We start from the raw sequence: 72089 nt of genomic DNA on the forward strand, positions 1-72089 counted from the left end.
GTAGGCATTCCAGTGCGAAAAGCCATGACAGAACAACTCCGCAACATTCTCAATGACCAGCCAGATAGGCAATTAGATCCCAAAAGATGTGATAAGGCACGTTAGCAGCAGAAAATGAACACCTGCTCTGACCTGGTGTAAAGTTGACGACAGCCTGCACCACAAAAGGGAGCCCAGCCCACACCTGAAGGGCAACAGCCATGGAGCCAACGATAATGCAGCACGGAGCCCCAACTGGGCCACAACACCCACCCCCCCTGACCTCGCCCTCCGGACCAACACTGAAGCAGCGCATACAAAGACAGTGACCTTCAGAAAATGCACCAACCTCACGGTCCCAACACCAGAGAATGTCAGTACCCCCTACATGCAAAAAGGGACTACCATCCTCCACAACCTGACCACCATTGCCCACAGGCTGATGATAACAAACCAAGCGGACAACCAACATCCCACCTCAGACAAAGCTGCTGGCCATGCGGCACGTGTCAGCCTCTGGTACCCTCCAACCAACAACCCCCTGAGTCGGAGGAGTCACACATCCAGCCCAATCCAAGTCCCTCACAACGGTCATGAATGACACCATCAGCTTGGTACCCCACTATCTATACTTCCCCCACACTGCGCAGGAACAGCGGGGAATCTCCACCAACGTCATCGCCAACCACCCAGACAGTGTGCATGATCCCTACATCTTCCGACAGTCCATCCTCCACCTGTGCTACCAGGATGGCACCCACGGAAATGCATTGCTCGTTGGCACACAACAACACACCACAACTTCACAATCATGCAACTCACAACACTGGAAATGCACACGTCACAAGCTCACATACAACATGCCAAATAACTTGCAGACCCGCCAGACACAACAGCACAACTTACTGTGGGAACCTGGGCCAGCCATGTACATTAGCCACCAACGGAATGGCACCTCAGCCACACAATAGCAGAATGTGGGAAGAGGTGGGGATCAGGCGTGTGCAAAGGAGGCAAGTGACCCATGACTGAGAATGTACACAATGCCAAGTGTGGCATGGAAGTGCTGGCCAGACTGCAGTATGCAGACCACATACAATTCCATGTCGAAACACACTGCTGGTGTTTGGAGTGTTGTGGACAGTGGACACAACCATGTTATTCCAGCCAGTGGGGAAGATCATGGAAATGTAGCTTGTAAGCGTGAGCCGAGTGGGCTGGCCCGCATATGCCAGGCCAGCGTAGGGGTGTGAATAAAAGGCACGTAACTTTGGGCGTGGTCCTCTTCTAAAGTGCCCAAAGTCTCTGCCAGGTCGGCGCCTCTCACCATGCCACTAGGACGGCGCCATGAGCGGGGTTGCATGCGCCCCTATGCTCCTGCTGCACCTTGGGCCGCTGGTAAGCGAACCCGTCTTGCCCACCCCAGTGCATCCAGGCCTCAATGCCCACCTGCTGACACCGGCGTCTGTCGAATAGGGCCCATAATGTGCCGGTGCAAGCTCCAAGCCTGAGGCCCGTGAACTTGGCGGCCTCCTCAGATCATCACGGCCTCCGCAACCCAGGCCCGCAGTACTCCTTTCTCGTTGACGTACTCTACCGGCAGATACAGCGGACAAGAAGGTCACACATTTGGAACTGAGTCTTGATTACACCGTGGAAGAGAACATTAATTATGGCAGAGTTTATGCCGCAATACTCCCTTCGATGTGGTGACACCCACTCTGTGCATAGCATTACAACCACACATGTCTGTGTGCCCACGTGGACTACTGCCCTTGGCCTACACTGTGCTTGAGTAGGTCACATAATTGTTATGTTATTATGTTATAAAGTGGATTTCTATAGCGCTCAGCTACTCCGAAGAGTGTCCCGGCGCTGGAAGATCCTCAGTCATACCGAAGGGGAGCGGTGAAAAAGTTATTGAGTAAAAAGAAGAGTTTTGAGATTTTTTCTGAAAGCCAGGATATTGTTAGTCGTTCTCAGAGATAAAGGAAGGGCATTCCACATCTGGGGTGCCAGGCGCTTGAAAGAGTGGCCCCGCACCGGGCACGCCTAATCGTAGGTGTGACAGCCATGGCCTGAGTGGAAGATCTCAGAGATCTGGAGGGTGTGTAGAAGCTCATCCTTCTCTGAAGATATCTGGCGCCCACACCATGGAGGGCTTTGAATGCCATGGTGAGCGTTTTGAAAGCAAGGTGCTTCTTGATCGGGAGCCAATGCAAGGTTTTAAGAAGGTCACTGGCTCTTGCTCTCCTAGTGAGGCCGAAGATGGCTCTAGCCGCCGAGTTCTGGACGACTTGCAAGCGAGCTAAAAGGAAGTCGGGAAGGCCCAGGTATAACACATTAGAGTAGTCATGGCGCAAGCCTATCAAGGCCTGTACGGTAATTCTTCTATGATCAAGGGACAGCAGAGGGAGAAATTTTCTAATCATTTTTAGGGTGGCGAAACATTTGCCGACCATGCCAAGAACCTGGGGTTTGAGGGAGAGGCTGTTATCTATTTGGATTCCCAGGTTTTTAGCGACCGTCGAGACGCTGTCCGGGGGAAACATGGCCACAGGCCACCAGTCCTTCCACCTGGGGTCTGCTGGGCAGCCGAAGAAGAGCACTTCCGATTTGTCGGAGTTGCACTTGAGGCTGTTCTGTTGAAACCAGTTAAAAACAGCCTCAAGGCAGCCCCTGATGTTTGCACCGTGAAAGTCAGAGCCTTTGTCGCACGTGAACAGGAGCTGAGTATCGTCCACGTACGATACGATCTGAGCCTCGTCAGCCTCCGCCAGTGCCGCCAGAGGGGTCATATAGATACTAGCAGCCCGTCCCGACGTTGTCCGGGAGCAATCAGGCTCTCAAACCTCCCCACTCCTCCCCGCGCAAATGTCCGCTCCACGCTGCAACCCCACAGTCACCTACGTCAGCCCACCGCTGGAACCGCCGCTCCTCAGCCTCAAACTTCACCGCTCCTGTCCGCTCCACGCTGCAAGCCCACCGCAGGCGCCGCTGCTCCTCAGCCTCTGCAAAGTTCACTGCTCCTCTTCGCTCCTGTCCGCCGCTCCTCTCCACGCTCCTGCCCGCCGCTCCTCCTCACGCTCCTGTCCGCCGCTCCTCCCCGCGCTCCTGATTATGTCAGCACGCACGTCGTTAGCGCACACGGCCGGCGCTACTTCCAAGGGACTACTTTTTTTTTAACGTATATTTTTAAACACGTATATTTTTGGGTGGTATATAGCCTATGTCACTCTGCAGACCTTGACAATTCCAATGATGTATTGGGTGTTTGGATTGGCGCTGTGGTTCCCGAGTTTACCCGCCTCAAAGGTTCCCAGTTCTCTCTTTATAATAGTAGTATAGATTAAAAAGAGTAGGGCTCAAAATAGAGCCCTGAGGAACTCCAACCTCCAGATGCGGCATTATGGATAAGAAAGGGGGGGCCCAGACCATCTGCTGGCGGTTGGCAAGGAAAGATCTGAACCAGCTGAGCACCGTCCCCGTCAGGCCGATCTCCCAGAGTCTAAAAAGGAGACGGTCATGGGGGACGGTGTCAAAAGTGTCCAAAATTGGAATTGAGCATCGATTTTTCAAAGGCAGAGTACACATCATTGCACGCAAGGAGAGGTTTAAGAAGATGACGTGTTGCAGTCGGGAAGAAAAAAGCATCATCATTACCGAGGTGATCGAACACTACCGACAATTGCCCTTGTGTCACTAACTCTGTGCATCGCGAGCCAATGACACATGGCCGTGGGCCCCTACTGACCGCTGCCTCTGACCCACACTGCGTTCGAGTAGGTCACAGAGTCGCGATTTAACAATGTCGGAGTTCATATCATTGTACTGGCATCATCGCAGACTGCATCCCCTCTCAGCCCCGGTGCCACTAAATCTGTTCCCCGCATTCATGGACCCTCTCTGGTCGAACCTTGATGGTGTCTGAGTCTATGGACTAGAGGGCAGTTTTCAACCTCATATCGCTGATGCTGAATTGGTGGTGAAAACGAGACTGTAGCATTCCACTCCTCCATTTGCTGCTTCCGGATGGCTACTGCCCTCTGCATCATGCCCTGGAGGACACCTGCCACTGTCCCCTGTGACCTTCCACCACAGTCCCCTTGAACATCGTCGAGGACCCACTCAGTCTGCGTGGCCCTACCTCAGTGGACTGCAAGTCCCCATCCCGTGGCGGTGTGCCTGTGCCGGCCACTGTGCATCCGGGGCCACTAACTCTGTGCAGCTCAAGTCAGGGACCCTGTCGGATTGAATATTGGATGGCCTCTGAGGCGATGGCCTTGGTGTTGTCAGCACCATGTGTCTGTGGCCCTACACTGTCCGCTGCCTCCGGCCTCAACTGCGGTCCACTAGGGCTCACACATCCAATCGAGTCCTGACCTGCCCGGACATTGCATCACCGCAGGAGGCATACACAACCATCGCCAGGACCACCTCCAACCACCAATTGCCAGAGTCGAAACAGTGGTACTGGCAGACTAACGGAGTTGCTCACACCTGTCGTGGATGCCATCATCTGCCTGATCCCCTGCTCAGCACTCCGGGTGCCACTGACTCAGTGCACCGTAACCCATGGACCATGACTGATTGAGTTTTGTGCTGTGGAAGAGGTTGTGCAGCAATGTCACCTCAGGCAGTGTGGGAGACCTGGGACGTTGATGAGGAAGATGATGCAGGTCTGACACACCCCACTGCATCTGCATCAGGAATAGCCCGAAAGGACACAATCCTAGACATTTTCTTTACATGGGCGCACTCAGCTCTAGTGCCCCAACCTCAGTGCACTGCTACTCATGGACACTTCTGTTTGCATTTTGGGTGACCTCTGTACTTGCTCCGGCTCCCTCCATGTTGCTCAGCATTTGACTCTGTTATGCTGGTGTTTTCAGTTTCCGTTTCAATTAGTGTTAACTGTTCAAGTTGTTGCCAGCACCAACCACTCTGTGCGGGCTGGCTTACACTCACCCCACACACACCCACCACAGGCGTCACTGTACATGTGGCCCTGAAAATAAAGGGGCTGGGCGCACATGCCCTTAGCAAGTTCCACATACTATCTGCGTGTGTCCCTGTGGTCTTGTATGCATGTGGGCACTAAGCCCTACAACATTACATTGTGCTGTGTACAGCGGACACAGACATGTCACCGCAGGCAGCGGGTTGGAGCTTGAACAAGTAGCTTTGTCATCACCCACTCAATACATAAGAGAAGTGGACTAGGCCACCGTGCAAAGAGCCTACGTGGGTGTGTGACTGACAATTGCGTGCCCCTGGGCATGGTTCTGTACTGGGAATGTGCCTCTGCATGTGTATCTGTGACAGTGTGGGTCTCCTTTGTGGGGTGTAGGTGGTCCCTGAAGGGTATTAGACACCCACGTATGTGATCTAGTGTGTCTTCCATGGGTTCAGACCCCACCCGCACCTGTTCGCCCACCTTTTTTTGGCATTCTGACACCTGGCATTGGGATGCCATATGTGGGTCGGTGTTGTGTTGGGTGCTTCATGCTGTGTGGTCTGTTGCAGGGCCTGTGTTCTCCTCTATGTAGCTTGGCTGCAATGGTCGTGGTGGTGGGTTGCGTGGGATGTCCATGGGCTTTTGTAGGGTGTTGCTGTCGAAGGTGTGGTGGTGCTCTCCGGCATCACTGATGAGAGGTCTGCTCTGTTCTGCTGGAGGTGTTGTGTGTCCCTCTGCGATGTGAAGGGGAGATGCATGTTAACATTGTGTTGACATGTATATTAGCGCATTGTTCTTCTTTACATGCAGACTGTATGACAATGTACATTGTGACTGTTTTGGAGGTGCTGGATTTAGATGCAGGACAGTGGACATTTGGACTACATGACGGATGTGAGGTTGTACGCGTACATTTCCATCTCACAGTTTCCAGCTTTGTCAGATGCAGTTGACCTGTTTCTACACGTGTGCGGAGCCAGTTGTGTCCTCTGTTCTGCAGTGTCGGGGTTGCACATTGTACCACATTGCCGTCAATGTGGATGTGCTGTTATTGATCTGTGTGTGCTGCAGTTTGCCACGGGGATCAGGGACATGATCCAGGGTCATCGTTGTGCATGTGTTATGTTATGTTATGTTAATTGTGTCTTTTATAGCACTCGGCTACTCGAAAGAGTGTCCCGGCGCTTTATTGACAGCCTGAAAAAGACAAACACAACACAAAGATTAAAGAAAACGGAGTCAGCAAAATAAAAGGGAGTCTAAGAGGTAAAAAGCCAAGTTTTCAGGCCCTTCCTGAAGGCCAGTAAATTCGAGGTACTGCGCAGTGTCAGGGGCAGAGAGTTCCAAAGCTGTGGAGCCGGGACATAAAGGAGCGACCTCCAATGCGGGCCTTCTTCACACGAGGAACAATGGCTAGAAACATCAACTCTGATCTCAGAGATCGTGACGGACGATAGAAGGCGAGCCTCCTTTGAAGGTATTTAGCCCCCGAGGCATAGAGGGCCTTGTGTGCAAGAGTTAGGGCTTTGAAAACTATCCGCTTCCGGATAGGCAGCCAATGAAGAGACTGCAACAAGCCAGAAACTCTGACTCGCCTGTGCAGGCCAAAAATGGCTCGCGCTGCCGCATTCTGGACCACCTGCATCCGTTGCAGGAGATACTCCGGCAGGCCAAGATATAGGACGTTGGAGTAGTCCAATCTTGAACCAATTAAGGCCTGTACCGTAGTCCTCCTATGGTCCTCAGATAGCAAAGGAAAAAACTTCCAAAGCATATGGAGGAGACCAAAACAGGTGCCAGTGAGGGCAAGGATCTGAGCTCTTAAAGTCAAGCCATTGTCAATTTTGATCCCCAAATTCTTAGCCAACTGAGACGATCGCACCGGAGGAGACATATCAGCGGGCCACCATACCTGCCAGTCTGGATTTGATTGACAGCCGAAGAAGAGTACCTCCGATTTGTCTGAGTTGCACTTGAGGCTGTTCAGTTGGAGCCATTCGAAAACAGCCCTAAGGCACTCACGGATACTCTCTCCATCGAAATCCTCTCCTTTCCGACAGGTAAAGAGCAGCTGGGTGTCGTCGGCATAGGAAACGATCTGGGCCCCGAAAGACTAAGCCAATGCCGCCAGAGGAGTCATAAAGATGTTAAAAAGAGTCGGCTCAACACAGAGTCCTGCGGGACTCCGACTCCCAATGGCGGCATCTCAGCAGAGCTAAAGGAGGCCCAGACCGTTTGTCGGCGGCCAGCCAAAAATGCTCTAAACCAGCTAAGCACCGTCCCTCTCAGACCGATCTCATGAAGTCTGACGAGCAAACCCTCATGGGGGACGGTGTCAAACGCCCCGACAAGTCAAGCATTATCAGCGTGACTCTGCCACCCGAATCCAGCGTCTCCTTGATGGCTTTGTACACCTCCAGCAGCGCCGTCTCAGTGCTAAGATTAGGGCGAAAGCCCTATTGAGTAGAATAAAGTAGATCATATGATTCCAAAAAATTAGAAAGCACAGTGTGCACGTGCTTCTCCACGATCTTAGCCAATGCGGGAAGGAGAGAAATAGGCCTATAATTGGCCAAAACCTCGGGATCTAAACCAGGCTTCTTAATGAGGGGAATGACCATAGCCTGTTTCCAGGCCGGTGGGACCACCCCCTGGCTCAAAGAGAGATTCAGAAGGGGATTCACCAGCGGATTTACCACTGCCGCCATCTTCGCCAAAAATTTGGCCGTACAAGGGTCGAGCGCCGAACCCGATTAAGATTGGCCGTGAGTGTCAATGACGAAGGAGCTGAAATAGGCGGAAAGTCTGTCAGGACTGACCCTAGGGGGACCGATGGAACTGGTCCGTCCTCAGAGCAAGGGGAGACAACAGCCGGCCTCAATGGAAAAGAGTCCTGAATCAGCTTGATCTTGGTAGTGAAAAAGCTGGCGAGATCCGACGCCAATGTCTCGGTGGGGGCGGTCTGGGTCGCATTCAACCGTGGGGCGATGAATTCCCTAACAATAGTGAAGATCTCTTTGCAGGAATTAGAGGCAGCCTCAATCCTCCTAGCAAAGTAACTCTTCTTCTCAAGGAGGATATCCCGGTGATAGGCCTTGACCATGATTCTATAATGGAGTCTGGCTGCAGGATCGTACTGAGCCCGCCAGGCCCTTTCAGCCACCTTGCACTGCCTGCGGGAAGCAAGCAGCGCTTCAGTGAACCAGGGAGCAGAAACCCGTTGAGGTAGCGAACGAGGAGCCCTCGAAGGGGCCAAATCATTCAGCCTGTCCACAAGCCAGGCCTGCAGAAACTCCAGGTCCCTATCTAAAACCCCAGTGAGAGGGCATGGGTGTTCGCACAAAGCCTGCGCCAACATTTCCTGGGTCACCTGATGGTATGCCCTCGACACTAATCCTTGCTGTCTGAGGGCACTGCTCGGGGGTTTCTTATTCCCCAGTATATGAAAGTTGACCAACCGATGATCTGTTCAAAGGACTGGCAGAAGAGCCGTCACCTCTATGGGGGACGTAGAGAAGACCTGATCCAAAGTATGACCTTTATCGTGCGTTGGTTCAAAAAGATAGGGGGCCAGGCCCAGGGGGGCTGTAATATCGGACAGTTTGATCACATCTGGGTCCGAAGCCTCATCCATGTGAAAATTGAGATCTCCAGCCAAGATGCAGTGGTCAGCTCTCAGGACCAGCGTTGACATGACAGACTGAAGTTCATCGAAAAAAGAACCAACTGGACCAGGGGGTCTGTACACTAGCAGCCCTTTCACCGACTGATGCGGCACCAATGATAAAGAGAAGGCAAGGGATTCAGACCCATTGATAGCCTCCGTGGGAATAATTGAACATACGACAGATTTCTTCACCACAAGTGCTACACCTCCACCCCTCCCTTCCAGTCTATCTTGCCTATAAATATTGTATTCTGGAGGGATCGCCGTAGCGATATCGGGATTGGAGGAGACTCCTAACCAGGTCTCTGTTAGCATCAGGCACACCGGATTTTCAGTGGTCAGGAGGTCAAAAAGCTCCTGAGCGTGACTGTGCACTGACCTGGTGTTTCACAGCATACAAAGATGCTTCACAGTGTCCGTCTCCGGATTGGGGAGTGTCCGTGGAGCATTGCCTGGCGACCAGCCGCAGCCCGGGCATCTCCCCTTGCCCCTATGACGACCAGGAAACACCTTATAGCAAGCACTCGATACCTTTTGTAAAGACCGCAGCTTCGAAGATGTATAGCAAACCATAATAACACCCGGTAAAATTAGTCCAACAGATCCAACCCCCCCGCCGCTCTGACCGCTTCCGAGACGCTGACGGGCGCAGACGGGCGCAGACAGGGGCAGACGGGCTGGACTCTGGCGTGACTTCGGCGAGAACGCTGCGCGAGAAGGCTGCGCGTAGAATGGCTGCTTTATATAGAGGTCAGCGTGTCCTTATGACAGCTGATCTGCTACCCCCAAATGGCCAGGCGAGGAAGAAGACTCACCCAAGATGGCGGCCAAAGCTGAAGTGAACCGGGACTTGCAAAGCGCGGTGAAAACCAATTATAGTGCAGGTGAGGGAGCGCTATCCTGAGTAAAAGCAAGGTAAAATAAAATAAAAGCAAAGCAAATAGCTAACAGGGATATTTTAAAAAACGCTACCGCGTTCGCAAATAGCTCGCCCTGCAGCGCGCTACGATGTTGCAGTGTCAGGGTCAGGCGTCCGAAGTAGATGTAAACAGAATGGCCCGCCTAGAATGCCCCCTTATATACAGGTCAGCGTGTCCTTATGGCAGCTGATCTGCTACCCCCAAATGGCCAGGCGAGGAAGAAGACTCACCCAAGATGGCGGCCAAAGCTGAAGTGAACCGGGACCCGCAAAGCGCGGTGAAAACCAATTATAGTGCAGGTGAGGGAGTGCTATCCTGAGTAAAAGCAAGGTAAAATAAAATAAAAGCAAAGCAAATAGATAACAGGGATATTTTAAAAAACGCTACCGCGTTCGCAAATAGCTCGCCCTGCAGCGCGCTACGATGTTGCAGTGTCAGGGTCAGGCGTCCGAAGTAGATGTAAACAAAATGGCCCGCCTAGAATGCCCCCTTATTTACAGGTCAGCGTGTCCTTATGACAGCTGATCTGCTACCCCCAAATGGCCAGGCGAGGAAGAAGACTCACCCAAGATGGCGGCCAAAGCTGAAGTGAACCGGGACCCGCAAAGCGCGGTGAAAACCAATTATAGTGCAGGTGAGGGAGCGCTATCCTGAGTAAAAGCAAGGTAAAATAAAATAAAAGCAAAGCAAATAGATAACAGGGATATTTTTAAAAACGCTACCGCGTTCGCAAATAGCTCGCCCTGCAGCGCGCGACGATGTTGCAGTGTCAGGGTCAGGCGTCCGAAGTAGATGTAAACAGCCATTGTGCCCATCTCCCCACATCCCCCCAGGCCCTGGTCATTACTCACCTTGTTGATGTTGTGTCAGGTCCTCCCAAGCTGTGTCCGGACTCCCGACTCCTTGCACCGTCTCTATACTGATGACTGTGGCCTACGTTTCCTCCAGCTCCTCCTGTGGTGCAGGACTCCCACCTCCTGTTGCAATTGCTGCCTTCCTGTTGGCAGCTGCTTTGTGCCTGGTTTAGATTTTCACATCATTCCAGCGCCTTTTGACCTTCTCCACTGGCCTCCCCGACACTCCAACTGCATTCACGGTAGTCTAATTGTGGGTCAGTTGATGATAGTGTTCTGTCACCTCTATGATGCTGATCTGGTTTTGCTGCGGACTGCACCCCGTCTTCCTCTCCCTCTTCTCCTTGGCCTTCACCAACCCTGTTGTTCCTTGCTGGTGGTCTGTGGGGCTTGTGGGGTTCGTGTTGGCCTCTGCACTCGGTCAGGGTGCATCCATGTTGCTGGGCACTTTGGATTGTTTTTGGTGTGTTGTTTTTGTTGTTTTAATAGTGCATTTTCCCGCCAGACATGTAGGATTTGCATGCCTGCTGCTGGTTCTCGCTGCTTTTTGTATTGCGATTGGCCTCATTGCAAGTTATCTTGCTTTCGTGTTTCGCATTTTTGCGGCATCTCGTTGAATTTATCGTGGACATTTGACGCATTGTCGGGGTGCCTCCGTGTTGTGAATACTTAGTTAACACAGCTTAATTTTTCAGCGATAGACTGCGATGTTGAAAGTTGCCTTAAGTTACTTTTGCAATGGTTATCACACGTTCTTGAGAATATGCCCCTGGGAGTATGGTTTGACTCCACACTATCCTTCTCTGACCAAATATCTGCCCTCACAGGCACATGTTTTGGGATTTGTTGCAAAGTGTAGATTGCACCTCCAATTCCAGATGAAAAATGTGATTGAGTCCATTCATGGTTGATTATTGTTGGATCTCTTTAGTCTTCATTTATATTAAAAACAACCAAGCCAACTCGTTTCGTCCAGCTTCAGTGGACTTCATCAGGGCTGTGGAACATACAAGACATATAGTGTATAATACAACACAGTGACATTGACAATTCTAGGACTTATCCCGGACACTGCCAAAAATACAGTAGTCCAGGCTTCGGTGACATCCAGGCTAGACTACTGCAATGTTCCCTATCTGGGGGCATCGGAAAGGAGCAATCACATGCTACAATGGGTGTAAAAAGCAGCAGCCCAGATGCTATTAAATATCCCCAGATCTGCACCCACTGGGTGAGACCTGGATATTCTCCATTGGGTCCCTATTCAGGAAAGAATCTCCTTTAAAGCCCCTTGCTATGTCCACAACATATTACAGGGCAAGGGCCCGAAATACCTCCGCCCTATAATACATTCATACCCCCCTACGTGGTGCCTGAGATCGGCGGAAACTGGACTGGTTAGCATCCCAAAATATCACAGGAAACTCTCTCCCTCTGCCTCACTGGATCGTCAGAAGCAGCTTGAAGGAAACACCTTAAAACTTGGCTGTTTAAACACAAATCTTTCACCCTTTAGTTGTACTTCATTCAGTTCTCCGTATGATTTTTAGTATGAAGGAATTCAGTGCGGGGACACTCCGGAGTGGAGTAACCAAGCACTCTATAAGCTGCAATAACATGGAGGCTGCAATAACAGCAGGTGGACTGAGGGCAAAGACATGGCAAGTTTATTTCCTTGCAGTTTTTGAAGTGTGCAGGGTCAGACAGTCTCATCTGATCAACTGCTACCCACTCTTCTATAATACCGGGATTCTGTAATTCTTGTATAATTGTGTCTCTCTAATTTCTATTACAGTCGAGTTCTGATGTCACAATGCCAGCTGCAAGAGCCCAGAGCACGCAGCTGAGGTCAGTCAAGTCATTAGCATAATTGAAGCAGCTGTTTAAAGCCATGGAAATGGAAAATTGCTTTTCTTTCTTCTGCTCTATTTAATAGCTTACAATGACAAGCAGAGAGATGATGTTCCTTTTTTTGCACTTCTTAGATACTTAGAGAAAAGCTAAAATCTTTCTGCATGTTCCTAACACATTCTGAGTTAATACAGCTTTTTATGCTTTTTAGCAACTGACATCTATTGAACTGTTTCTAATATCTGTTTGAAACAAATATCTAAACGATTTTTGATGTGTTTAATTTTGCACTGAGGTTTTCATTTTTATTCTTCATGTTAAAAAACATGCTCGCTCTTTCGTATGAAAGAGATACACACCAATGTTTTAAGTGGTTTGTGGGAAGGGTGATGGTGTGACCGTGTATTATATGGGATTATATGGGATAAAGTACCCCCTGGTGTACATGATAAGGATATTATCACAAGTCACCTCGGAGTTCCATAACCTTATAAAGGAACTCATCCTTCGGGCTTGTTCCTCTATGTGGTTATGCCTTATCCTGATATTGAATGGCGGGGGGCGTGGGGGAGGGGTGTTATATAATGGTCATGAACTTTAGACTTTTTTTTTTTGCAACATAAGAAAACGTTGTTACTTGAACCTTGTGGAATGGAGCCCCTGAGCTAAAAGGTATGATTAACCCCTCCCCTGCTGGTGACGGAACCACTCCATCATCAGCCGCGGTCGCACTGTGCTGATGACGGAGCGGTTCCGTCATGGCACGCTCGGCACTCCTGCACGGCGCGGATTCCGCGCCTGCGCTGAGCGGTCCATTGAGCGGGTGGGGCCGTGACGGAACCGCTCCGTCATGAGCACAGCGCAACCGCGGCTGGTGACGGAGCGGTTACGTCACCAGCATGGGCGGTTATGTCACCAGCATGGGCGCCCTTAGCACTGTGGCGGAATAGCCGCCGCAGTAAAGGGGTTAAAAGCCTATGCTTGTTCTACCAATGCCCACATTTCTCGATTACATGCCAGTACTGTGGGATGTACATTTAGGACATGTCCATGGTGAAGTTAAGAAACCAAGAAAACACAATTTGCCTTTGCGTCACACAGAGAATGTAAAAATGCCCTGCAACAATATTTTCCATTTTTAAAATAAGATCTCATTCTTAGATTACACACAATTAAAAATTCAAAAATGACTGCATTCTGGGACAGACCAGCCAATGTCGATGTATTATTGATACAGATTGACATGTTCCTCCCATTAAATGCAATGGTGAAAAGTTCACTAGTAAAAGTGAGTAAAGCTCTCGGTCATTGCTTTAATTAATTGCAGGACCCTGAAAGCAGCCCCTGGTCTGCAGCCTGTGGGAGGTATGCCTGGGTGCAGAAATGCCTTTGCAGGTCTTTCCAGCCCTCTCGATGCTTCATTTTAATGTTCTAGTTCGGGAGGTACATCCGAACAGAAATATTATAGGCCTCCCCTCCGGATTTAGTGCTCTGGTCCAGAGCGGTACGAGAGTGTTTCTTTTAACTCTGTTGTCGTGGCCACAGCACTCCATTTCACTCCACTGTGTGTTATTTTATTTTGAGGTCTCGCCTTAGGCAGTTCAAGCTGTCTCGTCAGACATGTGGCATCAAAAGGTATTAATAAAAATGTATACACGGGGAGCTGTGAGTCAGCCATCTTCACCCACTGGTCTGTTATAGGACAATGGGCCCATCCTTTCCAGCCAATGGCGCGTCTGCACTGCGAATAAAGGCTTTACCACGTGTGCACATTCACCTAAAAAGAAGTGCACTTCAGTGCAATGGCCGGGGGCAAATACCATACTTTGCCATTACCCTATATTTTGCCAGTGCTTATTACCCTATAGTATTCATCATTTACCTGTCTGAGGGTGTGTGTTATAAACGCAGCGGGTGCATTAGCCCACTACACTACTACGCCATTAATTGGCACTCAGCTGCTGGGTAAGAGTTGGCCTCTGGTGCTTCCAATATATGTTAGGTCGCCAGAGGACTTTGTCAGAATATTTTTTTCATTAAGACAGTTCTCATGAACAGCTACATACAGTCAGGTGCTGAAAAATGTAAAACAAACGAGTGACTCTCTTTAAGTATTTTCTTATGATAAATTAGAGAATGCGTGTAAATTCATGCTTTGAACTAGGCAGGAAAGCCACAGAGCAAAGACCAAAGAGGTTAGTCTTAACGTGAGAAACAGTGTCAGTGCTTGTTTGTTCCAAAGGCTCCCCTCCCATGTTATTTGTTGTGCTGTGAGACAACGCTCTCGGTGGCCATGGCTTCTGCTGGCACAGTATTCGCCCCGGTGGTACTTCTGCTGCGGTTCGGTGTTTCACAGTGACATCAGCTCTGAAATGACGCACACTGGACACGTCAGATGGCTAATGGCAATGCATGATTGCTTCGAACTGCAGAGGCTCACACGGTTGCACAAAAATTGCTGATGCAAACTGTGACATATTGAATGCATTCACTCAGGTACTGTCAAGTCCTTGCACATTTTCGGGGTCTTATGTGCACACTGGGATTAGGGAGGCATCGGGGCCTGGGAACAGTCCATCCTCCACCATCAGAGTTACAAATCGGGGTCTATCATTCTGGTGGAAACAGAAAGTGACTTCCTCTAACCTCATGCTTCTTTGCCAATGCTTGTTTGCCAATCCCCTTTGCTTTGAAGTTAGAAGGTTGGAAGACTTTCTCTCCAAGAACAAGAGAAACAGAAAGAGAGAGAAGATACAGTGAGAGCTGGAGGCTACCAACCAGCATGACTTATGTGAAATGAGACACAATTAACCCATTTCATGACTCTGTCAAACTAGTGAGGACGGTTCTCCAAACAAGCACAGCTAACACCAACAGTCACCCAGACAATGATCTCAGACAGTTTATCGTTTTTGGTCCCAGAACACGGAGAGAGCTCCCTCCCTGCCTGGCTCGTTTTAGACGCGGTCTCACAGCCATCTTGAGGTCTGATGGTCTTGGATACCTCATGGGGCGGTGAGGCTGCGGCAGCGCTTTGAGTGCGCTTCACCACAGGGAGCCAGTGTAAATTTCCAAGCTGATTGGATACAGAGTGGGTTCTCGGCAGGTGACAAAGCAGCCTAGCAGCAGCATTTTGAATAATCTGCAATCTCTTCTTAACATACCCCGGATAGCTCAGATACCAGAAGCTACAGTAATCTAAACATGGAATAATGCAGGCCTGCACAACCCTCCTCTGAACTGACAGGCAGAAGATCCCTAGAATTTTCTTGAAGCTTTCCAGCAAAGCAAAACAGCAAGAGGTGCTTGATTGTATTATCATTTTCCTGGGATGAATATTTTGAATCTGTTGAATCATGGGCAGTACCTCGGAATTTGACCACTGTCCGCATATTGTTTATGTTATTGGTTTACCTGCATGTTCGGCAGGGTTTGTCTATTTTCATGGGAATGGTTATTGATGCAAACATTGTCCAAATGATCAAACGTGTCACTGTGGGGCTTTTGCCCGATATATCGCTAAATGACCAAATAAAATTTGTTGTTAAATAAAAAAACAGCAAGAGGTCACCGCTTGGGTTTATGGTTCAAAGGACAACTGATTGTCAACCCAAACTCCCACATTTTTGATTATTGATTCAAGAACTGGAGGTTGTCCTATTATCTTAGGCCACCAATGAGGTCCCCAGGACAGAGAGTGTTTACCCTTGGTTCAAACCTCGGTTTTGCTAGCCTTTAGCTTCAGACTATTCCAGTTCATGCCCTGCCCCACTGGTCCCGGTCAGTTTCTAAAGCGACAGGGCCCACGCCTCAACGGAAGACAATGACAGAAGCAGTGGAGTGTCATCAGCGTAGGACACCACAGACAGTCCACAGGGTTCTACAGTGTTCGCTAGAGGGCGAACATATATGTTAAAAGCATAAGATTTAATGTAGAATCCTTAGGGACCCCGAACCCCTGTAAGTGCGTTGTGGAGGAGAACGGTGGTGATAGCACTAGGAAGGAAGGACCGACCAGAAAAGAAGTGAGCCTGGTGAGATCTTACCTGGATCCCGATATCACTCAGTGTGGTCCACAAAACCCTTTGGAACACTGTGTCAAAAGCAGCGCTCAGGTCTAACAGAATGAAAGCAGTGAAGCCTTCCGTGTCCACAGACTGGCAAAGCTCCTCTGTAACCACGAGCAATGCCGTCTCAGCACCCTGCGCCGGCCTAAAGCCACATTGAGAGGAATGCAATACATGTATTATTATTGCAGGGTGCCTGAGGACAGCATGTATGCCTGAGAACAGGGTGTCTGAGGACAGCATGTATGCCTGAGTACAGTGTGCCTGAAGATAGAATGTATGCCTGGCTAAAGTGTGCTGAATACAGCGTGCCAGAGTAAATTTGAATATAGTGTGGCTGAGCACATCATATCTGCCTGAGTACAGTGTGGCTGAGGACAGCATGTATGCCTGAGTACCGGCTGCCTAAGAACAGCATGTATGCCTTACTATAGCATGCCTGAGGACAGCATGTATGGCTGAGGACAGCATGCCTGAGGACAGCATGTATGCCTGAGGGCAGCATGCCTGAAGACAGCATGTATGCCTGAGTACAGGCTGCCTAAGGAAAGCATGCATGCCTTACTATAGCATGCCTGAGGACAGCATGTATGGCTGAGGACAGCATGCCTGAGGATAGCGTGTATGCCTCAGGACAGCATGTATGCCGGAGTACAGGCTGCCTAAGGACAGCATGTATGCCTTACTATAGCATGCCTGAGGACTGCATGTATGCCTTACTATAGCATGCCTTAGGACTGCATGTATGGCTGAGGACAGCATGTATGCCCGAGGACAGCATGCCTGAGGACAGCATGTATGCCTGAGAACAGGGTGCCTGAGGACAGCATGTATGCCTGAGTACAGTGTGCCGGAGGACAGCATGTATGCCTTACTATAGCATGCCTGAGGACTGCATGTATGGCAGAGGACAGAATGCCTGAGGACAGCATGTATACCTGAGGACAGCATGCCGGAGGACAGCATGTATGCCTTACTATAGCATGCCTGAAGACTGCATGTATGGCAGAGGACAGCATGCCTGAGGACAGCATGTATGCCTGAGGGCAGCATACCTGAGGACAGCATGTATGCCTGAGCACAGTGTGCCTGAGGACAGCCTGTATGCCTGAGTACACGGTGCCCGAGGACAGCCTGTATGTCTGAGTACAGTGTGCCCGAAGATAGAATGTATGCCTGAATACAGTGTGCTGAATGCAGCGTGCCAGAGTAAATTTGAATACAGTGTGGCTGAGTACAGCATATCTGCCTGAGTACAGTGTGGCTGAGGACAGCATGTATGCCTGGCTACAGCAGGCCTGAGTACAGCATGTATGCCAGAGTACAGTGTGGCTGAGGACAGCATGTATGCCTGGCTACAGGGTGCCTGAGTACAGCATGTATGCCTGAGTACAGTGTGGCTGAGGACAGCATGTATGCCTGAGTACAGGCTGCCTAAGGACAGCATGTATGCCTTACTATAGCATGCCTGAGGACTGCATGTATGGCTGAGGACAGACTGCCTGAGAACAGCATGTATGCCTGACTACAGCACGACTGAGCACAGCAGTGTGGCTGAGGGCAGCATTTATGCCCGAGTACAGTATGTAAACCTGAATAGAGTATGCCTGAAGGTAGAATATATACCTGGCTACAGTATGCTGACTACAGCGTGCCTCAGTACAGCATGCATACCTGGATACAGTGTGCCAGATGGGACTATGTATGCCAGAGAACACTGTGCTGAATACAGTGTCCCAGAGTGCAGGTTGCATGACTGCAGGTACAGTCTGCATAGACCCACTGCTTTTGAGTACAGTGTGCCACAGTACAGCATGTATGCCTGATTAGTGTCAGAGGGCAGTGTGCATACCTGAGTACAGTGCACTGAATACAGTGTTCCTGCTATTCTAGCTTCCCTCCGTTAAAGGAGAAGCAAGTCTGTGAGCTACTCACACAGATGAAGTCTGGGTTCCCCTTAGACCCCTGTCCTCCCTATGTATTGCATATGGTTCCTGAGACCATTACAGCTGTCTTGACAGCTCTGTTAAATAAGATCATCCACCTAGGTGAATTTCCTTGCAGTTGGAATTAAGCCTGCATTCGGCCCATCCTCAAGAAGGATACCCTTGACCCTTCTGAACCTAAGCACTACCGTCCCATATCCTGTCTGCCCCTACCAGCCAAGATTCTGGAAAAGGCCATGAATCAGGAAATAATGAGATATGTGGATGAAAATAAGTTGTTAGACCCATCACAGCATGGATTTAGACCCTCTCACTCGACAGAGTCTGCTCTCATCATGGCTACGGAAGAATTATGTAAGACCATAGATAAGGGTGGCCGAACGGCCCTGATTTTATTAGACCTTACAGCGCCCTTCGACACTGTAAACCATTCCATCCTGTTAAAAAGACTAGCAACTCTTGGCTTCACCGGCACTGCTTTGTCTCTTGTAACATCCTTCTTAGGCACCCGAATTCAACAAGTGCATTGGAATGGCCTACAGTCCGATGAATTTCCTCTTCCGGGAGGGGTTCCTCAGGGCTCGGCACTCTCGCCCATGTTATTTAATTTATATGTTACACCTCTAGCTGCCCTGATTAGATCCTATGGCCTGCGCTTAGTGTCCTACGCTGACGACACACAAATTGTAGTGTCGATTTCCCAATCAATTGAGGCTACAGCGCATGCTTCAGGAACTGCCTCGTAGGGGTAAAAAAATGGATGAGCCACAATTTCCTTAAATTAAACACGGATAAGACCGAAGTTATAGAGTTCGGTCATACACCATCCGTCTGGAGTGACCTATGATGGCCACCAGAGGCAGGGTCCTCTCCCAGTCCAGTAGACAAGGTTAGGAATCTTGGTTTTCTGCTGGATAAAGATTTATCCTTCAGGGCACAAATCAACCAGGTGACGTCGGCCTGCTTCTTTAATATCATGTGCTCAGAAAAATCTTGGCTTACATCCCGTCCACATTTAAAATGACAGTAATGGGAGCCCTGGTAATGTCCCGAGTGGACTATTGTAATTCACTCTACCTGAGTTCAGGAGAAAAACAACTGACCAAACTGCAGGCAATTCAGAACGCCGCTGCTAGGGTCCTGTTGAACCTCACTAAGCGACACTCAACGTCCAAAGTTATACGGGAGCTTCATTGGCTCCCAGTCAGACGCAGAATACAGTTTAAGGCTCTCTGCTTGGTCCACAGGTCCTTACATGGGAAGGGATCTGATGACCTCGCTAAACTCCTGCCCCGCTATGTACCCTCACGTGCTCTTAGGTCAGCCAACCAGGACCTAGTATGTCAGCCCAAAATCAGGAGAGTTCGATGGGGGGGGGAAATCGTTTTCCTATCAAGCTGCAAAATTATGGAACTCGCTGCCCCCCACGCTTCATGCACAAACATCTAAACTCAGTTTCAGGAAGGCTTTAGAAACCTGGCTTTTTACCCTGCCCTAACGTGCTCTCATCTGCTCTTCTGTACTATAGCGCCAAGACGCCGCGGCATTCGAGCGCTTTATAAATACTTCAGTCAGTCAGTCAGTCAGTCAGTGTTTCAGAGCGCAGACTGCATGACTGAACGTTAGTCTGCCTAAGCACAGTATTTCTGAGTAAGGCTGGCCAAGGTACAGCATGTCTACCTGAGTACAGCTTGCCCGAGGACAGCATGTATGTCTGTGTACACTGCACTGATTACAGTGTGCTTGAGTACAGGTATTTGACTGTAAGGTGGTAAGTATAGTCTGTATGCCTGGTGTAGGAAATTGGGTTACTGGTTGAGGGGTTGGAACCCTACTCAAGCAGCAAACACAGTTGTTGTCAGGGTCACACACAAGCAAACTCCAAATTAACCGCTGCTGAACCCTCTGGTGGCTTGGCACAAAGCATTCAGGTTTAACTTAGAGGCAATGTGTGAAGTATTTATGCATCACTTCAAACAGCAATACAATGAAAATGTCATAAATTATTTGAGCCCAAAACGACAAAAATGCAATCAGTAGAACAAGAGTTATGCAATGTAACTTTTTTTTAAGTGAAAACATTGCTTAGAGGAACAGATTGCCAATTGTGGTTATCTGGTCACACCCGGCTGGGACAAAGCCACAAGGTCAGGTCAACGGCGATGGAGCATGGGCCGGGTACAGGCACCAAGTTAGGCACACTGAAGAAAGTGCCTTAATCCGGGTTGCGGAGCATTGCGAAAGCCTGCGCAGAAGATGAGTCACACAGTGGCGGTTTTGATGGGCTGCAATGTGAATTCCTGTGCTGGGATACATTGCACAGCAGTGGTTATGATGAGCTTCAGGGCTGTGATGTGAGGTCCTGCATTGAGGTGCATCACGCAAACGTGGTTCAGAGGAGCTGTGGGCCATTGCATCACACTGCATCAGTTTTGCGGGGATCATAACTGGGCTGGCAGAGCACCTGCAGGCCCTCTTCCAAGGCTCTAGGACTGGGGTTACACCACTTGGTGGGCACGACTCACAGCAGGCAGAGTACAGGCCTTTGGTTCAAGGTGGTTGGAGCCTTTTCTGTCAATGGGGATTTGATCAAGAGACCAGCCAACCAGCCCTTGGAGTCACTCTGGTGGTCCTGGGTACAAGATACAGGTCCAGTGCTTCTCACCCAGGCAGCAGGACAGCAGAGTAGCAGTCATTCTTGCAGAGCAGCACAGCAGTCCTTCTGAGTCTTCCACTGTTCCGGTGGTGTATTGAAGAGTTTTATCTGAGGGTTCAATGTTTATAACTGGTGCCCACTTTGAAGTAGGAGGTGTGGGAGGGACCCCCCAAGAAATGTCTGGAATTTCCTGCCTCCCTGCCTTAGCCCCAATTTGTCGGGTTTCACAAACAACTAGAGCCTCTGTGAAGTGCTTATGTGGGAGGTGACAGCTACACCCCCTATCAAGTTAGAAATGGCTCTTCCTGCCAACACCTATTCCCCCTTCATCTCACTGTCTGGGAGCAATACACAAAGGGCAACTGCCAGCTACACCTAATCATATGACCCAGGACACAGGCTGCAGGCACCCAATGAATAGGAAAAGAAAATGGCAACTTTCAAAAATCAGTATTTCCAGATTTGGGACTTAAAATCTGACTTTAACATTAAAGAGGGTTTTAAATTGCAATCTTTTGGACACCAAATGTGATATTCCTATCTACTCCCATTTGAAAATTACCACTTATGTAATAAGGTAAAGCAATGTTATCCTATGGGAGAGGTAGGCTTTGCAGTAGTGGAAAACGAAGTAAAGAGTTTTCACTACCAAGACATTTAAAAGTTAAAAGTACATGACCAAATTTTATAAGCACACTGCACCCTGCCCTATGGGCTATTAACGGTCTACCCAAGGGGTGACTTATATGTCTTAAAAAGGAAGGTTTGGGCTTGCAATAGGTTTATCTTGTCAGGTCGAAATGGCAGTTTAAAAGTGCCCACACAGACTGCAATGTCATGCTTGAGACACGGTTACAAGGCTACTTAAGTGGGTAGCACAATATGTGCTGCAGGCCCATTAATAGAATTTAATTTACAGTCCCTGGGTAAGTGTGGTACTACTTTACTAGGGACTTACAAGTAAATTAAATGTGCCAAATGGGTGTAATTTAATATTGACATGTTTGAAGGAGTAAGCACAAGCACATTGGCAGTGGTAACGTGTCTAGAGTCCTAAATGCAGCAAAAACGAAGTCAGCAAAAACAGAAGATGGCAAGAAAAAAGTTGGGGAAAACCACATCAATGATGTCAGGTCCAACACAAGGGCACAGTGTGCTTGATGTCAGGTTGTTTACCTGTAGTGTGCTGACTACAGATTGCCCGAGGACAGCATCTATTCCTAGGTGAAATCTGATTCTGAACAGCATGTCTGCCTGAGTAGCTTATATGCACGAGACAGCATGTTTAACCAAGTACATTGTGGAAGTGGACAGCATGTTTGCATGAGTTAATTGTGTCGGAGGACAGCATTTTGCCTGAGGACAGTATATTTGCCTAAATAATTTGTCTCTGTTGCCTGAGTTCAGCGTGCCTGCAAACAGCATGTATGCCTGAGTTCTGCATGCCTGAGGACAGCATGCATGCCTCAGTTCAGCGTGCCTAAGAATAGCATGTACCTGAGTTCAGTGTGCCTGAGAACAGTATGTATCCCTGAGTCAGCGTACTTGAGAACAACATGTATGCCTGAGTTCAACATGACAGAGGTCAGTGGGCTGAGAACAGCATGTATGCCTGAGTACAGCTTGCCAAAAAACAGCATGCATGTCTGAGTTCAGCGTGCCTGAGAACAGCATGTAGGCTGGAGTTCAGCGTGGCTAAGTATAGCATGTATGCCAAAAGTTCAGCATGCCTGAGGACTGTATGTATGCCTGAGTACAGCATGCATGACAACAGCATGTACGCCTGAGTTCAGCGTGTCTGAGGACAGCATGTATCACTGAGTTCAGCATGCCTGAGTACAGCATGTATGCTTGAATTCAACATGCCTGAGAACTACAACTAGTTTAGCATGCCTGAGAACATCATGTGTGCCTTACTACAGCATACCTGAGGACAGTATGTATGCTTTAGAACAGCATGCCTGAGAACAGCATGCCTGAGTACAACATGTATGCCTGACCACAGCACGACTGAGGACAGCATGTTTGCATGACTACAGCATGCCTAGGGACAATATGTATGCCGGAGTACAGGGTGCCTTAGGACAGCATGTATGCCGAAATACAGCGTGCCTGAAAACAAACAGTATGCATGCCTGAGTGCAGGATGCCTGTGGCCTGCATGTATTTCTGAGTACAGGGTGCCCGAGGAGAACATGCATGCCTAGTACAGCATGCCTGAGGACAGCATATATGCCTGACTACAGCATGCCTGAGGACAGCATGTATGCCTGATAGCAGCGTGCCTGAGGACAGCATGTATGCCCGAGTACAGTGTCCCTGAGGACAGTATGTATGCCTGAGTACAGTGTGCCTGAGGACAGTATGTATGCCTGAGTACAGTGTACCTGAGGACAGCATGCATGCCCGAGTACAGTGTGCCTGAGGACAATATGTATGCCTGACTACAGCATGCCTGAGGACAGCATGTTCGCTGGAGCAAACAGCGAGGGCCTTTCCTCTTTCTTCAAGTAAGTGCAGCACTTTATTCGAAGCTGCTCTGGGCGATAAGTCACCAGGCCACACTGTGGGCACCCAGAGTCCAGGCAGCAGGCCCATTGCCCTGTTGTATGGGGTTAGGGGCCTGACTTTCACTCAGGCTGGAAAAAACTCTAGTGCCTAGGAGGCCAAGCAGCTCCAGGAGTGTGTCAACTTAAAGGAGCTAATTAGAACCAAACCATCAGCTGATTGGTGGAGAATGAAATGAAAGGTCCCCAAGTGACTGATGTCGGCTAAGACACCACCCCTTTTACTACAGTATGATATCGCCTTAAACGTGAGCGAGCTGGCGAGCTGTTCCATAGTCACACAGGTGTCTTCTTCGAGCAGTCACTGCAATGTCCAAAATTTCATATTTTGTTAGAAAACCGTTCTTTGCCGAGGATGTTGTGCATCTCTGATAAGGTGCAAGGTCAACACAGAGACAAATGTATGCAGGAGCTTTGTAGCCACATTTCACGGTGACACATTGTACTGTATTGTACTGAAACATTTATTTAGCGCTTGCTACCCCATGTGGGGCAATGAGGCACTCTTGTGTGCAGCACGCTACACTTTGTAGGGTGTGGGGTAGAAAGGATGTTGTCTTTGTCTTGATCCTGTGAGGGAAGTGTTTCCATGTGGCGTGTGATGACCACTGACAGCCCTGCAGAAGTCCCCATGTCCATGCGTGATGTGTTGCTCCAGTCCAGGTTTTTCCTTTGAGTTTGAGACTTGTAGTCAAGGTTTATAATGGGATAAAGAAGACTACAAGTCCCAGAGTTCTGGTACCAAGGTGCGGTTATTATGTCATAGGATGCAGTGTTTAACAGTGTGACGAATGAAAAGGTGTGAGAGACAGGCACACGGTTTATGGTTTCCAGTAAGCAGTCGTAGTATGTAGCTTGTAGAAATATGAAACATAAGACTAAATTAAAACACTCTGGTGGCCAGCGGCGTGTGGCAGATCTCTTCAGTTATTCTGTGCCAGTTCAGTTGATGATGGGTGGTTTCATGCTGTGGACTGTACAGTACTAGTTGATGGACATGACCCGTGGCTATTTTGTATTCTTTTAGTGTAAATGTGTGAAGCAGTAAAAGGGAAATTATTTTTAGGGCTCCCGGTTTCATGGTACTTCATTTTTTAACATTTCCGTCTGTATTTATCCATATTTATTTTGTGTTTTGCGTACAAATGAAGTTGTAAAAGTGTACATTTACATATTCATTTACCGATAGATGCGCATTCATACTTTTAGGTCTGTTGTGTTTAGCTCTTTAAACTGACAAATATTACACAACAGTACAACCGCTGCTAAATATAAGCATTATACCACAAATGTATGTTGAATCATGCAGTTATCCAAAGAAATTTCATCCTGTTTTTTAATTTCCCATGCCGTCCATCTGTTCATCTGGTGGCGGCCATAATTCATTAAAGACAACATGAAGAGTCACCTAAAAGAAGCACAATTTTCTGTATTTATCCACTTTTAAAAATAAATGCAGACACCAAACACATTGTTTTCTGTCTGTTTTTATCGGCAAAAATCCATAAAAATGGAAATCAGGTAGCCTTCACTATTATGCAGCCTGTAGAAACCACAACACAATGCCCAACAACTGAATGTTACAGTATTAGTATTAGTGTAGGGTAGTTTTTTTGCCACTGGTTATTGTTGGGTATTGGAGTTAGTCTTGTGATCTTAAGGAAACCATTCCATGCATTTGCTTCTGTTTCTATGTGAAAGATTACATTAATATGAGTGCAGCGAACTTTAGAGGGAGCGGAGGTCTCTCAGTTCATACACATGGTTAGCGTCATTAATAGAGTGAGAATCAAGAGATTAGCTAGTGTTAGGTTGCAGGGTATGACTTGGTAAATGATAGGTAGGGAGCCGTGAAATGAGGTGTGGTCAGTCTGCAGAAATGCAATTATACTGATTAAGCCAACAGGTTGTATGACACAATACTGTGACCAAAAAAATTAAGAGACACAAATATCATGTCAATATGTTGTTTATAATATTATTATGTTCTATATATAGTATGGTAATAACAAAAATACTGTGCCCAAAAAATTTGTGGATGAAAATATCAAACAAAACAGGTAAGAATATAATTTAACAGTTAAACAGTTAAAAATAAAATAATATTATGTACATAGTTTTCATCATTTATTTACATTTTTGAATACATATAAATATTGGTAAAGTATATTTATATAAATATATATATATATATATATATATATACATATATATATACCTTACAAAGATACCCATGATTAAAAAAAGTTAAATATATTTTCATTTTAACCATTACCAGTAAAATAAAAAAAAAATTGAAACATACATATATATATATTTTTTTTTTCAATTTTACTCGCTCCATCAGCAACTTCCAGCCGGAATCGCACAAAAGACGAGGCAGACCCAACTTGGTGCTCTTAATTTTATTTTCTTAAAACGCCACCAAAATCCTCATGACGCGTTTCGGCAGATCCCTGCCTTTATCACATGACAACATAGTCATGAAGCACACACCCTTTTAAAGTGCTAGTGCAGTTATAAACATAAAAGAAATATTTACATGTGCTGGGGTCTGTTTTTCTTTTTCAAATTGCATCAACATTTCGATTTCCTAATAGATGTAAAATACAGTATGTAACTTCAGTGATATATATGTAGATAATATTTGTAAAAAAAAATGACTGTTTATAAAATATCATTCGGCAGTGATAAAAAGTACAATTATCAATACATATATATATATATATATTTATACATCCAACAAAAATATGTAACCTAATTTAAATATTAAAATTAACTAAAATTAGTTTTAGTTAATACTTTACACTGAATATACAAGTAATGTCAACATATATATTTAAAACAAATAATAACACAAAAATACATTTGAAAGGTTAGAAAGTAAAAATATAAAAATTAATTAATTAAAGTAGAATAATAAATATAAAATATTTTTTTTAAAGTCCTAGAAATATTATAAGCATTTTTTAAAACAGCAAAATATTAAAGAGAACAAAAAACTTACATAACAAAATTAAAAAGAATATACATCCACTCTAACCAACAGTAGGAAACCTTTGGAGTTTGAAGGGTTTAGACTTACTATTCCCACTCTGATTTACTAAATAGTGAGGAAGTGATTGGACTTCAAAGAGGGTAGAATTTCTATTCCCACTCCAGTCAAAACAACAGTAGGGCAGTGGTGGACTTCAGAGGAGTTAGATTTACTATTCCCACTCCATTCTAAATAAAAGTAAGTAAAGTGATGGAATTCAGGGAAATTTATTTTACTTTCCCACTACAATCTAGGCAACAGTAGGAAAAGTGTTGATCTTCGTAAAGGATTTCATATACCATTCGCACTCATAATTACTTTCTAGAAACAATGACATACCTAACAACAATACATTTTGTAAATCTAATTTTATATAAAAATGCATGCAAAATTAACTTAGGGAACAAATATACAAGCAATTGAGCAAAAATAAATTAATAAAAAGTTAAATTCACTTCCCTCTCTGCAACCCCAAAAAAACACCCAAAAACAAGTAAAATAAAAAACACAAAAAATGTCATGTCACAATTATTAATAGTAAAAAGATGAAGCAACAAAATAACTCAAATAAAACCAATAAATATTAACTAAGCAAATTACAATTTTTTACTAAGAGTAACAAACGGTTTATTTAAAAATTTTAATTTCAGAAACTTCTCATCCTAGTCCCCTGCAAGCCTAACAAGCCACTATTTAAATATGGATTACAAACAAAAGTATAAGAATTAAAATATGCATTGCAATTTACAAATTAAAATGAAGTAAATGAAATAATAATTAGCAAATAATAAAAAATATTATCCATCAAATAAATATTTAACATACATCAAAAATAATAAAACATAATTATATTTCCACTCTGGTTCCTATAAAACCCAAGAACCTGCTACTAAAACATAAATTACTGATATTTAAAACTAAATAAACATTAAAATTAGCAATAGAAACTTAATTGAAATTAAAATTAAACAGTTACACAAGGTACATAATTAATAATCAGTAAAATATTTAATTAGCAATAAAAATAATTATATTAAAATAAAATTAATGATCATTTAAGTAATTTCCACTAAAAACCCAACAACCGGCTATTATATTATAAATTGCTAATTAAATTCAAAAATAAATGTTGCATTCAAAATAACAAACTATATTTTAAAAATGTATAATAATTATACTAAAGAATGCTAATACCTAAAATTACTATACATACTAGTTTGCAATAATTTTTCAATAAAAACAATATTTATTACAACTATATTTGATTAATCAATGTTAAATACGCTTACCATAGATACTCTGTGTCATGGAATGTTCGTAATACAATATTTGTACCATTCACGAGGCAAACATGCATGTAACATGGAGTAGGCTGTGCTCGGAGAGAGGAGGCATGCAGAGGATGAAAAAAGTAGAGGGTCATTGAAACAAAAGGACAGGGAACAATTTCAGCCAGATGGGCAGAGCTCAGGTAGTCACTCAGTGACAATGGCTCTCCTCAACTCACCCAGCATTTTCATTCAAGAAGTCAGCTCAGTGGCTTCAGGAGGTGTATCATGTCTCCCAGAAGATGTACCAAGTGTGGTCAATGATTAGACAGAAATAAAACCCTCTTATTTAGTATGGGGCCAGTGAGTAGGGATATGGAGCAAGGGGAGGGTTAGAGTGCCCTCCATGGAAATTCCCCTTGGAGGGGGGTGAAGAATGGCTATGGGACGCTCCTGCACTCAAGCAGTACCGAACCCTAGAAATCAAACTATAGAAGACAGAAGTGCCTCCCCAAACCATGCTTTGGGGAGGCTAGGGATTACGCTCCCTCTTTGTGTCATTGACTCTTGCATGCCTGGATGCGCAGGAAGGAATGGTGCATGCTGGAACTTTGCACCACTCAGCTAGTTTCCTCAGACAGGCTCTCCGTCTCCTCTACACGTGCTGTTCTCAGGCAGGATCCATCGATACAATGCGTCATCCTCACCAGTCCCGGCGCATTGGCGGCCAAAAATTGAGCATGTAGCACCGCAGAAGCTCAGTACCAACCCATCAGGTCAGGTGTGGTGTGTAAGATGGCAGTCTCTGCACCCCGCTGCCCAGAAGGGTTCCACTGGTGCACCATCAGGGACTCGAGTTACGCCCCCCACAGCAGCAGGGCAGGGGCATTGGGCGGAACCTCCGGCAGCCAGGAGGAGTGTTGGCCATCTTGGTCAGGCGCGTGCTCACCCTCCCACCTGCATGGTTTTCAGACATACCAGTGAGTATATACAGGTCAAGGGTCAGGCCCTCTGCAGAGGGCACAAAGCAGAGTACAGTGTACATGAGTATAGTGGGTGTACCTAAAGCACCATGGAACACAGTGTGCCCTAATATGGTGCCCCTAAGTACAATGTACATGAGCCAGAGTGCATCATTACACATCATATAAATACAGATAGTGCACACAAATATAGCACACACTTGGACAGTGCACACATGTAGAGTGCACAATGAGCTTATGAGTTCAGTACTCATGCGTTCAATGGAGTACAAGAGTCAAGACTTTAATCGCTGGCACTATAATCGACTTTTACCTAAGTTTCTTATTTCCCTCCTGGACATAAAATCATCAGAAAGATGGGGAAGAATTTACAAGAGGTGGTGCTGCTACAATACACTGCAGCTCAAATCAAATCAAACAGAGCTTTATTCGGCAAATAAGACCATATAAGAGGAGACTCGGTAAAAACAGGTAAATACTAAAATATGTCAAAACAAGATAGTGCAGTCAGTTGGTATAGCAGAATTATTAAACGGATTGGCATGCAGATAAGGAACAGCTGGCAACTACTCCATGCATTTTACAATAAAAGTAGATTCCTTGATTTAAAACAGCAAGATGTGATACGATAAAGATGTATAATTAATACAGATAAATGCAAAACCAATATTAAATCCATAAGGTGCCGTTAGTTAGCATAACAGTAGCAATAAACAGATTGGCATATGAGTAAAGAACTTACAGCAAATACTCCCAAAACTTGCCAATAGAGGTAGATTCCCTGGAGCCGATTTACAAGCCCCTTGCGCCAATTTTGAGTGACTATTAACTTGGGAAAAGTGACGCAAAAGTGGCGCAAGGAACTTATACATCTGCACCTTTTAACATAGGAAAAGTGAAGCAAAAGTGGCGCATGGGGCTTGTAAATCTGTCCCCCTTAATTGAAATAGGTGAGGGAAAGCCGCATCAAAAGGCTATCCTTCCATTGCTTTTTTGCATCTCACCGCAGCTTCAAGGAACGAGATAACCGTCAGGCATATATCATGGCCGTTCAACAGTTGCAATGGGAAAGGCGCTACAGTGCATACCCGATGGATCAATTTGTTTAATAATGGTTTAAGAAAATGGCAGGAAAAAGGATTTAAAAAGTTGCAAAAAAACATGAAATGCACAGCGTTTGTTCTGCTGAGCCATCACAAGGGCAGGATGTAGCAAGCCCGCCCCAGGGCCGGACTGGGAACCAGAACCGGCCCTGGCAAAGTGCTCGGCCGGCCCCCCTCCCCCCCTCCGGTAGGGGAGGGGAGGGGGGAGAGGTGCGACCGCGCTCTGTGACAGGGCCGGTTTTTGGCCGTTTTTGTTACAGGGCCGTTTTTGCAGCATAACGGCCCTGTAACAAAAACGGCCCCAGGGGCCCAAAACCGGCCCCCAACCATGCGGCCCACCGGGGAATTGCACGGTGCCCTCAACGGCCAGTCCGGGCCTGGCCCGCCCACAGAGCTGGAGGCCTCCAAAAAACTCAGGAGCCGCAAGACCGTACCTGATCCAAAGCCGAAGAGGCGAGGTCTCTCCCAATGAGTGAGGTCTAAGGACTGATGAAGGACTGATTCAGCAGATGCAGAAGATCTTTAAAAACCCTGTACAGAACTCTTCAGAAAATCAGTATGCAGCATTCTTGTAGTGCAAAACTCTGTGAAGCGACTCTTGACCCTTAATGTGTCATCTCTTTTAATACTCAGAGGGGTCGTGAACAGGGCGGACAATCCCTGTAGCCGAAAGGTTGTTGAAATGTAATCTAGCCATGGGATTGTACAGCCCTTGTCCAAACTGAGGCAGTCCTTAATAATATCTCTCCATCAAGAGGCCTTTGTGTGTAGCCACAAACTAACCCATAGTAACAAGCAGACCAAATAGACTTTATCCGATTTGTACGACAAATATAGCTCAGGTTGCATGATAATACTAGGTCTAGAGGGGGGAAGATACAGAAGCCTCCAACATACATGGTTTCCTCAACTTGGAGGGGGGAGATGTTATGATAGCCCCAGACCCCGGCTCCATATATAGCATCAGGAAGGAACTTAGCATTGAAAACATTTAGGGCCGATTTCGATGTCTGGCGGATTTTCTTCTGCCCAACACTGACTCGGTCCTGGGACTGACCGACACCCGGTCGGCGGTCCCGACCGCCTCATTAGATGCAACCAAACACTGTTCAGTCGCATTCCTACATTTTAGTATGGGAGCATGTATTACAGGCATAAAACGAACGTAATTCATGCTCCATAGTGAAATGGGAGGTGTGGTTCATCCCTGCACCCCGTGGCAAGGTGCCTGCCACAAGGTGCAGGGATCAACAGGGGGGGCTTCAACCGGAGGCCGTGCACCAAAGAGGGCCCTGCAGGGGGACCCCAAGCACGGTTTCTGACATGGTTTCCATGTCAGAAAGCGCCGGCATGAAAACCATGTTGGAACCTGTGCATTGTAATCTCAAGGGCAGAAAGGCCTGTCCTTGAGATTACTGGCCGGATTCCGACTGGCCGACGGGCTCGCCGAGCCCATAAGAAGAAAGGTCAGAATGACCAGCTGGTTTACTTTCCGACTGTCTACATCTTAACTAGGCAATCAGAAAATAAACAGAGGAACCCATTACGATGCCGTTGGTAGGAACCTTCTGAACCGCGTCTTAATCAGCCCCTTAGTAGGGTGGCAATGGTCTCTTTCCCAGCGGCTCTTGGTAAATTAAAAACAGCTCCAGCCGCTCTGCTGAGTTTGAGACATGACTTATGTAGCTGTAGTAATGAGGAATCAATGGAGTTAAAGATTACCCCTAAGTAACTAAAATCATTCAAACTACTGAGTGATTGTCCTGTAATGAAAACACTGCAACCCATTTACTAGTAAAAACATTGAAACTCCTGTCTTCTCATCCATTGGACCCTAAAAGTAGCCTGGAAATCCTCACACAAAGAAGCTATAAACATTCACATCACTTACAAGCCTCTAGGTTGGTGCTCTATATTCCTAGGTAAAATCTCAACGTATATCTCCTTAGAGCACACTTCATCAACAAAGAACATTCATGTCAGATACTTCATTCTGAACTGGAGAAATCAAAAAACCATCAAGCCATTGCCTTTCAATTCTACTAAGACTCAACAAACTTCAACGGCTATCTTGTCGCTCCACACACATCGAAAGGGAATTTCTTGATCTTGGCGTTAACCGCCTCTATTACCACTCAAGTTACCAAACAAAGAGGCAGGCGCTGGAGACCGGAAGGCAGGAAACAGAAGTTTTATTCCGACGGAGCAGAACACATCAAATCAGACAACAGGGTATCTTCTCGAGGTGCTCTAACCGCATCTCTGAGGCCTGGCCTTTTATACACAGGTTTATGATCTTTATTACAGTTTATTGCATGTGGCACATTCTTGCAAATGCTTTGAAGTATGAAAGGACATCCTCGGAATCCCCGCTTCAGGCCCGTTCCCACACACATTTACAGTTGAAGTCCCCACCCTGGTCACAACAGGTGATGATTGTCGCGCAGCTGGACATTCCGCCGATTCACGGAATGTATGTGGTTGATCGGATCTCATGGGGTTGGGGCCTTAATCAACTTGTGGATCCTTTGATGGGAGAAGCTTCCTACTGTATGGGGGGGGGGCAATAAACAGTATCCGCAGGGCCAGGTGGCGGCCTGGGAACGAGTAAGACAAACGGGCACAGAGGAAAGAGGGGTTTTATCAAAGGACCCGGGATCATGAAAGGAATGAAGGGAGGTGTTGAGCTGGGAACAGGATGGGGTTCCGAGGCAGAGTCGTGCTGAAGAGGGGTTTATGGCCCAAGGCATGTGGGAGCGGGGGCTGTCAGCGCGTGGGGGGGATGCTTGCGAGGTCAGGAGAGAGAGAGAGACGCGCTGGCTGTCGGCGATGGGCAGAGAGGCCATGGTATTTTAAAATGGCTGCCGCTTACGCGCATGAATGGTCTCGAAAAGGGGGCAAGATGGCGCCGATAATGTTGACATTGCAGTCTAGGTTTTAACAGTCCTCGCTTTTCAACATATCTAGCCAGCTTGTCTACTCAAGGTTAATCTGCATTAAATTCCTAACCTCAGTATCATATAGTGCCCCCATACGTTCCTTTCCAAAGTCCACAGTCTTAGGGCAGATACAATTCGCACATAATGAACATAGAGGCGGCAGGCATTGAATTCCTAAGCAGAACCCACATATCACAACCACGGGAATCAGGATAATGGTAAACAGTCTCCAGCCCCAGTTTTTAACAGTACTCCAGAACCATCCACCAAGCGACCATTCTTCCTGCTCCTGGTGAACTTCTGAGGAGAGTCTGTGGAGGTGTTCGATGGCCTTGTACACTGAGGGTGAATTGTCCAGTATATATGTACAGCAGCTGGACCCAATAATGCGGCATGCTCCACCACGATCCGCTAGAACCACATCTAGAACAAGGCGGTTCTGGAGAGCCACCAGGCGAACCGCTTGAAGCTCAGCTGTGTTGTTTGCAAGGAAACCAGCTGTGATGTTCATTGTTGTCTCGACTGCCTGAGTCAGATGTCGGATGGCACGGCTGTTTGCCATCGGGCCCCAGAGTGGAACAAGTCCCTTCATAGCATCGAGGAAGTGTGCTCCTGTTGAGTCGGCTTGTTCAATGTCCTTGGCTCGTTTTTGTCTATGGTGATTCGCTGGGGCCACATAGGTCGGAGGGAGGATGAAGGAGATAAAACAAGTGCCACCCCCCAGCCTTTGGGGAGCCAGGTGTAAGCCTTTGTGCCGCAAACAAAGTACATGTTTGGAGAGGATACAAAGGAAGGTGGATCGGTAGAGTCCAAAGTTCTGGTGAAGCGGCAAGCACTGCGGCCCACCAGCTGTGTCCCAAGCCCTTCTATGCACATATGGCCTGTGACGTTGATGACAGATAGAGCCACAGTCAGAGTGGCAGCTGTTCGCTTCCGTAGGTAGGAGAAGGTGGGTCTGGTTGGATTGTTGAACACCTGCATTTCAATTCGTTCTTTAGCAGGGATGTCCACGTGGATAGAGTCGTTGGAGGTCTGCGGGCAGAAATGTGTCTTTGTTTTGTTTCGCCAGACCTCATGAAAGAAATGCGTCATGGTTTTGCTGGAGGTGGCATTAACCTTATAGCTCTCTTGCAGGAGGATCAGCCAAGCAAGGCAGGAGCCGTGAATTGAGAAGGGTAAAGGGATGAAAGGTATCGAATGTCCAGTGGCGTGGGGTAGCAACCCACAGATCCAGCAGTTGGTGGCATTGGTGGCAAGATTGTGCTGGTGCAGTAGCTGCACAAAGGAGTTGTTCCAAAACTCTTTTCGCCTTTCTCTGAGTTGGGGAGAGAGAGAGATCAAATAATGTTCCTTCATGGTAGTAGGCTGTGCAGTGGTCAGGAATGTTTCATGAGCAGGTGCATTTTCTTCCACAATCCAGAGCGTGGTCATGAGGAGAAAGCAGAAAAGGATCGTGATAAAAAGTGCAATTGTCTTTGAACTGTGGATTCTGTCTGTCTTTGGGTTCCTGTAGTGGATTTTCGGATGTCCGGTTGCTTCCATCACCTTCTTATCGGGCGCTTCCATCACCTTCTTATCGGGCGCTTCCATCACCTTCTTATCGGGCGCTTCCATAATCTTCAAGGGAGCTCGGTAGCGGGCAGAACCAAAGACCTCGTCTGGCTTTCTCTCCTGACAGCCCTTGTTGTGTTTGGCCACCGATCTGAGAATTATGACTTAGTCAGTGGTCTGCTTAGCCGAAACTCTCTCCTTTCGTCGCAGGTTATACCCTTCTTTGGATGGCACGGTAGGGTCAGGAATCTTTGCAAGTTCAAGTGTCTCTGTGTCTGGGTAGCAATTCAGCGATGGTCGGTCTTTATTCAGGAGCTCTTCCTGGGTGGTCACGTCTCCGGTCGTCATCAGAGTCAGGGGAATCCTCTTACAATGGTGCGCATGCACCCAGGTCCGCTTTCCTTCCACTCGAAGAGCTGTTCGGGTGGTGAGTAGGACTTGCCAGGGGCCCGTCCACCAGGGTTCCAGACTCTTGGCACGCTGGAAGTTCTTGATTAGGATGTAATCCTCGGGTTTCAGGTTGTGTCCGGGACCCCTGGAAGCGTCAGGGATGGCATGCAGCACCTGTTGGTGAATGACAGACAGAGTTTCAGTCAATTTATACAAGTAATCAGACATTAGGACGTCCGGGACGTCATGAATGGAAGTCGGTTTTGGTGCAGACCAGACGCTCATGGGTCGGCCGAAAACGACCTCGTAAGGTGTCAAGTGGTGTTTGGTGTGGGTGGAACGCATCAATAGCAATGCCAGTGGGAGAGCGTCTGGCCATTTCAGTCCTGTGGTAGCCACTATCTTGGCTAGCTTTAGTTTTAGTGTGGCAATGTGTTGCTCAACAAGTCCAGCAGACTGGGGGTGGAAGACTGCGTGGAACTTCTGCTTGATACCCAGCCCCTTTAAAATGAGCTGGATAACTTCGGCTACGAAGTGGGGGCCATTGTCGCTCCATAAAATTCGACAAAGGCCGTAGCGAGGGAAAAATTCCTTTAACAGTACCTTTGCAGTGGCCATAGCGGTGTTATCACGGGTTGGGTATGCTTCCACCCATTTGCTGAATGCGCACACCACAACAAGTACGTATTTCAGGCCTTGGCATCTGTCTAGTTGGATGTAGTCCATCTGCAGGACTTCAAACGGGTGATTGGGAACCCCAAACCCTCCCCGGGGTACCACAGTTCCTTTCCCGGGGTTATGTTGTAGGCATATCAAGCATTGTTGGACCAGACGTTTGGCCGAGTCTGTGATTTTGCCGTTGTACCAAACTCTGGAGACAAGTTCAATCATGGGGGCTGATCCTATGTGAGCAGAGGAGTGTGCCATAGTCAGTATGGGAATCAGGTATGAGTCAGGTAGCAACCATTTGTTCGTGTCTTTTGTCCGCCAGCAGCCTTCATAGTCTTTCAGTCCCACCCGTGCCCATTCAGTTAATTTGTGTTGTGTGCTAGCCATTTGAATGTCCCTAATAGTGTCCCTAGCGTCGGTCCATTTCTCTGCTTGTGACCTGGTCACGTACATGCGTGTCGTCGTCCTATTTTCAGCTGTGGTTCGAGCAGTGATACCGGCTAGTGCATTTCCCTGTCCAATAATGTCTGTCACTTTCTTGTGTGCCTGGCATTTGATGACCGCAAGTCTTTTGGGGAGAAGGACAGCTTCGATCAGGGCGGAGACTAGATCTCCATGTAAGATGGGAGTGCCGTGCGAGGTCAAGAATCCCCTTTCTTTCCAAAGGAGCCCAAAATGGTGAACCACCCCGAAGGCATACTGGCTGTCGGTGTAAATGTTCGCTGTGGTTCCTGCTGCTAGGATGCATGCTCGTGTCAGGGCGATCAGTTCCGCTGCCTGTGCAGATCGTTGCGTGATGCGGGCTGACTCTACTACAGTTCGGGCCGTGGTGACTGCATAGGCAGCTGAAGTGGTGCCATCGGGGAGTTTGATGCAAGAGCCGTCCACCCACAGTTCTCCGTCAGGGTCAGGAAAAGCCGTGTCTCTGAGGTCAACCCTACTTCTAGTCTGTTCGTCCGTGAGGGTCACACAGTCCTGTCCAGGGGGCACACTGGGATCGTTCTCCGGTAGGGGCAACAAAGTTGCCGGGTTCAGTGTGGTGCATCTTTTCAGGGTGATGTGGGGTGCGAGCAGAGTCAGTTCGTATCCAGTCAGTCGTGCACTCGTCAGGTGTTGCGTCTTGGTTTGGTTCAGGAGGGTGTCAACTGCATGGGGTACTAATACCGTGAGGGAATTCGAGAGCACGATACCCTCACTCTGTCGGATAGAGATAGCAGCGGCAGCTACAGCTCGAAGGCAGGCAGGCAAGGCTCTGGCTACGGGGTCAAGAGTGGCAGAGAAGTAAGCGCATGGTCGTTGCTTTGGGCCAATGGACTGGGTCAAGACAGATAAAGCACACCCCTCCCTTTCGTTAGTGTAGAGGGAGAAGGGCTTTGTGTAATCGGGGTACCTAGGACAGGGGCTGAACAAAGGGCATCTCGTAGCTCTATGAAGGAGGATTGGCATTCAGGGGTCCAAGGGAGTGGGAAGGGGACATCTTTAGCTAGCAGAGAAAGCAGCGGTTTCACAATGAGGCTGAAGTTTGGCAACCACTGCCGACAGAAGGAGGCGAGGCCTAGTAGGGAGCGGACCTGTTTCTGGGTCTTAGGGACAGGAGTTTCAAGAATGGTTTGGATCCGGTCGGGAGTAAGTTTCCTTCCGTCTTTGGACAAAAGGTGACCTAAGTAAGTGACCTGGGGTTGGCAGAATTGCAACTTCTTCTTGGAGACCTTGTGGCCATTTTCCGCAAGGAAGTGCAGGAGTTGAATGGTGGCTGTGACTGCTAGTGGAGTGGTGTCGGCCTCCAAAAGGATGTCATCGACGTATTGTATCAACACCACTCCATCGGGTAACTGGACCTCATCCAGTTGTCTCTTGAGGGCCTGGCTGTAGATGCTGGGGCTTTCTGTGTAGCCTTGGGGTGCTCGACAGAATCTATATGAGCGGGCTTTTAGGGTGAAGCCGAAGAGATATCGGCTGTCTGGGTGGATGGGGATAGAGAAAAATGCGTTTTTGAGGTCAATGACAGTGAAGGTGGTGGCAGTAAAAGGAATCAAAGTCAGGATAGTGGTGATGTCTGAGACCACGGGGTACTGGGGTACAACCACTTTGTTGATCTCTCGAAGGTCAATGATGAAGCGGTATGCTTTCTCATCTCCCTCTCCTTGTTTCTTGATGATGGGCAAGATAGGGCTGTTGCAAACGTTGCTAACCACTTCCTCTACCACTCCTGCGTCTATCAGTGACTGAATAATCTTTACCAATGCCTTCTCGCCCTCGGGCGATATCCGATATTGTGGAAGTTTTGGGAGTATTGCGTCCGGTCGAACAGTGATGTGCACTGGGTCAATCATCATGCGTCCTACGTCCGAATCTGTCTTGGCCCACAGATCCGGAGGCAGAGTGTCAAGTAGGGACGAGTCAGTGTCAGTGATGGAAAACATGCGTCGGGAAGGGCAATGTCTAAGCAGAATGGGGTTGTTGTACAGGAAAACTCGAACTCAGTCTTGGGAACATCTAATAGTCGCTCGGAAATGCTTCAGTAAGTCAAGTCCCATAATGGCGTCAGGAGTATTGGCAGAAAGCAAAAACGTCGTGTCAGTTGTATTGTTCTCTAAGTCAAAGGGGATCGGAGTGGACAAAGCATTAGTGGAGGGTGTTCCATCAAAACCTATCGATGTCACAAGTGAGCCAGACAAGGGTGCCCTTGGAATCAGTCGTTTAGATAACGCACTACGTGTCGCGCCAGTGTGAGACTTGTACCCAAGATCTTAGCAGTGCCATAAGGACCTTGCTGGTCAACATAGAGCTCGACTGGATCCCTCCCTTGCCCTTGGCAGTCCTATGCGAAGTTGTGGGTATCGTCGCAGTCAGACTGCTGGTACTGATTCTGTCTGGGTCGGTCAAATGTATTTGGTCTGTTTGATTTATCGTTAGTCGTGTCATTTGTGGGCCCCCGTTGCTGTCCTCTATTTCTCGGTCCGCCCGCTACGTCCTTGGGATCCCTATTTCTGTTCATCTCCAACAGAACCGGGCACTGGGATTTCCAATGGCCGAATCCTTTGCAGAAGGCACACTGGTCCTCGCTAATGTCTGTACGTCCAATCTGGGGTGTTGAGGTGCGGTCTTTAGGAGGTGCGTTCCTAGGGACATTTGTCTGGTAGTTTCCTTTGTATTGCTCTCGTCCTATAGTCGCGCAATCATCACCCTCTCTTTTAAGACTTTCTTCTTTTTCTCTGTTTCTCTATTGTTTTCATTGTTCTGGAGCTCGGAATATTGGGCCATCTGAAGGATAGCCGCAGGTTTGGAGGCCGCCCAACTACTCTCACTGGCCTGCAGTTTCTGAGAGACCTCCGGCGACAAACCCTTAACATAATTCTGGACAAACAGATGGTGTCCGGTTGCAGTGGTCATGTCCTGGCCGCTGTAATCGGAGAACACCATTTCAAACCGGGAGAAGTAGTCCGATACGTCTTCCTGGGGTTTCTGACGACAAGCCGTTGCTATCGACCAGTCCACTTTCTTTTCTGGGATCAGGGTTTTCAGTTTCTGTACAATTTTGTCTGGGAGGTCTAAAATGGATTTCAAAGGCTTCTGTCCAGGTTCTCGTTGCCTATCTATGCCATCAAGTTGTGACCAGGTATGTCCGAACAGCTCAAGGTGGTCGACTTTCCGGATTTGCTTCCACACATCAGCTGGCAGACATAACCCGAAAAACAAGTCGATGTCAGCCAAGGTCATGATCGTTGAACCTAGGGCCGTACCTAATTCAGTATAGAAGGCAGTGGGGTTTTTACGTAAATCGGGCAGAGATTTCCGGAACGTCAGAATATCTTGCCGATCCCACGGCTGGTAGATCCAGTTGTACACTGCCCTCCCTCTTGCATCTTGGTGGTTGACGTCATCGTGTGTTCCTAGACCTCGTGGAGGAACCCAGTAGGGGGCAGCTTCTCTTATTGGCATCATGGTGCTAGCTCGCTCAGTTCATGTTTCGGTTGCTACGGGTGTCGTGGGTTTAGCTTCCGATGCCGGTTCAGTGAGGTGGCGGAAAACCTCAAGCGTACGCGTAAGGAGGTCCGTCACATCACACTCGCCCTCATCCCCGATATCGACCTTCCTATACAGAGTCGCTAGGCTCTCGGGACCTTTGTCTCGATATCGGTCCTCATAAGCATTCAGGACATGATAACACAGTCGAACGGCAAAATGTCGTCTGTGGCTCCCTGCATATAAGTTGAACATATCCGTGATGTGCTCTTCACTTTCCTTTCTTTCTACCAGTGTCCTCACTATCTTGTCAATCCCTGCTCGCTCATCCTTGCTTAATCTGTTTGTTCTTGCGGAATCAGCCTTTCGGGTCTCTGGGTCATCTAACACTGTCGCTTGTGCTGTATCTAGTACAAGGGGTTCGGCCGGCGCGGAGGTCATAGGGACCGAAACTCTGGTACCATTCTCGTCTGTGCTTGGGGATAGCGGGTGTTGTGCTAAGGTTTGGGAAGGGGCATATGGAGGGGGCATGTAGATGATCGGAGGACCTAACAAAAGATCATCGTTGGAGCGCTGTTTCAAGGGCAATTCAGGATAGAGCGCAGAGGGCGTTCTAACCGGACACTGGCTTGATGTCTCTACCTCTAGTTTCTGTTTGACTTCTTCTCTTTCCTTAATCTCTTCTTCTAATTTCTTAGCAGCTAGGTGGGCTGCCTTTCGCAACTCTTTTCCCAACCTACTCATTTCTCTTTTTACGCTGTTCGGTTTCCTTGCGCCACATGCCGAGACTATCAAGCATAGTGGGCGTTGTCTTGTGTTTCCCAAGGGCTGTTTCTAGCGCGCTTATTTTATCCTCATCAAAGGATCCTATCAGTGGCCACTGACTTTCCCGATCCTTCTTCGTATATTTATGCCACAGCTTGCTATAAGCTATAGCGATCAATCCATGCTTCATAAACATGTCCTTATTAGGGGTGCCTTCCAGTGGAGCCGGATGGTTCATCTCTAATAAGCGGTCCGGGCTAAACAGGCTACCAATCAGTGGGGAGAAGATAGGCATGACGGATTACAACGGGGACAAAAGTCTGCACTACCTATCTTATCACTGCGTGCAAAGACTAGACAGAATATTTCTATTCTTTGTTGTTTGCAGGCGGTGAATACCTCAAAAGAACCAATATCGAACAGTCAATGTTCGGTCAATCAAACAATCAACGGGGAGAATAAGTAGGCACGACGGGTTACAACGGGGACAAAAGTCTGCGTTACCTACCCTTTCACTACCTGCAAAGAGAGAACCTGTTCCTCCCTGTTTGCAGACAGAGAATCTCCAGGAAACAATCCGCGAACAACAGTTCGGGCCAAACAATCAATCAGTGGGGGAGGAAGATAGGCACGACGGATTACAACAGGGACAAAAGTCTGCGTTACCTATCCTTCACTGCTTGCAAAGAGAGAGCCTGTTGTTTCTCCGTCTGTCGTCAGGACCTCTCCCACTGGATCCACGAGTCGCTGATGGGCCCCACGTTGGGGACGCCAATTGTGGAAAAAGGTAGGGCCGATGACCTTTTTCAGAGTTGCCCGGCGTTAACCGCCTCTATTACCACTCAAGTTACCAAACAAAGAGGCAGGCGCTGGAGACCGGAAGGCAGGAAACAGAAGTTTTATTCCAACGGAGCAGAACACAACAAATCAGACAACAGGGTATCTTCTCGAGGTGCTCTAACCGCATCTCTGAGGCCTGGCCTTTTATACACAGGTTTATGATCTTTATTACAGTTTATTGCATGTGGCACATTCTTGCAAATGCTTTGAAGTATGAAAGGACATCCTCGGAATCCCCGCTTCAGGCCCGTTCCCACACACATTTACAGTTGAAGTCCCCACCCTGGTCACAACAGGTGATGATTGTCACGCAGCTGGACATTCCGCCGATTCACGGAATGTATGTGGTTGATCGGATCTCATGGGGTGGGGGCCTTGATCAACTCGTGGATCCTTTGATGGGAGAAGCTTCCTACTGTATGGGGGGGGCAATAAACAGTATCCGCAGGGCCAGGTGGCGGCCTGGGAACGAGTAAGACAAACGGGCACAGAGGAAAGGGGGGTTTTATCAAAGGACCCGAGATCATGAAAGGAATGAAGGGAGGTGTTGAGCTGGGAACAGGATGGGGTTCCGAGGCAGAGTCGTGCTGAAGAGGGGTTTATGGCCGAAGGCATGTGGGAGCGGGGGCTGTCAGCGCGTGGGGGGGATGCTTGCGAGGTCAGGAGAGAGAGAGAGAGAGACGCGCTGGCTGTCGGCGATGGGCAAAGAGGCCATGGTATTTTAAAATGGCTGCCGCTTACGCGCATGAATGGTCTCGAAAAGGGGGCAAGATGGCGCCGATAATGTTGACATTGCAGTCTAGGTTTTAACAGTCATAACTGATCTATTTAGAATTTAGCAACAATCCTGTTGACTCTCACGGGTCTGACCATATACTTATCCCAATGGACATCTGTAAGAAAGTGTCTCTGTATATACTGCACCAAAGTAAGGTTCAGTGTGCACAGAGTCCACAGTCTCCAGTGGTATGGCAGAGGCTAAAGTTAGATATAACCTCAGTCTCTAAAGTGGTAGCTTGGTTGAGTAGTAAGGCAGTATCAGAGGACAGCTTAAAGCATTTGTTGTACACACTCAGTCAGCGAATGGTCTAACACACTAAAGAACTGAACTCTAGGCCACTGGTTATATATATAAAAATATATAGTTGTTTATTTTAGAACCACAAGTAGGTATCATAAATACTTTCTCAGAATGAGATGTTGCAATTGAAAACTTTCAAATAGCAATAGACTTTATAATGCAATAGATACAGTTGTTGGAATATGCAGCATAAACTTAACACAATAATACCATTGAGCTCAATGGGAAGTTTTAAGTAAATGCAATAAAATCACTTTAAAAATGTTTTTCTTACTCAGGGCTGGATCCTGGATTCAGCCCTGGGGCATTTCCTGTAAACAGTTGAAAAAAATCGTTTTTGTTACACCGGCAATTTTTAAGGAATATCTGTATGTTTTGAAAATCGAAAATCAAGTTCACGGTAAGTCACAGTTATAATTTCTTTTTAGGGTCCGCGCTGGGCACCAAGATCTAGCACTGGGATCTCTCCTGATAACAGGTGAGTAATTTCGTTTTCGGTGATCCGACGATTTTTAGTGAATATTTTAAAGTTGCAAAACTCGACAGAAGAAATTCTGAGTGAAACCCAGCCAATGTTACCTCATGGAGAAAATCAAGTTATCGGTCTTTGGGTAAGTACTCGGCTGGCAGAGTTAAGGTTCTGGGGGTAGACTCAGGGGTCTCCCAGGGTCAGGTAGGTACAGTTGTTACACCCTCAGCAGCACAGGGGCAGCCGGGTGCAGAGTGAGTAGGCCCAATGTTAGCCTATGGCGGGTAGGGGGCCTTTGGTTGGTGGCTGCTAGCAGGCAGGCCACGTGGCTGTGGGAGCTGAGCTCCTGGTCACTTACACAGGGCAAGTGGGTAAGTAGGATAGGACAGATGCTGCACTTCCAGTGGCCCTCGGGCGGCAGGGTGCAGGGTGCTTTTGAGCCGTCGGGTGCCTAATGTATTTCAATGGGAAATCTGCAAGACAAACAAAGGCTGCAAACTCGGGGGACGGAGATTCTTCAGGTGCGACCACCACTTCGAGAGATAAGTTGGGAAGCTGTAGGTTAGGTAGCCACCCAGGAGTTGGGCACAGGGGGCCGTGGAGGGCCAGGTGCAGGGTTTTTTTTTGGTGTCGGGAAATTTTACCCTCAGCTGGTCTCGGTTGGAGGGGTCCCTGGTTGTGAGGCTGTAGGCATCATCAGGAGTGTTGAGGAGGGTCTTTGGGTGCTTGATTCATGGTCACAGTCACCGGGGGGCCATCCTCATGGTTTTTGTTCACTCAGGCACAGGCCGGGCTCGGTGGGTGCAGAGTGTGCTGGATTTACGGTTCCTGGTTGGCAGTAGGGGTTGTAGCTGTATGAGCAGAACCACTGCTTGTGGTAGTCCCAGTCTTTAGATGAGCAAGGCAGTCAGGTCTTCCGGGGTTTTTGAGGTTTCTGACCACAGGAGACGCCAGGGCTTAGCAGAAGCAGGTTGGAGGGTCGACAGGCCTGTAGGGCTGGGGCCAAGTTAGCAGCTTCACGGCAGATCTTCTTTCTTCTTGTTCTTCTTCTTGTTTCAAAATCGGGATCTGAGGAAGGAAGGTTCAGGGTGTCCCTCAATAATACATTTAGGGGCGGTACAGGTAGGGCACGGCCAGGAACCAATGGGTCCCTGTCCTGGGGTGGGTACACCCCCTATCCTGCTCCTCTCCAGTGGGGGGGGGGGGGGCAGGAGCCTAGCTCTGATTGGGTAGGGCTCCCCATTCTCAAAATGGCGAGAGCCCGGAGTTGTGCTTTACCTCACCTCCCCCACCTGAGGGGTGGGGTTGGCAGAGGCTGGCATACCCCGTTTCCTTCCTTTGTTTTCCCCCCTGTCTTACCATCAGAGTGGGTGTCAGAACCTGTGGGGGCCAGTTGCTGATTACAGCAAGTGGCCTGGAGAATCTCACAAAGGCGGCAGGCCTTTGAAGCTCCTACTGCCCATCCTGGTGGAGGAGACCTAGCACTTCGTCACAGGATGTGCATTGTGGCAGGCCCAAGAGAGCGAATGGCAATCTACCCAGGGGTCCAGCAACATGTCTTCTGTGTGGCAGCCTTCGCAGCCTCCTAGTCAGGACGCTGGTTGTGGGTTAGGTTCAGGGGGCAACTCTAAGTTGCCCTCTGTCGTGCATTTTACAATAAATCCCTCACTGGCATCAGTGTGGATTTAATGTGCTGAAAAGTTTGATACCAAACTTCTCAGTCTTCAGTGTAGCCATTATGGTGCTATGGAGTACGTAATGCCAAACTCCCAGCACCAATGAATGAATGAATGAATTGAGAATTTTTAAAGCGCAGACTTAGCCCAAGGGCATCAAGGCGCTGAAAACAGACCAATATGCAAGCAAACAGAAGCCCACTCAAACCCGCCTCTCAGGGAACAGCCAGGTCTTTAAAGTCTTTCGAAAGATTGTGTGAGATTGTTTTCCCGAAAGATCGTCCGGGTGAGAGTTCCAAGCGTTGGCAGCAGCAACTGAAAAAGCTCTCCCGCCCCATCTCATCCTTTTGAACCTAGGAACCGTAAGGAGATTCTTTTTTGCTGACATAAGATTCCTCGAGGGCACACACTGTTGAAATAAGGCCTTGATCCCCGACGGGCCCGGGCCGTAGTAGGCATTATGGGTGAGGCAGAGGGTCTCAAACATAATTCTGCGATCCACCGGGAGCCAGTGCAGCGGAAAAGGAAAAAAGAGAAGACGAGACTGAGTGATGTTTGGGCAGATCCATCACCAGCTTTGTAGCGGCATTCTGCACCAGCTGCAGGCGACACAGCTGTCCTTTATTAGTGCCTAAATAAAGGGCTTTGCAGCAGTCCAATCTGGACAATATTAATGCAACCACCACTTTTTTACAAGCATAAAATGAGAGGAACTGAAAAATGTTTCTTATGAGCCGGATAAGCCCAAAGCAGGTGGCCACTGTCCTAGAGACCTGCAAATTCAAAGATAGGGAATCATCGACCACAAATCCCAAGTTTTTACCATGGGAAACAGGAGTTGGGCAGGTGCCCAAGGAGTCAGGCCACCACTCCCTAGACCAGATGCCTGTCCTGTCCCCAAAAATCAGGACCTCCGTCTTCTCGCCATTCAATTGTAGATAGTTTTGTACCATCCATAACGAGACTTCTTGCAAGCAAGTTTTTAAATTCTGCGCAGAGTCGCTGACATTTTGCGTGATTGTTTGGGTGTCGTCCGCATAAGGCAACACCTCCAGCCCAAACGATTTAACCACCCTTGCAAGCGGGGCCACATAGATATTAAACATAGTAGGGCTCAGGGAGGAGCCCTGGGGCACTCCGCAAACAAGGGGGGTAGATTCCGAATAAAAACTTCCCAGTCTAACTGTTTGAGACCGGTCCAAGGCCGAGCCCCCAACACCCATCTCCCTGAGACGCTCCACCTATCTCAGGGAGACAGGGTATCGACTGCTGCGGTAAGATCAAGTAAAATCAAAAGGGTGGTATGACCTGCATCCACCTGAACTCGTATGTTATCATTTACCGCAGTGAGGGCAGTCTCCGTGCTGTGAGACCTTCTGAATCCATGTTGAGAGCTATCCAAGATATGATGCTCCCTCAAGTGGGCACTCAGGGGAAAAATCAAATGGGATTCTAGGATCTTCGCTGGAACCGGCAGAAGGGAAATGAGACGGATTTTTTTGATTTGACGGATCTAATGTAGGCTTTTTCAAAAGTGGCCTGACCACTGCCGCCATCCAGGTCAGAGAATACTGGCACAGTGAGATAGCTAAATTTAAGACTGTGTAGAATAAGTGCCGCTTTAGCAGTTTTAAGAACCTTTAAAGGACAGGGATCCATGCGCGATCCCGACTTAACTCCTTCAAGTAGGTGCTCAACACTTTCAGGAGTTAGCTTTGGAAAAGCACAGACTTGGAGATGCCATATTGCTGGGGCTATACATAGGATAGATTTCAGGCAGGGCATCACATGTCTGATTCAAATTTAAAATCTCCAACTGAGCATATATATCAGATATCTTAGAGCAGAAAAGGGAAGAAAGACTGTCGCAAATCTCCTGAGACGGCTCCACAGGGTCAGAAGCCTTAGGCGCAACAAGGGAATTAAAGATGTTAAAAAGCTCCTTAGACATTTTAAGTTCCTCTGAGATCTTTGAGTAATACCTTCCCTTTTTCTCAGTAATAGCTGCTATATACGCCTTCAGGGATTGTTTGTGCAACTCTCTGCCCAAAGGAGCAAGATCCCTGCGCCAGAGACTTTCCTTCCTTCTGCACTCCTGTCTCAAATTACGCAGTTGGTCAGAGAACCAGGGTGCAGAGGGCTTTTTTTCTAGCCAAATAGTAAGGTTTTTTGGGGGCTGAGTGTTCATCACTGCTAATAACTTTTTAGAAAGCTTATCTGCAGCCGAGTCAGCACTTAGATGTTCTGAGAGCTAAAAATCCGTAAAATCATTGGCGACCGCTTCATTGCTGATCAGATTAAGATTTCGTTTGTCAGCAGCTTTTAGGTTTACAGATGGAGAATTACCAGATGTTGAAACCCTTATTTCAAAAGGAATAGCATAGTGGTCTGACGAAGCTAATGGAAGGGGCTCTCCCAAAATGATCCGATGATCATTAGAAAAAATCCCATCTAGTGTGTGGCCTGCCACATGTGTGGGAGATTTAACTAATTGTGGAAAGCCACAGCCATTCATGCATTCCAAGAGAGTTTGTGTATCGTGACTTGTGTTATTTTCTAAGTGAAAATTAAAATCCCCAAGAAGAGTAAAAATCATTCTTTCTAAATAGGGCTCTAACCGATTGCACTGGTCCTGGCTAAAAGCGGCCCTAGGGCCTGGTTGCCTATAACAAAGGACCCCAGAGAAACTTTCCGTGGGGGGCCGGATTTATGGAAGAGTAGGGGTGCACGGCGGAAACAGAAATCCGCACCATATACTCTTAATGCCTCACTGTACTTACAGTGGCCAGGAATGGCCCTTGGTACTGTACGGGCACAGGGCTCATGCACCTGTGCCCACACCACTGGCATAGTACACCCAGCTGGAGGGGTAACTGAGATATGCCAGGGCAGTGTGCTTGTGGGCATGGCACACAGGGATGTGTGCCATGTCTGCTCTCTGTTTAGTTCTGCACCAAGACACTCAGCCTGCAAAGGCAGTGTATGTGCCAGGGTACAGGGCCTCTAAGGGTGGCACAATAAGTGCTGTAGCCCTTAGGGTCCTTCTCTGGTCAAAATGCCCTGGGTACCTAGGGTACCATTTACCAGGGGCTTACCTGTGGCCAGAGATGCAAAATGGGTTTAGGTTTCAATACAGTTTTAGGGAAGGAACACAGGCTAGGGTACCTGATTGGCAGGAGCCCAGGGCACACTCAGTCAAAGTACAAAAGCAATTCAGCAAAAAGTGGGGGCATACCATGCAAGAAAGATGGCACTTTCTCACAAGATCCACGTGCAAATCCTGCACTTTTATCATATTTGATCCCTAAAAAGATCATAAAATCCTTATTCCTGACAACACTATCTCAACCACCAACAGAAATTGCCTGCCAAACTCATCTCCGCAACAGTGTCAACAATGTCATTGAAAACTGCAAAAAAGTAAGTAAATAACTAGTTAACAAGATTTCCCCTCTTAAACTCAAACAAATCTTCCAGTAGGACTACTAGATCATGGTTCTCCAACCCCCTTCATGATTAAAGGAAAACTATTCACAAACTTGAAACAGATCAGAGATATAATAACGCTCACAGACCTTAGTCTGCACTTATGACATCGAGCTAAAGATACTAACAAGGCATTCTCAGTGCTAAATCTTGCTATCTTCAAACTAAATAAAGAAATCTCTTAAGGGAAAGATCCTATACAATGCAGGCTGAGCCCGCATGCCGTTTCACCGCAAGCGTAACCACACATCTGCCTTAATCACGCATATGCGTGGTTAAGGCAAATAGCAGTCTAATATCCAGATGGGTGGGGACAGGAAGCGCCAGAACAGGAAGCTCTGGACAGGGGCAGGTAAGTGGGGCTGGGGGTGGGTGTGGGGGGGGGTCAGTTTATAGGGGTAGGGGATGGTTTTAGGGCTGGAGGGGTCAGGGTATGTTTGGAAGTGTAGTAGCGGGCCTCAGCAATGTCTCCCTTCTCTGCACAGAGTCCTCAGACCATAGAATAGAAGTTCGCACAGAAACTGGAATAGAAAATACAGAGTTTATTAAACCACATGAGGTGGACCTACATTCACACAGCACCCTTCGGTAATGCATGAAGTAGCACACTGAATGGAAGGAGCTTGGTCCTTTCATAACCACACAGGGGCTCAAATGAAGGCGGTACAAGTACAAAATGCTAGTTTTAGGTACATATAAGGTCATAAAGAAAATGCGCAGTCAACAAGTGGGAGGAGCTAACAGTTGCTAATTCTGGTGACAGTGGTGGCTGGTGACATTTGAAAGTGGTGGGGCTTAAACTTTCTGTCACAGGGCACCGTGGCGAGCGAGCATAGCGAGCGAACCTGAACATCTTAAAGGGGATTCGGGGGGTTTACCCCCCGAGAAAAATTCGAAAAAAAGAGTGGGTAAATGGTGCATTTTCAAGCAAATTTGAGAAGCAAGAAGGTTAATAAAGCAATTGTGAAAGTGCAGTTATTACATTAATAATGGGGTGTCATATAACATGTATATAGAAACGTTTCTTAAGCTAGGCCCTGCCAGTGCCACATACCTCTGAGTGCCAGCAGGGCCTAGCGTGGGATACATTTCTATTGTTATGTTTTGGAAGCTAGGCCCAGTGCTGGCACTCCGTGTGTATGCTTCTCAGAGGTGCATCACACCTGGCAAGGCCTGTACCTTCAGAGTGAGAAACATTTTCTGCACCAGTCTGCATTCTCGCTCTATAAACACTAACACTCTTTGAAGAGCCGAGTCACTCTGCACTTCAAATAGTGTCAGTGTTTAGAGTTGGAAGTTGTACCACTAGAAACATAACAAATAAAATACTTTACAGTATTCAGTGCACTCTAGTGCTGTGACAGTGCTCTGACTAGGCCCCTCCAGTCCTGGGTAGTGCACCACTGATAGCTTTTCAGCCAGTTCTGCTGCCTCATCTAAGAAATACGGAGCGCAGCCAGGAATTACTTATGTCTTTGACCTTTCCAAGGGCTAAATCATATGCCACACCACATGCCCCTTTTAACACACCTCCAACATCAAGCTCAAGGAAAAGCATTCCACTACAATCCATATTTATCAGAAATATTATAAATATCGCGCTAGCAAGTAAAACAACCAGTACTTCCAGAGCTGCATAGAAGGGGATTTTCTTCTTGCCAGTGGCTTGCAAAATGTTTATTTCCGTCTGTCCTTGTGGGAAGCCCTAGCCGTCATTGATAGAAAAGCCTTTATGTATATCACAGTAAATGAAAAATAAAACTATAACGGCCCTACAAATAGCACACATTTTCCATGAGTACCAAATTGTGAGTGTATAGTTGAAATCTGGCTCTCATAGATTTTTAAAACTTACTGGAAAAACTCCTACATTTAGAATGTTCAAAAACATCAAGGCATTTTTGAAATCTTGAAAATAATGCATTTTCTTTCAGACTTTGAGTTTTCTTGTTCAAATAGAACAATCATCGACAACAATTATTCTATTTTAAGTGTACGATAGTAGCTTCTCATCTAAATGCCTTGAAAAAAAATGCATTAAAAAGAGAAACAAATTGTATAAATGAGGAATTTCACATCTGCTATCCAGCCTTCTCCCATCTTCTCTGCCCTGCTCATTCCTGCCCCTTAGTAAGATGTGTTAGAACAGTGGAATGTTAGCAGCTCCACAGCTTGGCAGGTGGTAAAATCCTGACTGTGTAGACAAACATTCAGCAACAGTTCTGTTCTTCCCTGTTTACAGTAAAACATTGTGCTACCTATCCGTGAAACAATGTAATATCCACAGCCCTGCTGCCTCAACCTATGCTGGTTGTAAAATGACCTCTACTCCTATCGTAGGATGTCACCTGTAGCTCATATGCGTAGCTCTCCCTCAGAGGCTGCAATTACACCGCAATCGCAGAACCAACGAGGCAGCAAGGTTTTGTTATAGAGATGTGCTCAGCAGTGGCAGATGATGTACTTTTAAAGTGGTAAGGCATAGATCAATTAATAAATTTGACGTGTGAGCTTAGCTAGTGAGCTGGACTTTTCCAAGGGGTATTCAGTGGTGTTCACACCCCAAAAAAGTATAAAACTGGTGTAAAATAATTTATTTTCTAGTACAATTTCTATAACAAACTGACAATAAATGTTGTTACAGGCATTTCTAAAGGAAAATTCATAAACTATTATATACGATTTCTAGTTTGTCAATCTAATTTGACCTACCCAATGGTGTGATCACCAGGCAAAAGTGTTTGGGATCGTCCCCTTTAGGGTGAAATGTAAAGAAGACAGAGAAATGCATCTAATGGCAGAATTGATCAATGTAAAATTGGGAAACCTGAGACAATCTCACAGCGGGCGCGATACTTTCATGAAACATTGAGCCAAATACACAGAATTAAAATCCCCTGACGAAGGGCGACAGCCAAAATATATTGGGCGGACCTAGTTGACAAATGAATACTATGAAAACAATAGTATGATAGAATGCATAAATAAAATCAACGATTTATTGAAAACATTGTCACAAGATTGGAATATGAATTCTTGAGAAAAATTTAAAAGGTGTGCAGGCTTGGGGACGTTACTTCTACGGAGACTAACGCAACTATTCTCAGTATCTCACATCCTTATGCCCAGGAGGATTACCAAACCAGGCACAACTCACTAAGATTACACAGATTACCCAGGAGTGCGATTGTCCACATTCCATTTGGATTTTCTCGTTCTCCTCTCCCAATCCCATTGTTCCCACTTGTCCAAATTGTGTGATCTCAGAGAATTGACTTATTTCTACATCTGCCTCCTTGTCCTTTATCATCATATTTGAGAGTCCTTTGACATACTTCAGTTCAAGATGTGCACTATTTAAAAATCTCTCCTGTAAATCTTGTACTAGAGACTATACAGTTGCTTCATGTTTGATAACAATCTAGGTGGCATATAAGGTGCACACAATAACTGACTTGTCTTTCCATTTATTACTGGAATCATCATTTGTGAGATAGGGGTCATGAATGTTAAATATTTGAAAATATCCATCTTGTGGCTGAATTGCACTCTATGAAACCAGGAAATATGGCCTCAATCCCGGCTTCCTTGCTTAACCAAATGGTGTCTTTCTAGACAATTACTTTATTTGATTCTACCTTTGTGCTCTTTTATCATTACATTGTTTAATCCTAGGCAAATGCCTTATTTCACTGTCCCCCTTTATCCTTCATCATCACATCAAATCAAATGTGATCATAAAAGATAAAGAGGCTCAGTGAAATACACCAGTTGCATAGGATCAAGCGGTGAAACCATGATTGATAGAGCACCTTGAAATTGAAAGAAATATTTCTAGCTGTACTAAAACTGTTTTAGCGTTTCTAATAAACCACAATGTTGTCACACATATAAGGTGAAAATGATATATCATCTCTCTCATTCTTCACTGGCATGTCATCCTAAAAGTGTGGTTCAGGGCAAAAATGACATGTTTAGAAGCGATCACTTCTAATAAATGTCACTCTAATGCACTTAAATTAAATGCTTTTGCATGGTAAATAAATACAGTATTTAATTAACACGAAGAAGCCTTTCACTTTAATGCATTACATTGTTATACTGCTTCACAATGTTAAAGAAATACTATATTTTATGATTAGAAGTCAGTGCCTCTTTCAACACTACTCTGCCAGTTAAAACATGCACCTCTCAACATCCTTCAACAATTACTGACATATTCAGACCTTTGGGGGTGTAGGGATTATCACCTTGAGTAGTACCTGTGTTTTAAGATTGTAATACAGCCTACAGCGCACCTTTCTCAGACCCCTTAAGTTACGGGCTCCAGAATCTGTCATCAAACGGCAACCTGTAGGCAGGAATGGATGTGCTTTTCTTGGAGCAAACTATCCATGAGCTCTGCCAGGACAACTGTTAGGGGAGCAAAACTGCTTACCTAGATGCAGGACACACAGCGAATTCTAAGGGCTTGGTGCTCTGACCGTGTCCGGTAATAATACTTCCTCACTTTTAGCTGGTCTGCTTCAGACCTAGACACTCAACGTGATGAACGAAGACTCTGAAATAGGGAACAGTTGGCATCAAGAACTGCAGTCGCGAAGGAGATTAGTGTCTGAATTAAGGAGTTGTGCAACAGCGTCCAAGTCTTCTAGAAATCATATTCGAGGGTATCGGACAAGTCGTCAAGCAGTAAACTACTTGCAGATGCAGTTACTTCAGTAGTTTAAAAAATACGCTCCAACAGACCTCGATCATGCGCAGTGAGACAGTTCACGTCACAGAAGCAGCATGATGGCGCTTGAGCTGTACAGGGCTTTAGCTCAAAGCGCCCAGGGGTGCAGTAAAAAAGTGACACTCTGGTGCATCATCAAGGGGAGGTCCCTGAAGACCCTTAAAACGTCAGGCCCGGGCGTGTTGCATGTAAGCCCTTAGCTTGCTAAAATTACGTACACAAAGCCAAGCACATGCGCAATGGTGCATGTGCTTGTAAATAGTTTGTGGCTGCCTCACCTTCGCTAAAGCAAGGGTCATAGAGCAACAACCAGCCAGGAAATGTCATTGCATTGCCATGTGTAATACTTATTTTAAAAGCACAAATTAGTGTTACGGAGAGCAATACAATGACTAGTACAATAAGGAAGAAAATGGGAAGGGTGTCGCCCGATGCCCTAGGAAAGCAGCCGCCCCTGTCTGGTGAACACATCCTGACAGTTACAGACTGGGGACAGCTGCAAGGACAGCTGCAAGCTCAAATGAGCATGTGCGAAGCAGAAAAGGCTAAATATATCTAGTCTCTGGGCGGATTTCAAGAGCAGTTAATAGGAAGGTAGGACAGAGCACATGGTGAGCACATGGTAGCACATGGCAAACAAAATGGCTGACAGAAATACAAAATGGATTCCACAAAACGGACAAGATAGTCTCTAAATGCAGGATGGCTTCTGCTAATGCTAACCTAATCGCTGCCACATTACAACAGACGACCCTTTTTGCATGAGCTGAAGACAGTCGTTCATCTGGGATAATCTATATATGCATCCTGTACATTGATGCTCATCATCTCAGTGATCTCTTTATTTAACATGTGTTGTGCTTTTAGTTCTGCAATATTTCTTTTGGCAGGTGCACAAGCAGTGATGCATATGGAGCAAAGCATAGGACCACATTGTATACATACACAGCATGTAAATAGTATCATCAATAGTATACATAAGATAGTCAGTAGCTTCCAGCCCCAAGTGATAAAGAGTGTCCATATCCAGTTCGAGAATGTCCATGTACCAGTCTCTGGGTGAATTTCTGCCGCAATCTTATGCAGTTTAGAGATTTCATCATATACTGAAGGCGAGTGATCCGGAATGAAGACACAACAGCTGCTGCCAATGATGCGGCATGCACCACCTCCATCAGCCAGAATTACATCTAATACCATGCGATTCTGGAGTGCTACAATCCTCACAACTTGCAGCTCCTCTGTAATGTTCCCAAGTGCCACAGCTGTTTGATTGGTGACAGCTTCCACAACACGAGTCAATCGCCTTATCTCTCTGCTATTCAATGCAGCACCCACAAAGAAGAATAATCCTAAGTTAAAATCGACATATTGCTGTAGAGCAGTGTCAGTTTGATCCACTTCATCAGTACTTATTGTCCTCTTATTTTTGTTCTTGGAAATGTCATTGTACAATTTGAAGTCGAGGTGATATGACGCAGGTGTCAAAAAAACAGGGGGCAATAGAAAGGACACATAGCAGATCCCTGACCACCCAACAGGTAGTTGATAGTATTCCTTATTTCCACACACAAAATAAGTATTATGTGAAGACGTAAAACTGCTGTTATTAGCACCTTCAATGGTCAGAACTACTGTACACTCACTCCTTCCTACTGGAATTCTCCCAACACTACTAATACATAAATCTGCTTTAGCTCTATAACAGAAATCACAAAAAGTCCATTGTTTTTAATATTTCTCATGTTCGTAAAGACATATGGTGTCGAAATATTGTCAGGTTGATACTCTTCCCATTCCCATTTAGTCCCTTTAGCTTGAGGATAACCATCTGTATTTTGATAGCATACTTTATTCAGACTGAAGTTAATCCCACCTACTGAAGGCTTTCTGGAAGCAAACAAAAGTGCATACCAAGCATGAGATGAACCATTATTGCAAAACGGCAGAGGAATAAAAGGTGTTCCTCCTTTCTTTTGATGTGCAGGTATCATCCCACACACCCAACAGTTGGTGGCATTTGTGGCATTATGTGTATGATGAAACATTTGAATAAAAGTGTTGTTTAAGTAGGATTGTCGATGCTTCTGGTCATGGTACGGAAGCGTGAAGTAATGATGTACCACTAGCTCTGTAATAGTGGCAACAAATAGCTGTCGAGTAGGAGACACTTTCTCAACAAACCAGGTGAATATTGCCATAACCACCAGAGCAACAACAAACCCTACAGCACAAATTATTCTTTTGTTATGCACTTTAGCAACAGCGATAATTGATCTTTCTACAAACTCGTTGAAACAATCGTTGGAGCTCTTATTCCTGGGCAGCCATTGATTTCTTTACCTCGGGCCAAGACGGGTGTCACTACACTACGCAGGACTGATCCCCCCCCCTTGCCACATCGGCGTTCTGTTTCACTAACCCAGGGCAGTAACTCAACCAGTCTTTTTCAGCATTGCAGATTCTTTCCTCAGTCTCAAGTGATATCGCGATGCTCCAGGAATCGTGTGGTCCAGGAAGTCTTCCGCAGATTCGTCAGGTGAGATAGCTTGACCTTTCTCCATCTCCAGAATCTCTTGTTGGTCGGTAAACACAGGAGGTTCCAAAAAGGCAGGCGACACACGTTTGCAGTGTGTGCTATGCACCCAGTTCTTCTTGATCGTCACTCGAACTGCTGTCCTTGTCGCAATGAGCACTTGCTCTGATCCTCGCCACCTCGGCTCCAAGCTGTTCGATCTGTCGAAGACCTTGACCATCACGTGGTCGCCAGGACTGAGTTCATGGGCCTCACCTGTAGATCTGTTGAACCTGTTGATGAATAGAGATCAAACTGTCGTTTAACTGTGCCAAATAATCATTCATCAGAACACATGTAACATCATGTATGGGGCGTGGTTTAGGAACTCCCCAAATTTTCATTGGTCTCCCAAATACCACTTCATATGGGGTAAGGCTAGATCGGGAATGTGGCACCAATTTTATGGACAACAATGTCAAGGGTAGTGCATCTGGCCACTTCAAAGACGTGGAAGCTAGTATTTTTGCCAACTTCACTTTCAAAGTAGCGTTGTACCTTTCCACTATGCTGCTGATTGCGGGTGTAAGTCTGCATGGAATTTCTGCTTGATCCCTAATCCTTTCAGGACATGCTCAACAACTTGCCCAATAAAATGAGGTCCGTTGTCACTCCACAAAAGTTTGCAAACACCATATCTTGGGAAAAACTCCTTTAGAAGCACCTTAGCTGTAGTGAGAGCTGTATTATCCTTTGTAGAGTATGCCTCTATCCATTTACTGAAGGCACATAGCACCACTAGGACATATTTTAAGTTATTGCAGCGTTCAAGTTGGATGTAATCCATCTGCAAAACTTCAAAAGGTGCAGTCGGTGTAGCAAACCCACCTGTTGGAGTTCATGTCCCTTTTCCCGGATAATACTGCCAACAGATCAAACAGGACTGTACTACTCTTTTAGCTGTGCTGGCAATTTCAGGATGCTCCCAAACTTGCGTAAGCAATTTAGTTATTGCTAGAGCTCCCACTTGTGCAAGCCCATGTGCCATTTGAGCCATAGGTTGTAAATGGGCTGCAAGCAATTTCCATTTATCCATATTCTTTGTTGCGCCAACAACCCTCATCATCCAATATTCCTTCTTTAGACCATTGCTCAAGTTCTTTCACAGAGGCAGATCTCTGTATATCCAATACTTCCTCTCTAGCCTCATGCCAATACTCAGCTTGTGATTGAACTATGTACATGAATGTAGTGATTCACTGCATCGCAGTCTAAAGGGCTACGCGGTCTGCAAGGACATTACCTTGTCCTATTTTGTCAATGATTTTCTTGTGCGCGCTACACTTCATAATAGCAATTCTCTTTGGGTATGTAAGTGCAGTCAAGAGATTATGCACTAATTCTCCGTGCATTATCTGCATCCCGTGGGATGTAAGAAAGCATCTTTCCTTCCAGAGTAGGCCAAAATAATGAACCACTCCAAAAGCATAGCGGCTATCAGTGTAGATGTTCACCCACAAGTCAGTACTAAGTTCACACGCTCGTGTCAAAGCTATTAGTTCAGCTGCTTGAGCCGACTTCTGTGGTATGCGAGGTGTTTCCACTACTGTCTCAAGTGTTGTGATTGCATATGCAGCTGAGGTTGTACCATCTGGTAACTTCAAACAGGACCCATCAACCCACAGTTCCCCATCTACATCTGAAAGGGGCGTATCTTGCAAATCGACGCAACCCGTTGTCTGTTCCTTTGTCTTTGCTGTCAGTGCACAGCCCTCCTCAGACAGAAGGTGACCTAAGTAGGTTACCTTCGGTCTACAATATTGCAATTTCTTCTGTGATACTTTATGGTTGTGTGTAGCAAGAAAAGAAAGTAGACCAAGTACATTCTTCACACTGCTCAGGCGTATCGGCTGCCAACAAGATGTCGTCAACATATTGTATGAGAGCCACCCCTTTAGGTAAGATGAAAGAATCAAGTTGTCTTTTTAGTGCTTGGCTATAGATACTAGGACTTTCAGTGTGCCCTTGAGGAACTCTACAAAATCTGTATGATCGATTATTCAAAGTGAAACTGAACAAATATTGGCTATCAGGATGAATAGGAATCGAGAAGAAAGCATTCTTCAAATCAATTACAGAAAATGTAGTTGCTGTTGGAGGGACCATGGTAAGCAATGTTGTTATGTCAGAAACTACAGGGTAGTCCACGGAGAGGTCACGCGGGAAGTCTACTTGTTCCGTTGTCAAGGAGCATCGGCCACCATTGAATGGGAAGACTTAGACAGCCCCATTTCACTTTGGAATTGGCATAAAGATTACATTATTGCTTCCATATTGGGATGTTTTTATCGATTTATCATAGCACCGCGTGAATAAATGATTTCCAGCCGTTATTAGACAGTGTGAACAACCGGTCGTTGATTCAAGCTGCTAGGAATGTTTGCGCCATCTGAGCGGAATATATTACATAAATTTTAATCGGTATACACCAACGGCATAGAGAAGACGTTTCTTTGCCGCCACTCAGCAGGCGATATTTGCACCTTTTAAAACCAGAAAATTTCCTATAAAGTATCTCTGGGGAAGACAGCTAATAACTTCCTGAAGAAGACGGCTATATCTTTCTGGCTCGTCGAAACGCGTTGAGAATTGGGGGAGAGATTTCTAATCACTAACGAAGGACTGTCCTGACTGATGCGGAATATAACCTTTTTGTGTTCCTCCTTCCCATTTACTTTAGGAACTTGTGTGATGAACTGCAAAGAGTAATTGTTCCTTATATTGACTGTTTTCCCTTGATTGTGATTAGCACATTTTTAATTTGTCTTTTAACTTAATTTTTAAATAAACTTGTGCACTTGATAATTGATTTGCTGTTTCAGAATCTTGATCACTACTGCATTGTTTTTAAGTTTGCTTGTTTTGTGTGTTATATGTTTGATGTTATGCTATTCTGATTATTGTGGCCAGAGGGAATCTCTTTTTTTGACATAGTCAACAGTTGGTACCCCATCCCTTTGGTAGAGGGTCCCTCTCTCTTTTATTAGAGAGTTATGTCAGAAACCACAGGGTACTGCAGTACTACAATCTTGTTAACTTCTCTCAAATCAATGATGAATCTGTAAATCCTAGAGTCAGTATCTTTTATCAAAATGGGAAGAATCGGACTATTGCAAACATTGTAAGGAACTTCTTCCACAACCCCCACTTTAATCAAATCATGTGCAATTCGTGTGAGTGCTTCTTCTCCTTCTCGAGAAATTTTATACTGAGGCAGTCTTGGCAATGAAGCACCCTGTTTGACACTAATATGCACTGGCGGAATAACCATTTGCCCTACATCGGTGTCTGACGTAGCCCACAAATTACTAGGGAGTGAATCTAATGAAATGTCCTCTTTAACAATACAGGATCTCAATCACAGGGTAGTTGTCATTCAAAATAACACGCACTCCTTCAGGAGAACATCGTATCGTAGCCCTGAAATACTTGAGCATATCAAGACTCACAATATTGTCTGGTGTGTCCGGAGAGAGCAAAAATGGACATGGAGCAGTAAACTTATCAACATGGAATGCGAGTGGTTGTGACAATGGGCTAAGGGAAGGCGTTCCATCGAACCCTATCGATGTAATGGTTGCGCCAGACAGGGGAGCACTTGGAACCAATTGTTTAGATTAGGCGCCACGAGTAGCTCCTGTATCAACCAGAAACTGATCAGTAGAACCCAAAACATGTGCAGTAAAATAGGGACCCCTGATCTACTGGAACTTCAACTGATTCCTTACCACATCCTAGGCAATCCTAGGCAATCCTAGGCAATCCTATGCATAAGCAGAATCTTGAAAATCAGACGGCACATAGTCAGACATTTGATATTGGGTCCTTCTATCAAAAGTGATAAACCCATCCTGCCCACGTGTATTAGGATCAAACCTAGCATTCATGCTTCCTCTAGGCCCTGAATATCCTGAACGACTTCTCATTTGTCCCCGACCACGTGGACACTGCTGAGCACGCAGCACTGGACAATCAGAAATCCAGTGTCCAAATTTCTTGCAGTACGCACACTGGTCAACAGACAAATTAGAACGAGTATAGGAAGGAAAGTACAAACCATGAGATCCACGTCCACTTCTATCATTAGCTCTAGAAGGCGGACCATAAGCCTGAGCCAACAAAACCTTTGTTTTCAACTCTTTAGTCTTTTTATCCTCATTACCCTTCGCTTCTAATTCCTGGAGTTCATAATAATGAGCTATAGTCAAAAGAGAAACCAGAGAAGAGGTAGTCCATGAACTCTCACTGGCCTTTAGGCCACTAGTTATTCTTGGCAAAAGGTTTGCGACATATTTATCGACAAACAGATGCCTACCCGTGTCATCTGTCAATGACTGGCCACTAAAATCGTTGAATGCCTCCTCAAAGCGTGTAAAAAAATCTGAAACCGATTCATCTGCCTTTTGCTTACACAACGCTAATACAGTCCAATCTATCTTTTTAGGGGGAATAATCATCTTTAACCTAACTAATATAGCTGTAGGGAGATCTAAAATCAATTTACACGGTTTCCGTGCAGGCTCCCGCTCTACATCCATTTGTTCTAACTCTTTCCATCATGCCCCAAAAGTTGCACGATCATCAACTTTACGCATAGTTCTCCACATGTCAGGCGGCAATATCATTCCGAAAAAAAAATCAATATCAGGCAAAGTCATGGTACAAGAGCTAATAGCACCCTCAACTTCCTCATGAAAAGGTGCTGGATTTTTGCGCGGATCAGCAATGCATTTTTAAGGGCCATAACATCCACTCTATTCCAAGGAGTGTAAACCCAAATATAAATAAAGTAACCCTTTGCATCAGTAGAAGTCTTATCATCACTCGTACCCGCTCCTTTAGGAGGAACATACAAAGGTGCGGCTTCCCGCATTGGTTTCGCATGAACAATCATAGTCTTATCTGTTCCGAAGATAGAATCTTGTGCCACGCCAGTCTGAGATGTTTGTGCAGCTGCGTCTGCTGCCTTTTTCTCCTCTCGCAAACGGACTGCCTCAACATGTAATTTAACCAAACACCTGATTGTATCAGCCACCTGAGAAAAGACAAAAAGATCATCACACATTTGTTTATAATCCTGTGCTACATCATCGGGCTCCAATTCATCAGAATGTTTCCTAAACCGCTCAACGACCTCTGCAGCAATTACCTCAGTAAAATATATTTGCTCCCTTTCCTGCCAATTTTTCATCTCCTCTAAAAGCTCAGAAGCAGGGGCCGTACTGCGAAGGGCTTTTCGGGCAGCATATCTAAGCTCAGACGAACGCGGGGCGGGCAGCATAGAACGAATTTCTCGTGCGTTCTCCTGCTCTGTAGGAGAATCCTCATCTGATTCATAAGGAGCAGAAGAAAAAATATACGGAGGTGGAGAACGATATAATAACAAGAAATCATCTTGCGGTTTATTAAGGATAGGATAAAGGGGTTGCCTAACAGCATATTGGCCAGTTACCTGTAAATGGTGCTCCCTATCCTCTCTCTCTTTTAATTCTTTTGTTTCCTTGTTTTTAACTCTAATGCTTTCGCATAAATGTTCTTTCGCTGTTCTTCTTCAATCAAGGCTTGCTCACGCTTCATTCGTTCACGCACTTCTTTCTCCCAAATTTGCACACAGTCAAACATATCTTGCCTAGTCTTTTACTTAAACATATTGTTCCACATACTGAATCTTTCACAAATCAAATGAGCCATGCATAGGCCAACGCAACTCAGGATCCTTACGAGTGTATTTATTCAATAACGGGCTGTACAATATAGAAGAAATACCATACTTAATATACACGTCCCTTTATGGCTTCCCCTCCGGGGGGGCCAGCTGTGCTTCATCGAGTCTCAAACTGGTACCTCTACAAAAGCAACACATCCTACGAAGTGTGCTAGAAACAGGCATGCCAAAAATAGTGCACAACATGCAATATTATAATCAAAGTAGCGCTTAAGGTACTCTTTGTACGTTGCGCCGTTCAAACAAATTCAAATAGAGAAAAATCTCCTCATTACCGGCCTATATAAATTACAATTCATACATACCTTACAAATAGTTACTAATATGGGCCAATCCTTAAAAAAAAAGCCACAGTAAGTGTTACTAAACTACCTTACCAATCCAAGGCATCAAAAACCAACAGCAAGTGCCGCAGAACGACTCTTATCAATCAAATGGTGTCCAGGTTCGAACTGCCAAGTTCTCAAATCGACCAAATGGTCACTGTACCGCGAATCAACAGAAGAGATCTCAGTCGAGGACTGGTGTCTCCTGGTCAGATCAGAAAGAAAGGAAAAACGCTGTGGTTGCCAAAACTCGGGTCTCCTCAGGCAGCGATCGCGTCCAAAGCGAGATTCCAATTCTTCGTTTCAACCAGTCCTTCAGGCATCCGAGTCGCCGATAGGCCCCGTGTTGGAAGTGCCAATTTGTAGTAGTGGGCCTCAGAAAGGCCTACCAGAGCTAGGGGTTCTCCCTTCTCTGCACTGAGTCCTCAGACCATAGAATAGAAGTTGGCACAGAAACTGGTATGGAAAATACAGAGTTTATTAAACCTCATGAGGTGGAACTACATTCACACAGCACCCTTCGGTAATGTATGAAGTAGCACACTGAATGGAAGGAGCTGGGGCCTTTTATACCCACCCAGAGGCTCAAATGAAGGTCATAGAGAAAATGCACAGTCAACAAGTGGGAGGAGCTAACAGTTGCTAATTCTGGTGAACACATCCTGACAGTTACAGACTTGGGACAGCTGCAAGGACAGCTGCAAGCTCAACTGAGCATGTGCAAAGCAGAAAAAGCTTAATATATCTCGTCTTTAGGCAGATTTCAAGAGCAGTTAACAGGAAGGTAGGACAGAGCACATGGCGAGCACATGGTAGTACATGGCAAACAAAATGGCTGACAGAAATACAAAATGGATTCCACAAAATGGACAAGATAGTCTCTAAATGTAGTATGGCTTCTGCTAATGCTAACCTAATCGCTGCCAAATTACATCAGAAGGGGGGCAGGGTGTTAGGCCTCAAGGTGGGGGGAAGGGTTGGGGTAGATTTAAGGGCCGGGCTGGGCTTGGAGGGGGTAGCTTTTATGGGTGATGGAGGCTTTAGGATTCAGGATGGAGGGGAGGAACTGTGTTCGAAAAAGGGGGTAGGGTTTTAGGGCTCAGAGTGGGGTGTGGGGTTGGGGTAGTTTTAAAGGCTGGGACAGGGTTTGGGGGGAGCTTTTAGGGAAAGGGGTCAGTTTTAGGGCTCAGGGTGGGGGAAGGATAAGGGTAGATTTAAGGACAGCATGGGGGTACATTTTAGGGCTCAAAGCATGGGGCCTGGCCTCAGGTAGTTTTTGGTAGTGGGCAGGGTTTTAGGCCTCAGGGCGGAGGAGGGGAAGGGGTCATTTTAAGGGCAGGGTCGGGTTTAGGTCTCAGGGCAGAGGGCGCCGAGGTAAGGGGATAGGATATTAGGGCGTGGGCATGGTGGGGGGTCGGGTAGAGGTAATTGACCACGCATATACCTTTAGCAAACATGCCTTTCAAACTAAATTCATTGTAAAGGCATGCATGATAAAGGCATGCATGGTTAAGGTTGGCAGATGGCTTATGAACCTTATTACAATGCATCATGTCTTAATGCACTTGTAATCAGGTGGCCGGGATGTCCATCAGGCTTGTGATGGAGTATCAGTCACCAAAATCAAAAACAGGTGTTTGGTATCAAAAAACCAATTCTTTCACTCCTAAAACATGGAACGGCCTCCTCATCCACATCAGAGCCTCCCTCCTCCTCTCATCTTGAATTCTGCAAGAAGCTGAAGGCCTGACTTTTCAATTAACCCACATACCTGGGCAAGGCACCCACATCTGCTCAGTGCCAAGATACCCTTGCGAGTGATAGCGCACTTTACAAATACACATGACATAACAACCAATTAAGGAAAATCTTCAAAGTTCACATACCTACTTTTTGTCATGATGACCTTAATCGACCGTCCACAATCAAAAGCAACTTCCAACAACTCGTCAAACTCTTGAGCCAAATAAATAACTCCTCCTTACAAGAAAGAATCCTCCCAAGTTCACTAAAAACTGGCATAAATTCACCTTGAGTAAAAAAATCTTTTACATACCCATCCCTACTTGCCACCTTGGCAGCCCTTCACACCTTGGGGAACAACGTTGTGAGACTAACCTCTAGTGCTAAGATATCTGACCATATCACTTCATTCTTTCTTCATACACCTTAAAGTTAAGCCTGCCTGGATGACATCCAGAGCCATCCATTATCAAAATCCAGGCTACCAGGGCCGGACTGGAAACTTAAAACAGACCTGGAAAAAAATAACGTGGCGTATTATCTAGATGTGCGTTATATAACGCACATCGCACATTTCCATATCGCCGGCTATCGCGGGATTTTTTCGCCATGTTAGCGTGTAATTATCAATGCGCAACACGTAGGCGAAATTAAATCCGGCGATATGGAACATTAGCTCATGAAAACAAACGTTGTTTTCACGCGCTAATGTGTGCCTTGATAATATGGGGGGGTGGATTCAGCGTTATGATCCACACCCCCATGTTATCAATGCCTTAACACCTGGTCAGAGCAGGCATTGGGAGACCTGCGATAAACGAGTTTATCGCAGGTCTTCTTCTCCCAGCGCCTGCCTTGGTAATAGGGTGGTATCAAAAAGGAGGGTTAACCCAATAAAGTCACTGGGACCTGGGTATCTAGTGTTAAGAAAGAGGGGTCCCAGTAAGGAAGGCGTTTTAATAGAGACAATTTGAATAAAGCAAATGAAAAATAAATGCATCTATAATGTTTAATTCACATTATAGGGAAAGGTAATCAAAACCAAATACACAAATTACAATTGTCTTAGTGCCCCTGGGGGTAAGGGGGACGTGCAATCGTGAGGGTAGTGTAGGGAGGGATAGTGATAATAAAAACACGTATTATTCAAACATTCATGTGATTTCAATGTCGAATAGACAGTAGAAAGATCATAAATCAACATAAAAGTTCACAATGCACATGCCCCAATGTCCATACTATGCAAGAATTATGGGTAGGAGGAGGCTGTGTTTCAAAGTGAGGAAGTCGACGTTTCGACCCAAGGGAGGCAGGAATCAGTAAAATCCTTGCAAGTGGGTCTTCATCAGGACGGGAGAGGGGTAGTGGGGCAGACAACCTGAATTTAAATAGATATATTGAGTCAATGTAACACTCTTAGAGCTGACCAAATCGCAAGTTGCATAAGGGTATACAAATTATTTGTTAAACAAACCTGAATGTATCAGTGTTGGTGAGTAATAATCATTTGAGGAAATCGATAGTGAACATTCAATCCTGGGAGAAAAATCAAAATTAAGCCCATTAGAACTATAGTTAGATTTTATGCGTGCTCATTTCAAGGGCTGGGGAAAAGAGAATTCTCGACTTACTTGAGAAGTAAAGTCCGATATCCGAGAGGGATAAGGCGAAACGATCCGGGTGCTGAACAGGGAGGGACCACTCTACGTATCTGAATAAAGGGGACATTATTCAGGTGGATTCGGCCAAGATAAAAATGCTCAAGATGGAATTACGAGATAACAATGGTCGGTAGGACTTACCGATTTTCGTAAAGTTTATCTTGTGTCCCCGGTACAGGAAAGGATAAGTCGGGATCCGTATCCTGACAAGAGGGAGACAGGAGGAGGGCGTCATTAATAGAGAATAATCGGGTTTTAAATTACATAGGTCAATGTTGGTATCGGGAGCCGACGTGCGGAGGGGACAGGCTTACCGGTCTATTGCGGCTCATTGAAGATCAAGCGTCTCTCTCGGCTGCCTCGAGGAGAACGCCGAACTTCCTGGTGTGACGGTTGACATAGCAACAGGAGGTCACGAGATCATGGTCAGTGAAAAAAGACTCAAAGAGTCAATAGTTGTCAAGGTAGCAAGTATGGAAGTTGATATACATCGGAATAGTTAATCCGAAGTCCGTATTGCATAGGTAATAAACATTAGATGGGAACAACATCATTTTTAAATGTTAGTCTATCAAAACTAAATAAAGTAGGGGTATGAGTAATAAAGAAATCGAGGGAGCACGACCATATTAGAATACATGGTTCGTAATTTGGGCATGCCAGGGTAATCGGTTTACCTAATAGAAGGAAGTAGGTTTAAACAAGGTCGGTAAGGCGTACTCCAGAAGTGGAGCATGCGTGAGTGGGATCTCACCCTCACATGGGAGGATAAACTCGGTAACAGATAAGCACAAGGCATTGATACGCTAAGCGTAGACATGAGCAATTACACTGCGAACCTATCACATGATGGTTAAGGCAGTATCGATTGGACAAGAGTTGTCAAAACATAGTAATGAATGCAAATCGGAAGATGTTGTTCCGTGTCAATCACAAGAGAGTACCGGCAATCAAAAATGAGCAAAATATATTCTCAATAACAATATATAAAGCAGGTAGATTTTAGCCATATATATCAAAGTCAAAACCGTTCATATGTACACAAGATACTTACAGGATAAAACTGCGTACCTATCCCATGATGGTAAAGGCAGTATCAGTCTACCCGGGGTTGTATAGTTACCAAGGGTACCATAAATAGGGTGAAGTACAGATTTAGAGATTGACTAACAGCATTTAAGGTAGAGTAGCGAGCTGAGAGAAAGAACTATCATGTTCGTTTAAACCAGATTGGATGGAGTTGAAAAAGAACATCCATTTGAGTTCTCTGATGTTCAATATAGTTGAGACATCACCTCCCCTGGGGCCTAAGGTGGCTTTTTCAATCACAACCCATTTCAGGCTCTCCGGTGGGTGTGCAGCTGATCTGAAGTGGTCTACAAGGGGAGCCCCTGCCCCTTCGCACCTTATTCTGCTCATATGTTGTAAGATACGCTGTTTAATCTTCTGTTGGGTTTGGCCAATATAGATAAGGTTGCATGGGCAGACGATGGCATATATCACCATTGAGGTGTTACAGTTCGTTAGAGCTTTTAGATGGATCTTATTCTGGTTATGTTGGAACTCCTTGGTCTGTGTAGTACTACTACAAGCTTTGCATTGGCCGCATTTAAAGTGGCCCACTACTGGTTGGAGATTCCAGAGTGTCCTAACGGTGGGTTCCTCCTTGGTAGGAAGGAGAGAGCGCACAACATAGTCTTTGACACTCTTCGATTTTCTGAAGGCATGGAGAGGGTTGTCAGGGTGTTCAATGTCATCTGCGATCAGTTGCCAGTGGTGATTGACAATTTTCTTAATTTGGTTACTCTTAGTGGAGAAAGTAGTGACGCATACAATGCGATCCAGTTAGTTGGTGATGGAGTCCTTTCCTTTCAGAAGTTCTTCCCGAGGGTAGAACCAGGCTCTTTTACGGGCCTTAGTGACCAGTCTTTTGGGATATCCACGCGCTTTCAGGCGGTCCGATAGGTCTTCTGATTGTTGGAAGTAATGCTCCTTAGTGGAACAGTTCCTACGGATTCGCAGGAACTGCCCAAAAGGCAGATTATCTTTTAGTGCACGGGGGTGGTGGCTGCTGTATTGAAGTAGGGAGTTCCTCTCGGATGGTTTTCTGTAGAGGGTGGTTAGGAGTTGACCTTGGTGGTGATAGATAGTAATGTCCAGGAAGTCAATATTTTGGTTATCAGATTTGATAGTGAATTGTAGATGAGGTGATTGTTGGTTCAGCCAGCCATGAAACTCAGTGAATGTGGTCAGATCGCCATTCCAGATTATCAAGATGTCGTCTATGTAGCGAACCCACACATTAAGATGGTCTTAAAAGGGATTTCGAATATTCAGTATATTATTGTCTTCAAAGGCTGCCATGTATAAGATGGCTACATCTGGGGCAAAAGGAGCCCCCATTGCCACCCCTTTTGTTTGTAGGAAGAATTCATTCTTAAATGTGAAGAAGTTCTTAGTCATAGCAATTCGAAGTAGTGCTGTAATAAATTCCGTTGGAACTTGCATGGGTGCCGGTCGTGCGTCTAAATACCTGGTAATGACTGTTAGTGCTTCTTCTTGCGGAATGCAAGTATAAAGGGATACCACATCACAGGTGGCCAGCAGTTGTGTCAATGGATCAAACGGTGAATTTTCAACCAGATTAATAGTTTGTAGAATATCCCTCAAGTATGTTTGTGTATACTCTGCCAGAGGTTTTAGGAAAAAGTCAATATATCGTCTGAGTGGTTCTAGTATAGAACCACATCCTGAGACAATCGGACGTCCAGGTGGATCGGTCATGTCCTTATGAATTTTAGGCAGTGTATAGATCGTTGCCAGGCGCGGATGAGGCAGTTGTATGGAGAGACGTTAACTCAACTCTACTTCATCACACCTACACCAAGTATAACACCAGCAAAATTGAAAAAACCGCCCTTCAATCATTGGCTAATAACATGGAGGTTGTGATTAAACCTGCTGATAAGGGTGGAGCGATTGTTATCCAAGACGTCAAGAAATATGAGTCTGAAATCCAACGACAACTAACAGATGGGATCAGTTATCAGAAATTACGTTCTGACCCTTCACACGCAATAGCACGTGAGATCTTGGAAATAACCCAACTAGGATTTGATCAAGGTTTTCTCTCTAAAACCGAATTTGAATTCCTCAATCAGCAACATCCTCGCCTGGCAACGATCTATACACTGCCTAAAATTCATAAGGACATGACCAATCCACCTGGACGTCCGATTGTCTCAGGATGTGGTTCTATACTAGAACCACTCGGACGATATATTGACTTTTTCCTAAAACCTCTGGCAGAGTCTACACAAACATACTTGAGGGATACTCTACAAACTATTAATCTGGTTGAAAATTCACCGTTTGATCCATTGACACAACTGCTGGCCACCTGTGATGTGGTATCCCTTTATACTTGCATTCCGCAAGAAGAAGCACTAGCAGTCATTACCAGGTATTTAGACGCACGACCGGCACCCATGCAAGTTCCAACGGAATTTATTACAGCACTACTTCGAATTGCTATGACTAAGAACTTCTTCACATTTAAGAATGAATTCTTCCTACAAACAAAAGGGGTGGCAATGGGGGCTCCTTTTGCCCCAGATGTAGCCATCTTATACATGGCAGCCTTTGAAGACAATAATATACTGAATATTCGAAATCCCTTTCAAGACCATCTTAATGTGTGGGTTCGCTGCATAGACGACATCTTGATAATCTGGAATGGCGATCTGACCACATTCACTGAGTTTCATGGCTGGCTGAACCAACAATCACCTCATCTACAATTCACTATCAAATCTGATAACCAAAATATTGACTTCCTGGACATTACTATCTATCACCACCAAGGTCAACTCCTAACCACCCTCTACAGAAAACCATCCGAGAGGAACTCCCTACTTCAATACAGCAGCCACCACCCCTGTGCACTAAAAGATAATCTGCCTTTTGGGCAGTTCCTGCGAATCCGTAGGAACTGTTCCACTAAGGAGCATTACTTCCAACAATCAGAAGACCTATCGGACCGCCTGAAAGCGCATGGATATCCCAAAAGACTGGTCACTAAGGCCCGTAAAAGGCCCTGATTCTACCCTCGGGAAGAACTTCTGAAAGGAAAGGACTCCACCACCAACTCACTGGATCGCATTGTATGCGTCACTACTTTCTCCACTAAGAGTAACCAAATTAAGAAAATTGTCAATCACCACTGGCAACTGATCGCAGATGACATTGAACACCCTGACAACCCTCTCCATGCCTTCAGAAAATCGAAGTGTGTCAAAGACTATGTTGTGCGCTCTCTCCTTCCTACCAAGGAGGAACCCACCGTTAGGACACTCTGGAATCTCCAACCAGTAGTGGGCCACTTTAAATGCGGCCAATGCAAAGCTTGTAGTAGTACTACACAGACCAAGGAGTTCCAACATAACCAGAATAAGATCCATCTAAAAGCTCTAACGAACTGTAACACCTCAATGGTGATATATGCCATCGTCTGCCCATGCAACCTTATCTATATTGGCCAAACCCAACAGAAGATTAAACAGCGTATCTTACAACATATGAGCAGAATAAGGTGCGAAGGGGCAGGGGCTCCCCTTGTAGACCACTTCAGATCAGCTGCACACCCACCGGAGAGCCTGAAATGGGTTGTGATTGAAAAAGCCACCTTAGGCCCCAGGGGAGGTGATGACTCAACTATATTGAACATCAGAGAACTCAAATGGATGTTCTTTTTCAACTCTATCCAATCTGGTTTAAACGAACATGATAGTTCTTTCTCTCAGCTTGCTACTCTACCTTAAATGCTGTTAGTCAATCTCTAAATCTGTACTTCACCCTATTTATGGTACCCTTGGTAACTATACAACCCCGGGTAGACTGATACTGCCTTTACCATCATGGGATAGGTACGCAGTTTTATCCTGTAAGTATCTTGTGTACATATGAACGGTTTTGACTTTGATATATATGGCTAAAATCTACCTGCTTTATATATTGTTATTGAGAATATATTTTGCTCATTTTTGATTGCCGGTACTCTCTTGTGATTGACACGGAACAACATCATCCGATTTGCATTCTTTACTATGTTTTGACAAGTCTTGTCCAATCGATACTGCCTTAACCATCATGTGATAGGTTCGCAGTGTAATTGCTCATGTCTACGCTTAGCGTATCAATGCCTTGTGTTTATCTGTTACCGAGTTTATCCTCCCATGTGAGGGTGAGATCCCACTCACGCATGCTCCACTTCTGGAGTACGCCTTACCGACCTTGTTTAAACCAACTTCCTTCTATTAGGTAAACCGATTACCCTGGCATGCCCAAATTACGAACCATGTATTCTAATATGGTCGTGCTCCCTCGATTTCTTTATTACTCATACCCCTACTTTATTTAGTTTTGATAGACTAACATTTAAAAATGATGTTGTTCCCATCTAATGTTTATTACCTATGCAATACGGACTTCGGATTAACTATTCCGATGTATATCAACTTCCATACTTGCTACCTTGACAACTATTGACTCTTTGAGTCTTTTTTCACTGACCATGATCTCGTGACCTCCTGTTGCTATGTCAACCGTCACACCAGGAAGTTCGGCGTTCTCCTCGAGGCAGCCGAGAGAGTTGCTTGATCTTCAATGAGCCGCAATAGACCGGTGAGCCCGTCCCCTCCGCACGTCGGCTCCCGATACCAACATTGACTTATGTAATTTAAAACCCGATTATTCTCTATTAATGACGCCCTCCTCCTGTCTCCCTCTTGTCAGGATACGGATCCCGACTTATCCTTTCCTGTACCGGGGACACAAGATAAACTTTACGAAAATCGGTAAGTCCTACCGACCATTGTTATCTCGTAATTCCATCTTGAGCATTTTTATCTTGGCCGAATCCACCTGAATAATGTCCCCTTTATTCAGATACGTAGAGTGGTCCCTCCCTGTTCAGCACCCGGATCGTTTCGCCTTATCCCTCTCGGATATCGGACTTTACTTCTCAAGTAAGTCGAGAATTCTCTTTTCCCCAGCCCTTGAAATGAGCACGCATAAAATCTAACTATAGTTCTAATGGGCTTAATTTTGATTTTTCTCCCAGGATTGAATGTTCACTATCGATTTCCTCAAATGATTATTACTCACCAACACTGATACATTCAGGTTTGTTTAACAAATAATTTGTATACCCTTATGCAACTTGCGATTTGGTCAGCTCTAAGAGTGTTACATTGACTCAATATATCTATTTAAATTCAGGTTGTCTGCCCCACTACCCCTCTCCCGTCCTGATGAAGACCCACCTGCAAGGATTTTACTGATTCCTGCCTCTCTTGGGTCGAAACGTCGACTTCCTCACTTTGAAACACAGCCTCCTCCTACCCATAATTCTTGCATAGTATGGACATTGGGGCATGTGCATCGTGAACTTTTATGTTGATTTATGATCTTTCTACTGTCTATTCGACATTGAAATCACATGAATGTTTGAATAATACGTGTTTTTATTATCACTATCCCTCCCTACACTACCCTCACGATTGCACATCCCCCTTACCCCCAGGGGCACTAATACAATTGTAATTTGTGTATTTGGTTTTGATTACCTTTCCCTATAATGTGAATTAAACATTATAGATGCATTTATTTTTCATTTGCTTTATTCAAATTGTCTCTATTAAAACGCCTTCCTTACTGGGACCCCCCTTGGTAATAGGGTGTTCCACCTCCAACCCCATTTTACATGTGGTTGGACGTGGGAACGGCCATTTTGCATGTCATTAGCGATGTTTCTCGCTGACATTTAAAGTGGGCTTGAAGCAGGCGTTAGCATGCCCTTGTTAATAGGGCACTGGAAGTATCTCCGCTTTCTCGGCACAATTCGCCAAAAAAGCGGAGAAACTTCAGCTTGCTAAAATGCCCCAACATTTCAGCCCGCATGGGCAGACGTGCTAATGTGCGCTAGAACCTTACAAGTAGCGGCAGCGATTGGTAATGAGCACAATAATTCCTAGAGAGTGAAACCGGCCTCGAAAGTGTCAATACCGGCCTTCTGGGGCTCCAGCCTCCCGGGGAATTGCCCGCTTGCCCGGATGGCCAGTCCGGCCTTGCAGACTACCCATCCTCCTTGCTAGACATTTCTGCAGGTTCTAAAAATATCAGGAGCAGAAATGTTATCAAACTAGAATCCAAGAAGTTCAGAAAGCATTTTGCTGCAACCCAAACCAGCTCAGGTGAAACCATCTCTCTTTGAAGCTCTACCTGAAGACATCCCTCAAAACATTGTTTTATTACAACTCCGCACATTTTTTTAAAGATGTTTAACCGTTTTACGTAAATGCAAGACAGAAGGTATTTGATCTTCTGCATTCTTGAATCTCTTCCTTCCCCACCTCTTTCCTAATCAACCTTTTACTCAATTTAAATTTTGGGGGGCAGTCCCTAATTTCACTTTCTCTTTAAGCCTGCCCCACGATCTTCTATTTTTTCATTGTTATTGTTGGCCAATTGCATATCCTCTGTTGCTTCAGTGTTCTCCCATTCCTCCCCTCTATCTCCCAGACCTATCAAACGTCTTCCCCTTTTTCCCGCTCCTATAGGATTCCTTTCAGCTCTTC

This window comes from Lissotriton vulgaris, chromosome 7, assembly GCF_964263255.1.
Source record: "Lissotriton vulgaris chromosome 7, aLisVul1.2, whole genome shotgun sequence".
Lineage (NCBI taxonomy): Eukaryota > Metazoa > Chordata > Amphibia > Caudata > Salamandridae > Lissotriton > Lissotriton vulgaris.